General features: G+C 42.0%; 1 pseudogene across 1 annotated transcript; it reads right to left on the bottom strand.

Annotated features, from left to right (window-relative positions):
• Positions 1–31179: 31179 nt before the first annotated feature.
• On the bottom strand, positions 31180–31614 carry LOC308513251 (HIG1 domain family member 1A, mitochondrial-like; annotated as a pseudogene). Its single transcript has 2 exons — positions 31383–31614; positions 31180–31229 (listed from the first exon to the last, which is right to left on the bottom strand). The product of its transcript is annotated as an HIG1 domain family member 1A, mitochondrial-like (transcript).
• Positions 31615–72089: the final 40475 nt, after the last annotated feature.

Raw genomic sequence — 72089 nt, 5'->3', positions numbered from 1 at the left:
TTCATCCTTTTGATGTGTGTGTGTATCCCCTCCCCCACCAAGTCAACACATTTTGTATGTTCTTTGGTTTCCCCTTGTTTCTTACATGAAAAGGTACTGTACTATATAAACTCTTTTGCATTTTTCTTTTTTCTTTTAACAATATATCCTGGAAATCACTTCATGTAGGTTTATAAAGATCTTCCCTTTTTCCCCCTCATTGCATGCATGTTCTATAGTATTTCACCAAGCCCCTATGCTTGGGCATTTAGGTATAGCCAATAATTTACTATTACAAATGATGACTAACCTTATGCTTGTGTATTTTGTATTATTGTACCTTCAGGAGGGGCTGCAGGCTGAAAATGAGAGCTGTTTCCTTGTGGACTTTGTAAGATTCTGGCATAGGTAGTCCCACCCTGGGACCCAGAGTGGATTGTGCAATACAGGTCTGGGGAGAAGGGCATCACCCATTTCCACATTACAAATGACTGGTTCTAGGGGTACAGAGGTGACTTGAGGAACTTCATGCCCTTTGTCACCTTGAGTCAGCTTTGCAGACTCCCAGAGACAATACTAATCTTGGGAGAAGAAATTTCATTCACTGCTGTGATACCCAAAACTGTGGTCATGGTAAAGGCCAGGCACTCTTGAAAGTGACTCGTGGACAGTCAACATTTTAAAAGAGTCCAGAGCAGAGGACTGTGTGCACAGGTCGCATCCCCCAGACAAGACCAGGAAGACTTAGGGGTAGGGGCTGAGAGCTGCCTCTCTGTACCACTGGGTTTAATGAGAACATAAGCTAATCCATACTGCCTGTGGGTTTAGGAAAGCTCAGGTTATAAACGAACAATAACTTACAGCTTTGCATAGAGGACATGAGTAAAACATAAAAAAAATCACATGCTATTAGAATTATGATGTGATTAGGTGCTTTTGTAGATATGTCAAAACATTGATCAGGTAGCTCAGAATAGGGGCAGACTTCCCATTTCCTGTTTATTACCATGGAATCAATCATTTGAGTGGGCATTGGACATGGAGCATTCATCTTGAAAGATTAAAGTCCAGGAGAGAAATGTGTTCAATGGGAGAGGAAAGCTGGCTGTCCCTCTGCCTGCCACTTCAAAGAGGGATTTACCTTGGTGATTTCACCACAGTCCAAGGGCTGGCCCAGAGCTTTTCAGGTTCAGAAACTGAGAAAATTGGATTTGTCAGCACTGAGGTAAGATCAGTCAATCGGGCCCTCAATCTTACTGACCAAGTTCACATGGCAGATGTGTAAATCAAAATGCCATTTTATTAATTTATAGTAAGAAGTCAAATCAGCCAGGAGATCAGACAAACATTCTGTGTCAAACACCTTCTCTCCCTGTGCTGAAATCTGCATGGGAAGTCAAATTGTCATCAGAAGACAGCCAGGCGAGCCTGGGATCAGAGCTGCAAGAGGGAGCTGGCCTTCTGATTGGAATGTTGCACAAGTCAGATGCTTCACTCCCCACCAAAGGATATAGCTAGAGAGATTAGAGGGACCGAATTCTGGGCACAGGTCACATGCTGCAAGACAGACCTGGGCGTCCACAACTCTCTCTTTGTCTTTTTGTCCCACACCGATCACACCTCTGTGCTACATGTTCTTTCTCCACCTGTGTCTATTCCATTGACGAGGTCATAGCCCAAGGTGGCTCTCTTTTTTGACCTTGCCCTTGCCTTCACCCCTGCCTACTAAGTGAGACTGAGAAATGGACAATTGTCCCAGTGTGGCCCTAACCTAGAATTGGTTGGCAGTGCCTGCTGTGTTCTTCTGAGGTTAGAAAGCTTCATATAATCATGTGTGATTAGTGTGTAAACCAAGCAAGGCTTCCAGCCTTTGTCTGTCAACCTTTAGGCCAGATCCTTGCCGCAGAGGAAGCTAATGAATTGTTAATGATGGTGATCAATGCCTTTGTCTCAGTACAGGGACTGCCTCTTCTCTGAAAACCATTTGCTGCCTTCATTGAACCCAGAGTAAGATGCTGTTGGGGGCTGGGCTGAGGAGAGAGGGTTGCCGCACACCTAGAGTTACAGGTTCATGCTCCACCTTGGCATTCACATGTGATATTTGAAATGCTCAGGATGTTAGCTGACACCTTTATGGAAGTAAAGGAATAGCCTAAAGGTAACAGGTCTGGTTTGGTTTGTGGGGAAAGAGATATCCACTGCTCTGAGTGCTGCCCTTTGTTCTAAAGTGTCTATCTTCCCCCATCATGCCTTCCTTAGGCACCGCCCTCACAAACAGAATGGCCCATGAGAGCCTTCACTTGACTTCCACCAGATTAACAGATGACAGTTACTGAGAGCTTGTCACGTGCCAGACTCTGTTCTGAGCCCTTTACATATTAATTCATTTAGTCTTCACAATAATCCTGTGGGGTTTGGTGCTATTATATCTTCATGTTATAGATGAAGAAATGAGACATTGAAAAGTGAAGTAACTTGCCCAAAGTCACTTATTGAGTAAATGGCAGAGCCAGAATCCAAACCTGGAGTCTGATTCCTGAGCCTTTCCTGTTGCCTGATGTGTTAAACAAAGCTAAGATGTGTCTTTAAATGTCTCCAATTCTCCGCATTGAATTGTTTAAATATCAGCTGACTATACAAGCTCTTACTATTTGAATTTATAGGAATCTGCTTACATATTGGAGTATTTTTTTAAACAGTAAATACTTGATTCTACCAGTTATACATCCTTACATGCTATTTATCTCTCTGGAATGAACATAGTTTGTTAAAAATAAAGGGGCTACCCTACAGAATTTCTATGTCCCCTCCCAATGGTGACTTTCTGAGTTTACTACCATGACCACTGCTACTACTTTGTATTTGTAGAGAATTTAGCAATTTACATAAATTATTTTATTTTTCCATTAAATGGCCTTGGAGTCAAGAAGAAATACTTGTTTACCTTTATGTTTCCAGAAATAGCTGCTACAGTATTGGACATAGTAGGTACTGCTTATACATTTATTAACTTGAGCTCATTTTCATAATTATCTTGCAACATGGGCAGGCAACATTATCTTCATTACACAGATGAGGAAACAGATGCTGAGAGAGTTTAATAAATGACCCAAAACCGTAAAGCTCACTTCTGTGCCCTTCTGTGTTTCCACTCCTCCCTCCATGGTGTTGCAAATGCCGTGTCCTCCTACAGCAGCAGATTCTGAAATACTAAACAACGGTACGGAGTGCTTCCTAGCCAGCTATCTGCCAGAGAAACCATACAATTGTGCCTGATTTAATGTAAGTTTTCTAGCTCATTTAAGAGAACAAATTGTTCTAAGGTGGGTTTTGTAGAGCTATGGATCAGCTGCATACTGTGGGTACATGTCATTTTTAAAATGAGTAATAGGCAGTGAAAGATGAGCATTCAATTGCTTTTTGTTGACTGAATTAGAAATTCTCAATGTTGAACAATGACTCATGCAAGATCACCCAGGAATTTGATGTAATGCAAAGGTGCTCAAGTGACTCATGCTTTAACATTGGGGAGCATGACCACTTTTTGTTAAGGGGGAAAGTAGTCCGAACTTCTGCAAACCACAACGCTAATGGAGGTGAAAACAGCTCATCAAGAGTTGGATTCATACTTTGACTAACTAAGGTTTTATTATTTATTTATTTTTAATTTCCTTTTTTTTTAAAAAAAAACTAGGGTTTCATATGTGACCGTGAATTACTTTTGGCACCAACATTTTCCAAAGAGATACTCTGTGATGGAGAAAAAAAGAGCGCTGATAATGATCTTAAGATCATTCTAAAGTTTTATTCCTTGAGGCCCTGTTCTCTGGGAGCTATTTGGATTTCAAGCTTCAGGTTCTCCAGACTTCAAAAGGGTGTTGGCTTCAGATGGGACTAACTACGGGGAAGACAGAGCCCCGTAAATGAACTCTGATTATCAGTGTGAAAATCTTCCTTGGAGGTGGTTGGGTAGAGTCAGGACTGAGAAACATGTGACAGGAAAGGGCTGAAGGAGATGAGAAAGTGAGAGAGTTACTAGCCGGAAGCCTAATGTGCAGGTTGAACTCCTGTGGCCCACTACAATGAAAAGCCTAGACCCATATGTCTGGCTATGAGGGGCATGTACATTTGCTTTTAGTCCTCATGAAATGGCTAGGCTTCTCCACAGCTGCAAGACATAAATGTCTAGACATATTTATAACGGGAGATTGTTTATCCCATTCACCCACAGAAGTGCTTATCTCCAATAGATCATAAGCAAATAAGGAGATAAGGAGAGGAACATTTTTCTTTTCATTTCTGGCTCCTTTTCTTTCTTTCTTTTTTTTGATTAATTAAATCTTTATTGTTCAGATTATTATAGTTGTTCCTCTTTTTCCCCCCCATAACTCCCCTCCACCCAGTTCCCACCCCACCGTCCTCCCTCACTCCCCACCCACTGTCCTCATCCATAGGTGCACGATTTTTGTCCAGTCTCTTCCCACATCCCCCTCGCCTCTTGCCCCCCCAAGAATAGCCAGTCCACTCCCTTTCTATGCCCCTGATTCTACTATAATCACCAGTTCATTCTGTTCATCAGATTATTCACTTGATTTTCAGATTCATTTGTTGATAGATGTGTATTTGTTGTTCATAATTTGTATCTTTACCTTTTTCTTCTTCTTCCTCTTCTTAAAGGATACCTTTCAGCATTTCATATAATCCTGGTTTGGTGGTGATGAACTCCTTTAGCTTTTTCTTATCTGTGAAGCTCTTTATCTGACCTTCAATTCTGAATGATAGCTTTGCTGGATAAAGTAATCTTGGTTGTAGGTTCTTGGCATTCATCACTTTGAATATTTCTTGTCACTCCCTTCTGGCCTGCAAAGTTTCTGTTGAGAAATCAGCTGACAGTCATATGGGTATTCCCTTGTAGGCAACTGACTTTCTTTCTCTTGCTGCTTTTAAGATTCTCTCTTTGTCTTTTGCTCTTGGCATTTTAATTACTAGTATGATGTGTCTTGGTGTGGTCCTCTTTGGATTCCTTTTGTTTGGGGTTCTCTGCGCTTCCTGAACTTGTCTCTTTCTTTGACCAGGTAGGGGAAGTTTTCTGTCATTATTTCTTCAAATAGGTTTTCAATATCTTGCTCTCTCTCTTCTTCTGGCATCCCTATAATTTGGATGTTGGTATGCTTGAAGCTGTCCCAGAGGCTCCTTATACTATCTTCGTATTTTTGGATTCTTTTTTCATTTTGCTTTTCTGGTTGGATGTTTTTTTGCTTCTTCATATTTCAAATCTTAGACTTGATTCTTGCAATCCTCTAGTCTGCTGTTGAGAGTCTGTATAATATTCTTTATTTCAGTCCGTGTATGCTTAATTTCTAGTTGGTCCTTTATCACAACCTCGAGGGTTTCATTAGATTTCTTGTAGGTCTCATTAAGTTTATCGGCAGTTTCTAGAAAATTCTTGAAAAACCTTAAAAGTGTGGTTTTGAAGGCAGGGCAGTAGGATCTAATGGTTAATACCATTTTAAAGAAATGCTTAATATACTAATGATTAAGGCCTTGTAATAAGAAAGATTTGGGCTTGAATCCTTGGGCTGACACTTCCTACTTGTGTGATATCAGGCAAATTACTTAACTGCCAAGCTTCAGTTCCTTCATCTGTAAAATGAAAACAATAATAGTGTCTATCTCTCAGGACTCTCATTAATATTACATGAATTGATGTTTATGAAATGCTCATTTCAGTTATTGTCATAAAACATGGGTCAAAAAAATATTACCTGTGACATTATTATTGCTATAATAAGACCATAGTAAAGGACTTGGAAGTACAGGTAGTATTTTTCTGCTGGGACCTTAACGGTGAGAAGATTAGCTATGCAAAAGTTGTGAGATTTTGAGTTTTTATTTATGAGGCATAGTTTAAGATACATTAATCTTTTGGGCATGTGTGAAGAGAAGAACCTGCTTGCCTGGAGAACAGCCAGTTCGTTTAAGAAGACTTTAGATTAAATATAAGGAAGGACCAGATAGAGTTCCCAAATGCAGAATAATAAGGGTTTGTTAGGAAATTCATACAGGCAAACACTGAAGGATCAGAGAGAGTGAGGCAGATACAGTACTTGGAACATTTGACATGTATATACCAACATGAAGAGCCTTGGAAATAAGTGGACAAAACATAAAAATATAATCTCAGGAGTTAATTACCTCAACCTATGAGATGAATTTTAGTACGAGATGGGATGAATGTACTCTTGTGCAAAGGGAGCCCATGAGAAAGAGATGTGGTGTGTCCCTACATGTCAAGAAATGTTTACTTGTTGGGAGCCACAAGCTTGTGGAGAACTTGTGGGACGAGGTCAAAGAGGAGACTCAAGATGGTATTATTATTTGAGTTTTCTTTACATCACATGATTAGATTAAAAAAGGAGAAGGGTACTAGGTCACTTGCAGCAAAAAGCCAGACCTAATAATCAAGTTAATAGTGGGAGCAGTAGGGGAGGACTTACCCAGGACATGGAGGTTCCTCATTAGGCCGAAAGCAGCAGATATAAGCTTTTGACCTTCCTTAGAAGTAGATGAAGCAAAAAAGAACTTTTAATAGCATCTTATTTTTGCATACAGTGATGAATTTGTTGGGGGAAAGTATACAATATTAATAAACTAGAGGCTCGGTGCACAAAATTCATGCACTGGGGGAGAGGTGTGTGGCTCTTCAGCCCAGCCTGGGCCCTCTTGCAGTTTGGGAGCCCTTGGGGGGTGTCTGGTTGACGGCGTAGGCCTGCTCCCCGCAGGGAGCGTGACTAAGCTGTCAATTGGACATCCTTAGCATTGCTGCGGAGGCAGGAGAGGCTCCTGCCACTACTGCTACACTTGTCAGCTGTGAGCCAGCTTCTGGCTGAGTGGCGCTGTGCACTGACCACCAGGGGGAAGCTCCTGCATTGAGCGTCTGACCCCTGGTGGTCAGTGCATGTCATAGTGACTGGTCGTTCCGCTGCCAGGCTGAAACCGGCTCTCCGACATCCCCCGAGGAGTCCTGGATTGAGAGAGGGTGCAGGACAGGCTGAGGGACCCCACTGGTGTACGTTTGGGGCTGGGGAGGGACGCAGAAGATTGACCAGCCAGAGAGGGACCCCAGGAGAGCTCCAGGGCGTGTTCTGCCCATCTCGCCCAGTCCTGATTGGCTGGACCCCAGCAGCAAGCTTACCTACCAGTCAGAGCACCTGCCCCCTGGTGGTCAGTGCATGTCATAGCGAGCAATTGAGCGGCCTTAGCCTATCATTAGCATAATATGCTTTGATTGGTTGAACGGTTGGATGACTAGACACTTAGCATATTAGGCTTTTATTATATAGGATAAGAGCTGAAATTACTGAACACTTATTATGTGCCAAGCACTTATTAAATCACTAGAGGCCCGGTGCATGAAATTTGTGCACTTGGTGGGTCCCTCAGCCCGGCCTGTGCCCTCTCACAGTCCAGGAGCCCTTGGGGGATGTCCGACTGTTGGCTTAAGCCTGCTCCCAGTGGAGATCAGGCCTAAACCAGTAGTCGGACATCCTTAGTGCTGCTGCAGAGGCAGGAGAGGCTCCTGCCACTACCGCTGCACTTGCCAGCCATGAACCTGGCTTCTGGCTGAGCAGCGCTCCCCCTGTAGGAGTGCACTGACCACTAGGGGGCAGCTCCTGCATTGAGTGTCTGCCCCCTGGTGGTCAGTGCCCGTTGACCAATCATTCTGCTGTTCAGTCGATTTTCCTATTAGCCATTTAGTATATAGGATTACACACTTTATCACATTCAATCCTTACAATAATCTTTTAAGGTTGGTACTTTTTAATCTTCATTTTACAGGTGAGGAAATTCGGAAAAGAAGTTAAGTCAGTTGCTGAAGGTCACACAGGAAGTGCAGAACTGACTTTTAGGGCGAAGATGCATGCTCTTCACCATTGCATCATCCTACACCCACTGCCTAAATAGTGGATAAATCTCCACTGTCTTCATGAGCATGGGAAAGTTTTGGAGAAAGTGACCCCAAATATCTGGTAGATGTGCTTGAAGCCATCCACTTGGTGCTGAAAGGCCAGGAAATCTGGGCTCAGGTGGCCCAAGAAGAAGGATTAGGAAATCAACCAAAAAGTACAGAAGCAATCTATGCTTTTATCAATTTGCAAGCAAAGTCACACCTTGTTCATGAATGACAGCAGAACGGGTGTTATGTGTACTCACTCATCGTTTCCTGAAACTATCAGTTTTGCACTTTTAAATCTTTGAAAAAGCTGTTCCACTTCTTGGAATATCATTTCATCTCTTTCTCCCTGGCAAACTTCTATTTATTCTGCAAGGGTCAGTGTCAGTGGCATCCTCTCTCCTGCAGCCACTCTTCTCTCCCTGACTAAACTGTCAGCTCTTTGGAGGAGAGACCATGTCTTCCTAACCTTGTCTGTTCACTCTAACACTAGCATGGGGCTTGGCACAAGGTAGGTATCCATGCATATACACATCAATATAAATCCACGTTAGTCACCGTAAAATGATCAAAGTGAAATAAGCGGCACACTGGGCTATTTGTCTAGTATTTTGAAAGTATGCTGTTGCTTATAATAATTGAAAAGTGGAAGTTAAAGATGCATGCAACCTATTTTCTTTGGAAAGAAAATTTGTCTTGCTCTTTTATGCACATATGCTCATAAAACAATTCGTTCTGAGAATGGCAAACATTTCAGGGAAATTTCAATGGAATACGTTCTTTGTCATTTCATTACCTAATCCTCTATAAAAATTATGGAAAAGACAAAAGATATAGATGAGGGGGATGACTCCAAAATATTATAGAGGGAAACAGAATAGCTGAGCAGGAATTTATCACTAAGGAAGATTTATGCAAATCTCAAGAATGTATTAAAAGTCAGTCTTAAATAAATCCCTTTAGTCTGAACAGATTATGCTTACAAAAATCTTTTTGAGTAAATCCATGGAAAAATTTTATTATATAATCTAAAGCAAAATAGTATATACTTGTTGTAATAGCACTTTGGGATTCATTGCTTCAGGGAAAGTCCTGCCAAAAAATGTTTATCATCGCTATATCCTGCTTATGTATTTTCTAGGTTATTTATGAACGTTCTTATTTATGAAAGTTTTTATTTATAACTAAAATATGTTATTAGCCTCAGTGAATCATCTCAATTAATTTTTCAAGAAAAATACTGTACTAGGAATGAAAACTTCTCTCTGGAGGATGAGCCAATTAAATGTTGGCTTGTCTGAGTTCTTAGGCTAGGAAATGATGAGATCAAGCATATTTGCTCAGGTAGAGATAGAATAAAAGCAATTCCAACAAAAAAAAATCTCATTAATTATTGATTTGTATCTTTGCTCTAATCAACTGAGAATAAGATAAGCCACAAACAATTATAAATGTGAATTTTAAGCACTTCTGTATTTCATGGTTCCTGTACAGGGTTTGAAAAGAGTGAACAATCATTTTCAAATGCAAATATGGCCTCCTCAGAAGGGCAGGTGGCTCTGTGCTATTGTCTCTTCTCTTTGTAAGGTATTTCTACTTAGACCTCAAGACTAAAATAGACTAGATCAAGAAATTTCAGAAATGAAAGGGTTTTTAAAGTATTGCAAGAGCTACCATTTATTGAGTGCTTACTATGTTCCAGTCACTGTGGAGTGCCCTTCACATACATTATCTAATTCTCAGAACAAGCCTATGAAGTCAATATTGTCTCCAGCTTACAGATAAGGAAACTAAAGCATAGAGAACTAAATGCTCCAAGTCTGATAGCTGGTAAATGGTGAAGCTGGAATTAAGATGCAAGTCAGACTTGGGGTCCCCCTTCAACGTGAACACTGCATTATTATCGTCTAGTACTCATTTTACATACAAAAGTCCCACCAGGTGATCTAGCTCATGTACTTTCATGATATTGTGAGCCCTATTAGATTTTCTTACAATTGTACACAACATACATTGCACACAGCTTTGACAGCTGTTTGTATTTGCTGAATAAACAAACTCTCTTATATGCATATCAAACTTTCATATGTAGAAAATTTGAAAGAATCCATATAATTATATAACTCTTCTGCTCCATTAAAAAATAGAGCTTTTATCAGATGGGACAACATAGTCTAAAGAGACTGAATGTGTTGACCAACACCCCACAGCTAGCAGGCATTGGCTTATACCAGCCACCTCTCTCCTAGGTCTTTGTTTGGTTCCAAAAGATATCCATCTACTCTTTCTCTGTTTTTCTGTCTATCTCTACCTCTGTTTCTCCATTTCTTCCTTCCTTTCATTTCCCTCTTTATTTTTCTCTCCTGTAAGCCAAAGAGCCGACACTGTACCATTTTACATGGCTTTAACCATCTCTGTATCCCAGAACCTAGAAGACTCTCAAAACAATGATTACATGAGTAAATCACTAACAAAGACATATAATTTTTATTGAAAACACCTTCGTTTTCTCTTTTTCAAATTCAAGGAAGCCAACACTACTCTCTGCATTATAAATGTTTCTATAAGCCACATTTTCATGAAACATTGAGAAATGACAGAAAAAATTTCTCACCTGATGTAATTCAATGACCTCATCAAGCCTGTAGTTGTGTATGATGGAGATGTGTTTAATCACTGAGAAATCGTATCTGTTTTAGTTAGTTTTCTTTCTTGCCTCACTGATTAGTGCAGGTAAATGTACTATTCAGGACTTCCATCTTACGTCAGTTTTCTAGAGCAGCTCTAAGGCAATCAGGAGCAGTGCACAGATGGAGGGAGAGTATGTACAATTGCACCTTTTCTGAAAGCAGCCAGCAGTCCTACATGTGGGTTTCTTGTGTTCTGTGCCGTAATGAAAGGAATTTCCCCTCTACAAATCACAGGGCATCCATTCTGTGAAATTGTGGGCCATGTTCAATAGCAGGTGCAGAACTGCTGGTGGACTTTCATTTCTAAGGGCCATACTGCAGGGTTTTCATGCTTCTGAATGCGCTTCTTCTATCTTCAGGAAAATGTCAAGGATAAATTTGGGAAGCACCAGAAAGCCAGCACCTTGTGCCCACATGTAAATGGGCTAATTTGTGGATTGTCTTGGCACAGTCCTCTCCTTGGTTTGGCAATGAGGTGGTTAAAGAACCTCTAATAATTCCTGCTAAGTTTTGCCTAAAAGCCTGATTGCAGAAAGCATTAGACATCTGCTGTGAAGTAGCAATGTCAACATTAGCGATAGGAATGAAGAAAGCATCTCAACACTAAACAAATTCAAGAAAACATTAGAACAGCCATGCCTTGTAGGAATTGCTAGGGAGAGATATTCCAGAGTTTCGTGTCTGTCAGCATCTTCCCACCCTACCTGCCCACAAAGACATCAGTGTTGGCAGGTTGCACACATGCACACAAGTCAATGTTGTCCCAGGACGTTTCATTCTTTAATGTGAAGAGCTTCCAAAGATGAGAAGTATGGAGCCTCCTTTAGTCCTTAATTGTTTTATGTTACACCAAACCCCTCTCCCCGACCCAAAAACAAACAACCAAAAACAAAGAGGGAAGATAAACCACTCCTCCCCCTCTGGAAATATAGCAGAAAGAACATGGGCAGATAAAACCAAGAGCCTGTGTCATCCAGTATTTGAAAAAGTGGTGAAGGGTGTGGTGAGGTATTTCAGTTATCACTTTAAGACACTCTAGGCCAGCCGTGGGCAAACTACGGCCGGCAGGCCGGATCCGGCCTGTTTGAAATGATCCGGCCTGTTTGAAATGATCCGGCCTGTTTGAAATGAATAAAACTAAAAAAAAAAAAAAAAAAAAAAAAAAAAAGACCGTACCCTTTTATGTAATGATGTTTACTTTGAATTTATATTAGTTCACACAAACACTCCATCCATGCTTTTGTTCCGGCCTTCTGGTCCAGTTTAAGAACCCATTGTGGCCCTCAAACCTTTGTGGCCCTCGAGTCAAAAAGTTTGCCCACCCCTGCTCTAGGCTCTAATGCCTTCATTTACCAGTTCTCTCAGCCCTACCTCTGTTCGCCTCATTTGACTGTGGGAGCGGAGTGTCCCTGTTCTTCACAACTTTTCCAGGTAATTCTGAGCCTTCAGCGGATTTTCTAGGTCATGGTAATAATAGGACATTTTCTTGCATTTTCTTTCTCTAGTCAACATCTTGGAAGGGGGGGGGGAGGGGAACTCAGAATACTCAGAATTACACAGCACTTACCAGTTTAAAAGTTCTTCTCCACTCTCACTTTATGATTTCAGCCTCATTACAAGCCCTTGAAGTCTGCCTATTGTATGGAAGAGGGAAGAGTCAGGTATTGAATGGTTGTGCTGGGGCCCTGGGGCTCTTGAGTAGCAGAAAGCACTTGAACCCAAGCTTCTTGGCTCAGAGATCTTCTAAGCATGTTCTCCCAAAGCGTTGTCTTCCTAACACGTTTTCTTATTTTTCAGGTGGGATGTTGGCATGATGATGATTAGGATTATAATGAAAAGGCGAGACCATGAGACTGCAGAAGATTGTGGTTGATGGGTGGCTCCTCTTATATATGTACTCCTGACAACCAGCAGCCCAGGAGCTTCTTCCCTGCCCTGATCATCCCAGGCTCACTCCCCTGGCTTTGGAAACTGGTCACACCTCAGCTCCTAAATGAATAATCTCCTTTTATTATGCCTATAGCTTGCTGCAGCGCATACCTTCATGAACATCACTCAAAGTCTCTGACTCACTGAATAAAAGTTTATTTTTATTAAATTATTATATGCTCATTGGTTTTTAAAATAATCATACATTACCAAGATGTTCGCCTTGGGCAGGGCATCAGTTCCTTGTCCCACCCTCTCCATCTCCAGTTTTCTTTCCTAGAAACAAGACCTTTCAACTCTTTCAAGTAATTCATCTGTTATTTATCTCCACATTTTCTAAATAATATGCATTTTCTGCTATTTCTTAGTGCATTTATTTTAGATAGTGTCTACAGACGCTGTTAAGGTAGATAAATATTTCTCTTCTTAAATCTCTAACTGTTTACCCTTCCCCTTTCTTCAATATGGTTATATTGTAATTTTTTTTACATTATTATGATTATATAAATAAAGTTTACTGCCGATTTAATACCATGACTCATTTCTGTATTAGCTATCTAATTGCTGCAAAAAATTACATCAAAACTTTACAACTTAAAACAATCATTAACATTTATTATACAGTCTGTGGGTATTAAATTTCAGAACAGCTTAGCTAGGTGGTTATGGCTTGGGGGTCTCTCAGGAGGTTTTAGATGTCAACCCCAATGATTCACGTCTCTCCCACACGCAAAATTCACTCACTCCCCTTAGCACCCCCAAATTTCATTCCATTCCAGCATCAGCCAGAAGTCCAGAATCTGATTGTCTAAATCTGGTGCAGGGGAAGAGGGAGCTCCTCACGGGAGGTTCCTTGAGAATAGCTTTTTAAGTACATTGTATGCCCATTGGTTTTTAAGGCTATCATACACTACTAAGAAGTTCACCTGGGGGATGGGGGCAAAAGTGGCTTGTCCACCCTTCTCCATCTCCAGTTTTCTTTCCTAGAAACAAGCCCTCAATCTGAAGACCTGTGAATTAAAGAGACAAGTTATTTGCAGTCCACACACCCAACATACATTAGTGGATCAGGCATATGATAACTGCTAGAAATTTTCCTATTAAAAAGAGGAAAACAGGAAACACACAAGAGTCAGTTGTTCATAGCAATTCTTAAATTGAGCAGGACACAGTTGACAGTTCCTTGATTAAGACTCAAAGCCTGGAAAGAATTCTCCATGGCTCTCAGCTATGTTCTCTGAGCACGTGTTTTTATTTCCGTGAAGGGTAGCCTGTGTTTGAAGCTGAGAAGTTTTCTCAGCCTGCCTTCTGCCTGTAGAAGTTTAAGGTCCAAAACATTCTTTACAATTTGTTCTACTTCTGTTCCTTTCCATCAAAGCTGGAGGGTTTTTGTTTTTTTTTGTTTTGTTTTTCTTCCAATACAATTCTTATGAAAACTCTATAGGTCATCTCTGAGTCTTATTGGGGTTTATGCCATTAGACAAAAGCCACATCCAGATGCCTCTCGGAGATAAGCCCTTTTCTACCTTGGGCTTTTGCTGAGATGGCTGAGGGACAGTATCCTAAAGATTCTTAGAAGCCTTGGTTGCTTGAACAGTTTTCTGAGGTACTACCTTAGATATTTCTAAAGTTTTAACAGGCGTTTTTGTTTTTTTGTTTTTTACAACCACATAGTCAGCTTTATTAGTATCTTTATGCCATGCTTTCCTAAATTGGTCCTGGATTTGATCTTTGTCTATGAAACATTTCTTAATTTTTAGGTCATTTGCCATCTGGAAATGCTGGGAATTTTCAAACTATAAAGTCCCATATCATTTTTGTTTAAAAAAACAAAACAAAGCAGCCCAGCTGGCATGGCTCAGTGGTTAAGTGTTGACCTATGCACCAGGAGTTCATGGTTCGATTTCAGTCAGGGCATATGCCCGGGTTGCATGGCTGATCCCAGTGTGGGCTGTGCAGGAGGCAGCCAATCAATGATTCTCTCTCATCATTGATGTTTCTACGTCTCTCTCCCTCTCCCTTCCTCTCTGAAATCAATAAAAAGATATCTTAAAGCTGGTGTACTAATATTTAAAAACAAAGCAAAGCAAAGCAAATCTTATCTCTCTACTCTTACATTTCACTGTAAGTAATCAAAAGAAATCATGTGACACCATCAACATTCTGCCACGAAATCTCCTGAGTTAGCCTACCCACTTTATTGGGTACATGTTCTATTTTCCATGTTGCCACAGGCCACAGCATTGTTAGACTGTCTGCTACTATGTAACAAGGATCACCTTTCTTCCTATTTCTAATTACATTTCCCGACTTTCTTTTAGGTCTTCCCTAGCATGACCCTCAAGGCAATCATGCTTCTATTAACAACACCTCTAATATCCTTTAGACTTTCACTAACATGTTTCTTAATGTCCTTCCAGCTTCTACCCACTACTAAGTCTAGATTCACACCCACAATTTTAGGTGTTTGTTATAGCTACACCCCACTTCCAGGTAATAAAACCTTCATACTCTAAATTTACTCCCAAATTTAGTGCCTAATACAACAATCATCATTTATTATTTTAAATAGTTTTTGTGGATCAGAAATTCAGGAGTCATTTGGGCAGGTGGTTTTGACTCAGAGTCTCTCATGAGCCTGCAGTCAAGGTGTTGACTTGGGACTGAAGTCATCTGGAGGCTTGAATGGGGCTACAGGATCTACTTCCAAAATGGCTCACTCACATGTTGCCTGGCTCTTGGTCCTAAGGTTGTTGAGTGTCATCATATTATGGAAGCTGGCTTTGGCCAGAGCAATTGATCAAAGAGAGCAAGCTAAAAGCCACCAATATATTTTATAAGCTAGCCTTGAAACTCATATACCATCATTTTTGCAAAATCCTGGTTGTTACATAATCAGCCCTATTAAATATGAGAACAGATTATGCATGGGGAATGAACACCAGGAAGTAGGGCTCAAAGAATACCACTTAGAAGCTGGATATTATGATTTTTTTCTCATTAATTTTTCTTGTAATTAATAATTGCCTACTGTTTATGTGTTTAGTTTCATGTGTACCATTACTTCCTCCCACTTTTTTTAATCTAATGCTTCAACATCTCTCAAGCACCTAAAAATTACTTTTCCAAACACTAACTATATATCATGTTCATTATTACTTATATTTTCCCCCTTATGAACATCTTCTTACTTTGTCCCTCCATCTTTCTGCTCCATCTGGGCTAGTTCCTTCCTATGACTTCCTTTCACCATTATTTTGTGGTTGTAACTCTTGTTTTATGGATTCCATGTCTTTCTCTTTGTTGAGCTTCTCCTTTATTTTGCCAAAACACAGGCTGCAGGAGTCTGAGAAGCAATGCACGAGAGAGAGAGCTTTTGAGTTCTCTGTGCTTGGAAAAGTCTTTATTCTACTCTTGCTTACTCCTTAGCTGTCCACTCATGAGTGTGGTGCATGTGGGTGGAGTTTCTCAAATGGTAGGATCCTTCATAGGGTATCAAGGAACCACACGTTTTATTTTTATCCGTTGTTAGACTCAATTTTTATTGTGCAGACATCACTCCTCTGAGGCCACTTGGGTTCTTTAAAGAGGAATTCTTCACTCTCCTCCCCGGGCCGGAGGGGATAGAACCCTGACTGCTGCCTCCCAGGAGCAGGGCTGAGGCAGAGGGCTGAGGACCTCTAGTTCACTGTAGGCCCTTAATCACTCCACTTACAGGACGCCGCTTCCCCTGCCCTTACCTGTGCCCTGTGCCTCCCAATCTGTAGTTTAATTTCTCCAGAAAATAACCCCAAATTCCCCTTTTTCTTATGGGTGATTGAGCAGATGGGTGGTTACCTGGGTCCTCAGAGTGGGGCAGGTCCTTTGGTTCAACAGCTCAACATAGTCCCTTTCAAAGAACTCACCTGTTTTCTACCTTATACTATCAGGGTCTGCATTCTTGACAATCTACCTTCCTCTTCTAAGCTAAGTCTATCTTCCATGAATTACTCTGCTCAGGCTGCCATAAAAAAACAAAACAAAACTATAGACTGGATGGCTTAAACAGCAGAAATTTATTTCTCATAGTTTGGAGTTTGGAAGTCCAAGATGAGAATGCCAACACAGTCAGGGTGTGGTGAGGACCGTCTTCCTGCCTTGTAGATGGCTGCTATCTCCCGGTGTACTCACGTGACCCCTTCTTTGTGTATCACATTAAGAAAAATAGTGAGCTCTCTAGTCTCTCTTCCTTTTCTTATAAGGACACTAATCCTATCTGATCAGGGTCCCACCCTGTATGACCCCATTTAACCTTAATTCTCTCCCAAAGGCCCCATATCTAAGTGCCATCACTTTGCAAGTTATGCTTCAACATTTGAATTTGGGGGAGACCTAATTCAATCCCTAGCACCCTATCTGCTTCCTGTCTTCCCTCAATTTATAGAAATATTTTAGCTTCTGTTTTCCCCTTTTCCATTTCCACTTCCATTACCTTTGCCCATGGGTTAATACTTCCCTCCCCCAATTTCTTCACTATTTTTTTTTTTTTTTACTTGGGGTATTGGAAGGGAAAAAAGATAAACATATTTGGCCATTTCTCCAAGTATAACTGTAAGTCCAGGTAGATGGTACCAACTTGTAAAATAAAAGTCATAACACAAAAGCTTGAAACAAAAGAAAGTCAACCCCTAAACACTCCAGGTGTGTGTATGTGTGTGTGTGTGTGTGTGTGTGTGTGTGTGTGTGTGTGTGTGTTGGGTGAGAGATGGGAGTGGAAGTGGGTAGATCTACCAATGTTGCCCCAAATGAGCATGACCTTTTACAGCTCCAATCTCACAGAAGATGAATATTTACACCTTCACTGAACAAGAAAACACTGTCCCTTCTTGGCACCCAGCCCACTTTCCAACATCTGTAGCCAGTGCTGCTGGCCTGGATTCCACAGCCAAGGAAAGCAGGTGGCTTTCAGGCACTGATTAATCACTGTTCTTCCCTCACTTAGGTTTCCAGCTGTGGTTCACTCGCTTCCTCCTGGCATAGAGTTATTTCTGCTGGTTTATCTTCTTCCTGGCAAAACTGTAAGAAGCACTCCCGACTTTTACTAAATCTCTTCTGGTCATCAGCTCCACATTGCCGGTGGTCAGCACTGCCTTCTGGCTTACCTCAAAGCCACCCTGAGGCTGTAGTCTTCATCTTATAGTGTGAAGAAAATCTATCCTCATCTAGCTCTTTGACCTCTGGTTGCACAATGTGGTCAACAAAAGGAGAAAGTTAAAATAAAGGAAACCTCCACGGGTCAGAGAAGCCATTCTGCATCTCTTCTAGAGTTGGACCCAAGATGGAAATCACCTCTGCGATTTTTAGCTCCTGTTTAGCCTTATTTCAAAGTCACATAGCGCATCAAAATCCAAAACGGAGGTGTCAATAATGAGGCACTGGAGTCTGGCAAATGATTGGCCAAATTTGTTAGCACTGTAGCACTAAATAATATATCTTGCCACTTGGATGTAGACCAGCCGTGGGCAAACTACGGCCCGCGGGCCGGATCCGACCCGTTTGAAATGAATAAAACTATTGAAAAAAAAGACCGTACCCTTTTATGTAATGATGCTTACTTTGAATTTATATTAGTTCACACAAACACTCCATCCATGCTTTTGTTCCGGCCCTCCGGTCCAGTTTAAGAACCCACTGTGGCCTTCAAGTCAAAAAGTTTGCCCACCCCTGATGTAGACACTTATTTTCTCTAAGCAGTGGTTCAGAATTGGAGATATACGTCAGGATCACCTTGGAACTTCTGTCATAAGACATGTGTCCAGACCCCAGCCTGAGACTTTATTAGAGCCATGATATGTGTGTTTTGGAATAGTCTCTAGGCGATTTTGGTTAGGAAGCATTGCCCTAAAGCAGGGGTGGGGAGCCCTTTTTCTGCCAAGGGCCATTTGGATATTTATAGCATCATTAAGGGCCATACAAAATTATCAACTTAAAAATTAGCCTGCTATATTTGGTCAAACATTTAATTAACTCACCCCTAATGCCTTGGCAGGGCCAGACCAAGTGATGGTCCGCAGGCCGGATGTTCCCCACCCCTACTGTAAAGGAACAGCTCTAAAATGAAAAAGGCATCACAGTAGAATAACTATTAAAAAGTAAAGGCTCTGGATACCTGGGCAGGTCCTGGCCCCAGCTGAGTTGCTTCTCTCATTCATAAGGAGGCAATACATTTCTCCTCCACAATAGGATATATTTGAGAGTAAAAGAGGGAGCTATTAATAACTATGTCAGGACGAGAGGCATAAATTGAAACTGTCTGGACAAACCCGTCACCCTTCTCATTAGTCAAATGAGAGATTGGAGCAGACAACTCTGAGGTGCCTTTCAGATTTATGATCCTATAATTCATGCCACAGGGACAAGTGCCAACCATGTATGCATTCCAAATGCATGCAGAACAGAGTTGTTTAGGTATCAGCTATACTTAGGGAAGCTGAAATGGCAAACATTCACAGATGAGAGCCGAGACCTGACAGCATGAAGGCTGAGAGGCTGGGCAGATGAAGCAATCAGGAGTGAGCGACCCTTCTAGGGCAAAGGCATCTAAAGGGATAAGTAGGGACAGGTTCACAGTCAGGGCTTGTCAGAGGTCGCTGCTATTGCCATCAGAACCCCAAGGATAGAAATGAACGCCATTTGAGGTCTGTTAACACACTTCTGAGTACTATCTCAATACATTCTGAGACATTTACACACATCTCTATATTGTCTTCCAATATGACATTCAGAGACATTTAGACACATTTCTGTATTGTCTTCCAATACCAGTATGTTACACAAAGAATTTATACAGCTATTTTCTTGGTCCCTCTCTGCCATGTGCCACAATTGGAGAAGAGAGTGTGTAGGTCAATTAAATGTCCTGGTTGGTTGTATGTTAGTGTATACATTATGCCATATACAAATTATCAATTTTCTAAAAATCAAAGCATAAAAAATATACCAAATCATGATCATTTTACTTGCATAATTGAAAGCACTTCAGAGCTCTGCTCTGGCATAATGGAGATCACCCCCCCCCCCCCACAGCTATGAAAGGTCAGCTTAACAGAGTCCACGGGAGCAACATGTTGTCACGAACACAGGAGAGTTAGGCTCAGGCAGTCTTGTGTCTGCAGCTATTTTTCCTGCTGTATTTTCCATGTTGCTGCTTATCGAGTGTGTATTAAAGAAAATCTTTAGAGGAAGAGACTGGGATATAGAATGAGAGAGTGAGTAGATGGCACTTCCATCACAAAGCCACCACTTTATCATATTAGGGAAGTGGGCTATACTCTGGTTTGTGCAGCTTTACATATCAGGGGAATTAGCAGAGACAGGGGGAGAGAGGCACATACAGACAGGGAGAAGACAAAGAGGAGGAGGAGAGGGGAAGAGAGAGAGGGAGGGAAGGAGGGAGGAAAGGAGAAGAGAGAGATATAGAGACAAAGGGGAAGGCAAAAGGGGAAGGAGGGAAGAACTCAAATATATAAACAGAGAAGCAAATAGTGGGGCAGGAGCTCAGTGGAGGTGGGCAAAGGGGTAGAAGGGGGACATTTACAATACTGTCAACAATAAAAATAAATTGGGGGGAGATGTAGAAAGATGGAGAGAGATAGCAGAGGGGGTTAGGGGAGGCAGTGTACAAGAGCAAAGTTAGATGTATGTGTGCGTATGCACAGATTAGTGTGTCTCTAGGGGGAAAAGGTAAATCCTACGTTAGAATTTTTAGTCAAAACCCTTAAAAATGTCTTGCATCAGAATGTAAGAAATGGAATGGCTCACATAGCTGCTGAAGTTATTTTGATGCACGCAATCCAGTTCATTTCACGTAGACTTAGGCTCATGCTGTTTGGAAGGAAATTGCACGCTGTGGCTAAGCTTCAGGGGTGTAATCAGAGGGACTGGCATTGACGGAAAGCTCCTCACCATCGCTCTAGGATGAAGCCAGCAGGCTGTGAACAGCTCTGTTTCCACAACTGCGGCTGTATCATCTGTCTGTTAGAATCTGTGCCCTGCATGTGTTCGGGATGGGAACGTGCTTAGGCCCCGATTAGAATTCTGGCTGCAAAATGGGTTTTGCTTCCTACCGATGGATGCTTACCTGTGGCAGAGAGCAGCAGCACAGCAAGGAGGAATTGCTATTGTCTGGCTAGGAGTCCCTTACAGAGAGCCATGGAGAGGGTGTCTGTCTTAGAATCGGACACAGTTTATGGGGCCAGGAGGGCCAGCACAAGGCTGGTGTCTTCAGGAAGGGCTTTGAAACACATAACAAACACCTTTCAGCTGAGGGATGCCATGCATACTTCCCATCCCTGCACTTCCAGAAAGGCAGAGCGGAACTGGAGAAGGGCCAGGGACGGGCCAGTGAACTGAACAAGGGATTGGAGGACTGGGCAGATGGGAAATATTGGGGTCTTGAGTCCAGAATGGCAGAGGCTAAGAAGGGATGGAATAGAGGTTAAGGATGGAGAACAGAGTATGAGTGCAGATTCTTGGATATCAAACCCTTGAAGGTTCAGAAAGATCATTTTAGGAGAGAAGAAAAGAATTAAAGCATGACATTTGACAGTGAACAGTAAACTTAGGAAACTTGTAGATGGTTGCTAAACACCACTAATCACCACCCCACTGACTCTCACTGGCTCTGGGCAGGAACTCTCCTGATTAAATCCAAGCAGGTGGTTGATGATTTGTCTGTCGGTGCTGAGTCTGTAAAGCGGTATCTTCCCAGGGATATAGGGAATTTTCCCAACAAAATTTGGGCACCTGGTGAATGCGTAACACAGCCAAATGGCAAAGGAAAGGGCCATGTTCTAGAAGTAGGCTTGATCAATGCCGAGCAGAAACAGCCAGCATAGACCACGACAGAGAATCGTGGGATGATGGCTCAGAGAAAGGTAATCCTTGATTCACCGCTGAGGGTGGGAAAATTCCCCTCTCGGGCATCGGGCATCTCAAGACCTTGAGGGTTGGGCATATTCGATATATTAATGCCATTGTAATTAATGTTCCTGAAAAAGAAGCTCAGATGTATCCAACTCCTCTTGATTGGTGAAGCTATTCTGGAAACAGAGAAAGCATTGCCGGGAGGACAGACAGAACTGTTGGAAAACCCCCAGTCTGGCGTAGACTCGACTGTCCCCATTGCTCCCAGTGCTACAGCAGGCCGACACCTGCCACACTTCATAGCAAAGGTCTGCTTATTTGCCTGACTTTGCCACTAGATTGTGGGCTCCATGACGGCAGAAGCTCTGTGTCACTCAACAGATGTACTTGGCCTGTCCTCAGAGTCTGATGGATGAATAACCAGCGCCCACCTGGCTCTAGACAGGGTATATGGTTGTCAGTGTGTCCGTTGTATGTTTTACCTGCCCTTCTTGGAGCTCCTCCCCTCCCCTGTCCTCAGGCGCAGAAACACCCTCACAGAGGGTCTGACAAGTCCTTGGAGAACATGGAAGCCCCTCATTTCACAGAGGAGGAAACTGACAAGGAAAATAAAGGTAAGCCAAAGTCCAGCAGGGAATCTGCGGTGGCTGCCAGTCAGAACTCAGCCTATCTCTGCACCATCACTCATGTTGCTAGGCAGCGCCCCCCCAGAGGTTCCACGTTTGCTGAAATTCTAAAATAGATCACGTTCATTGATTTGCTCATTTTTTGATGTTGGGGCAGAGGGAGGGTAGAGCTGGAATGGAGTGAGTACTCTCAGAGGTAAGCTTTCATGTCCCCACTACATCTGAGCCTAGAGGTGGGTGGTCGGGTGTGGGGAGGGGAGGGGGCAGCCTGCGGGGCCACAGGAGCAGAGTGTGCCTGCCCAGGACTCCTCACTGCCGTTCTTTGCTTATGAAGTTCGGTTTTTCCCAAGACACTTCTTCACCAAGCATTTAAGGTCCTTCCTGGTTTGTGCCAGACCCGCTTTCCTGGTCATACTTTCCATGCAGCAATTTAGCATTTCCCGGTAACGTTCACATCCGCTATGTAGTCCGATCCCTAGGACTGTTGGCGGAAGGAAGGGTTGTCAAGAGAGAAAAAGCCAGGGCCACAGCAGCCTGTTGGCTCTGCCCCAGGCCCGGACAGGGCCCCAGGCTCCGGGTCAGGTCCGTGCAGACGCCGCCTCTGCCCGTTCTCCTCTAGCCTTGGCCACTCGCTCTGCGTCCTGGCCTCCACTTAGAATCCCCACCCGTCTCTGCACAGCTGGGTGAACCCTTCTCCCTGACTCCAGAGTCAAGTCCTACTTTCTTTACAAAAATCTTACCCCAAGACTCTGGCCCTTGGAGCTTCCAGTCCTGGCAACTCCTGCTCCTCGCTCCTGCGGCCCTGAAGGTGGGCGGTCTGGGAGTAGTAGGTAACGTGTATGGGCTCATGTTTGTGTCTCTTGAGAACGTGGATACCGCATGCCTTGACTTACCCGCAGAGCCTTGCAGGGGCCCGGCGCATGGGCAGAACTGGTCGGTGGCTCACACCTTTCCTAGGGATGTGACTAGGAGTTTGTGAGGACCCAGGCAGACCTCATCCTGCCTTCTAGGGAAACCACCCCTGAGATCAAGACCTCAACTTTCATTCATATTTTCTACTATAACATCATTTCCTACTAATATTTGAGAGTAAGTGATGTCTAGAGGTGCAGCCAGGGGAGGGCTGGCGGGATTATGGCAAGGGAGGTGGGGGGAGGGGAGGGGTGGAATTCATATAACCTCCCACTGAGCTGTCATTCTGGCCAATGGATATAATTCTAGCTACCAGAAGACCAGTGATTACTGGGAGATTAGACTAGAGCTCAGGTAAAGGCTATTTCATGAGTCACCCTGTCTTTAGAGGAAAAGCCAGGCTTGTATTAGCATTGGCTTGTCAAAGATGAAACAGAATGAAAAAAACAAAAAACCCGATAACTTAAAACATTCAAATCAAAGGTTGAGATACGTTATAGACTCTGAGGCACGCCAAAGGAAGAGTCCTATAGTTTGTTTCATTTGGGGAAGAGTGTGCTTACAAATAGCATAGAGGGTTTCATGAATTTTTCATATTTTTATTACTGTCAATCCATTGAGGTACTCATTCCTTCATTGACTCGTTCACTCAACAATGGTAATTTTACGCATTTTATCTGTGTTAGGCACTGCTCAAATATTTGAGATACAACTTTAGGAGATACTCTCCGTGTGCACAAGCATTTTCCGCTCTAATAGATTGTTCTTGAGTGTTCAGAAGACGAGGTTATTTCCATTTTACAAAAAAAGAATCAAAATTTCAGAGAAACAATTCCACTGTATATCTCAAATACCCAATGAAGCCTTTAAAACAGTGGTTCTCAACCTTCTGGCCCTTTATATACAGTTCCTCATGTTGTGGCCCAACCATAAAATTATTTTTGTTGCTACTTCATAACTGTAATGTTGCTACTGTTGTGAATAGTAATGTAAATATCTGATATGCAGGATGGTCTTAGGCGACCCCTGTGAAAGGGTCGTTCGAACACCAAAGGGGTTGCGACCCACAGGTTGAGAACCGCTGCTTTAAAAGGTTGTTGTAAGAATGCTCCCTCCTCTTCCTTCAAACCTTGACAGCAGTCCCCAAAGGTCTGTAATTGGTCATGTAACCAAGTAGTTCTGAACTTGACACCTCTACTTTCTCCCCTTAAATCACAGATCTTAACCCTTTGCGGTCGTATTAAATTTGGACATGGGTGTCGTACTGGTCGGAATTAATTTCCATTGAAAGAGCAGTGATACATAGCATGCAAGATTATGAAGGATAAACAAGATTTATTAATTCTTTTTTGGAACTACGTCACTACTAGTAGAATCACTACAAACGTTATCACTTTCTACGTCAGAGTCAGTATTCAAGGTGCCAAAATAAAACTCTTCATCATTACTTTCAGATTCGCAGTACACTTCTTTCGGTAACTTTCTTTTTGCCATTTTGGAGTATTATTTTGAAATATCTTAACAAGTGAGAATGCCTAATTACAGTTAAACATAATTTGTAAAGCTTTATTTGAAATTCTGCAAAGTACCTCCAAAGCTTGTCGATTTCTTCACTCTCAGAAGGCGACTGCCTCGCCACGGGGTTTTGCATGGCGAGTGTGGAACGACCGTGTTTGTTTATATTGAGTTTCGATATCTCCGATTTGTCGGGGCAATGTTTTGGTTCGTGACAAGGTCGCTTAGACACTTAAGAGCTTTCAGAGAAATTATGAACTGATACATGAATGAATAGAGTTAAGATTCGTACGGTTCCTTGCTGTGGTGGCTGAGAGCAGACATACAACCGGAACGGTAAAAAAGCTTTGGTGGCTGAGAGTAGACAAATGACCGCAAAGGGTTAAAGCCCAGAAGAAATTGGGGGCTTGAAATCAGGTCTGTACATCTTCAGAGGTAAAAATGATATGGCCAAACTCTATTGCCTCCCACAGTGCTGGGGGTGGGGGGAGGGGGGCATGACTTTTAGAGAACCAGCATGTTCCAGATCTATGTGAAAAAGTCATTTTCTATAACAGAAAGAAACACTTTCCTGGTTCCAACAGAGCTCATCTTCAGGTCAGGAATATATTTGAGGAGACATAATACACAGATAAGGTTGTAATACACAGCTATAGAGTGTTAGGTAGCTCATGTTAAGGTTGTATGAGACGAAATTTATTCCTCTCTCATGCTTATTTGGTGCATTCATTTCTCCCCCTCCAGCATCCTGATCTGAAAAAACCCCAAACAAAAACAAAACCCACACAACACAGTTATTACTGACATAGAGGAAAAAAGAATTCTCTCTTCCAATTTGATATTGTATTCTGTTCTGTGAATGACCCAGAAAGAGGAAAATAAATCAGTTCTGGCCTATTGTCTCTGAGGGGTGCTACACCCATATACAGGAGGAGATCAAGCTATCTCTTCAAAGGACTATGTTGATTTAAAAGTGGACTTTGTCCATTTTGTTTCCTGCCCACGGACTCGAAGGAGCACACCCGTAGTTCCCTTGATTTGGCTGATTCCCAGCTGTATTTTCATACTTGAAGGCCGAAGACGAGGAAACCAAGCGGAGGGGAAGCTGGTGACTCTGCATTCCCGGACCATGACTTATTACAGAACTCAATAATGTGATAGTTTCAAACGCGGTGTGCCTGATTGATTTGTCCTTTCATGTCTTCAAGAATTCATGTATAAATGTTTTGGATGATTGCTAATGTCATGCCGATGAATCTCTTCTAATGTTCTTCTTTTAGGAAATAAATAGCTATAGTCTCATTTTGCCTTGATATTCCTCATATTTTCTGGTGGCATTTTGTGGAGTAAATGGGCAACAATTTTTCTCTTTGACTTCCCTTAGGCACACACACACACACACACACACACACACACATTCTGGTTCAGATTTTTTGGCTCTTTAGTCTACTTTTAAGAGTCTCTTACTTAAAGATGGACTGTTAATTTTTTGCAACCTTATCTGTGTATTATGTCTCCTCAAATATATTCTTTTTTGAAAATTACAAGATTGCAAGTCCAAAGGCTTTTTTTTTTTTAAAAATATATATACTCCATTGATTTTCCACAGAGAAGAAAGGAGAGGGATAGAGAGTTAGAAACATTGATGAGAGAGAAACATCGACCAGCTGCCTCCTGCACACCCCCCAGTGGGGATGTGCCGGCAACCCAGGTACATGCTCTTGACCGGAATCGAACCTGGGACCCTTGAGTCCGTAGACTGATGCTATCCACTGAGCCAAACTGGTTCGGCCCAAAGGCTTTTTTATCTTAGCACAATACTGAGTATAAAACAGGCAATCAAATTATTGGCTAATGGAGGCATCCATTCTGGGGAAAACTCTCCCTCCGCCCTGTGCAACAGCAAGTCTTATTCCTAAAGGAGAAGAGACAGCACCGTAATTTGGGGAAGACTGTTACACATGAGGGTTCACAGTCAACAGATCACAGGCCCTATAGGAAGTGACTGTTCAGACCAGGAGCTTTGGAATGAAGTAGAAGGCAATTCTAACTGGTTACCGACATTGTAACCTTGAATGAGTTGCTTAAAGTTTCTAAGCCTCCATGTCTTCATCTAAAAAATGGGAACAATATTACTACTGACTTCATAGAGCTGTGGTGAGAATGAAATGATGTAAGTGTGTAAAGTGCTTAGGAGGGCGCCTGGCATATGGAAAACACTCAATAATTGAGCTCTCGTTGTTTTAATTATCGGAGTAACACAGAAGCCTTCTGGTGCGGTAGAGAGAGCATTAGTCTAAATGACAATAGAGTTGCAAATCCTGTCTTCCTGCTAAAATTCAAGAAGTAAAAAGTCAAAGTTTGATGAAGAGTGCAGTAGGCTACCTCTACGGAAGTTTCTTAAAATGCTTTGGGCTGAGTTGGAGAAAAGCTAATGGGAACATTTTCTGGGCAGAGATATTCAGCAAGCTTCACCAGAAGAGACTGGATCATCTTTCTCTTTTGAAAAGCTTTTTGTGAGGAGCTGTGGAGGAGCCACAAAACAGCTAGATCCATCACCTTGGCAGGCTGGTTTTGCAAGGGCCCTGGAGCACTAACTGTAACCCTAAATAGCAATCTCTACTTATCTGGGACAATTTCAGAGCAAAAGAAGAGTAGCAAAACCACTTTTCATAGAGTTCTAGCTTCTTATTAGGTCTGTATTGAACTCTCAAACAACTTTAGAGAAAAGGATATAACATTTCAACTGTTTCAATGATAATTTCCTTCCACTGCTTGCCCGTATACCCTAGCACATTCACACTGAGGACAACTCTTCCCAGCTTCCTTCTCCTATTTGATATTATGGTGTATGTATTTTTCATAAATTGACATAGTTTACAGACTCATCATGTGTAATATTATTCAAATGTGTGTGTTCTATCTTTTTTATCATAAAACTAGAATTATAGAGTAATAGAGTTATATTAAATATAATAAGAACCGATTTTTATCAAACTCTTACTATGTGCCAAGTACTATGCCAGTGATGGCGAACCTATGACACGTGTTAGAGGTAACACGCGAACTCATTTTTTGGTTGATTTTTCTTTGTTAAATGGCATTTAAATATATAAAATGAGTATCAAAAATATAAATCTTTGTTTTACTATGGTTGCAAATATCAAAAAATTTCTATATGTGACATGACACCAGAGTTAAGTTAGGGTTTTTCAAAATGCTGACACGCTGAGCTCAAAAGGTTCGCCATCACTGTACTATGCTGAGGGTTTTATACATTTGTTGTATTTAATCATACCAATGATCCTGTCAGTAAAATAATATCTATTTTATGAATAAGGAAACTGAGGCCAAAGATTTAAATGTCTTGCTCAAAGTCATGCCAGCTAGTAGGCCTAAAACTCAAACACAGGCTGCACTGAGTCTACACCATGCTTAATGGCTGTGCTGGGAGCTAGGTATTTTTCAGATGAGGACCCTGGGCTCCCAGAGGAGTAACATGAGTTTGCTCAGAGCCATCCAGGTGGTGGCAGTCAGGGCTAGAAGCCAGTTCTCTGGCGTCCCAGGCCCCTGAGCCCTCTACTATACGTTTCCCTCTACCTCTAATACTGAAAAGCAGAGCTCTTGTATCCTCTGGAACTCTCCTTGTGTCCTTGTGTTTGCAAAATTCACAGTGAGTATTTTTTTAAATTGAAAATTAAATTTTAATATAAACTACTTGTAAAAATGTTAGGTTCCCCTTTTTTCTATTCCTCCTCTTCTAGTGTCATTCTCTTGGGGCAACCTAAGTTTTCAGAATTTTTAGATGCAGAAAATTCACTTTGAATAAAGCATCTCTCCCTAAGCACATTCCCCAAGAATTCCTCTGGATTCCTTAGTAAATAGCAGCTCTGAGGCAGCAGGATCCTTGGGACTAGAGAACAGACCAACAGCTGGTTGCTCTGTTGTTAGACCTTTCTTTCATTAAGAAGCAGAATAAAACATGTCCTGCCTAGAATGGAATCTAAATGAAGAAAATGATAAGAAATGTAGCCAGATTAAAATTAAGTTTTATTTGGCTCATTTTCAACCTGTGCTTTGTAGTCTAGATATATCCCTGGTAGATCCATAAACAAATGGTCTTGATATTTATTAAACACACCTGTCAAATATCTCATCAGATCAGGACAACTCTGGATTCCAAGAGGAGAGTGATGGATGAAATGTGCTCCTGGTGTCACTGTTTATTTGCTTTCTGGATGAATTCATATAACAAGAAGACTCTGGAAGGTTTGTTAATTATTCCTGCAGTCTAATTTATTGCTTCAGGCATCTGATATATTCTACACCTTGGATAATGTTAATTTTGTTCTTTTGTGATCTGATCTTGGTGTTTACGGAAAGCTATGAGATGTAATTTATTTCTCCCCATTTGCCTTCTAAATATTAACTCTTTTGAAAAGCGATTAAATAGATTATGTAAATCATGGTCCTTGCATCCACTTTAAAGGTTAATCCTGCCATCATGTAGCCAGATAATTAATTTGTATTCATTCCCGAGCACTAATTCTCAGGGAAGCTAAGGCGTAATGGGTTGAGTACCCTATTATGGATGTTGCTCTGTGCTTGCCTGTGATAAAATTTGGAAGAAACAAATCTCAAAGCTTTGAGAACAAAAGTTCCTTAGGGCTACTGAGAGGCCCAGTGCATCACAGTAGGAGAGCTACACTTTTTCTGAATTTTTGGAAATAGGTTTTATTGACTATGCTCCTATTCCTTGAGTTTTCTTAAGTGTCACCTCCCTTGTTAGGAAGCCAAGCCTGGCTTGGTTTGTAGAATCTGGGACAACCCTGCTGCTTCAAACAGGAAATCTCACACACTTTCTGAAAATTCCAGGCCAGGAGAGACCTATCAGATGTTTTCATAGCTTCAACTGTCCATTGCTATGCCCTACGCTGGGCATAGCCATTGAGTAGCCACCTCCACCTTCTCCCACAGAGAGTCAGCCACCAGCAGGGTAACTTTCCTCCTCACCAGCTGGCCTCTTTACTGCTTCCTGCTGCCAGTGCCTCTTCTGTTTCCTCCTTTAGTCGGGTAGGATGTGGAGCCTGAAGTTTTTTAATTCCATGGGCCTGCTTTAAGAAAAGGAATATAAACACGTAAATTCAGAATTAGATACAAACACAAATACGTATTTTTAAAAGCGAATATAAACACCCAGAAAGTCATAAAAATAATATTATTTTTTATTATTTGGCTGCCTGAAACAACTTTACAATACATTTTCCCTACATTTTTTGGCTGCCTACTCTTTGATTACTTCTTTATATGACAGTTTTGTGATTTTTTTCTACAGAGAATTGCAAGATAATTTGGTCTTTCCTTTACTACAGATCATCAGAAATAGTTTTTCATTGATAGTTGGATTGAATAAAAGATGCCAAACTCACATACTGACATGCTTGCTGTTTATAGTACTGCTTCGAGTTTGGGTCCTACAAACAGATTTAGGATAAATTCTATTTCATGAAATTCCCATCAAAAAAGAAGACATAGAGTTTATAGTTGTGTATGTTACATTACTGTGCACATTCCTGACAAGAGAAGCTTCCATTTAGATTAGGCTATTATAAGAATCAAATCCTCGGCTTCATGTTTATTCATCTGATGATTAGAATGTTCTTACACTCTGACTCCAAATATTTATTTTTTATTTTTATTTTTTTTGTGTGTGTTCACTTACTTTAACAGCACTACATTTACCATGCTATCACCATGGAATGTAATTCAGGTTAGAATTTCACAAGTACAATAAAGTACACCAAAGTTTTTGTATAATGTCTTTCCAGAGCTTGCTCTTGAATCATTCACCACTTCCATTATAGGTAATTTGTTTAGTTTAACATTTATGATTCTTACAGAGAAAATGAACATACTGCACATATTTAAAAACTGTTTTTCATTACCTTTGTGTTAGCACTTAAAATACCTATATCTATTTCAAGGTGACATTTAAAATTATTCTAATATAACAGCAGCAAAAATATAATTCTGCAATTAGAAAAGAGCTAAACTGGGACCCAAATTATCTTATGTTTACTAGTATGACTCTAAAATAAATACTACCTTCTAGCAGCCATTTTCAGCACGTTAGATTTGGTTTAAATACACACACATATTCAGTTGGGGGCAGGTTTGTAACATTATATGCCATGCACTGTTCTGAAAGGGTTCTTTAAGAGCCAACCAGCCCTAAAAACTGAACTCTTCATTCAGTTCACAAGGCAGGCAGAAAAAAGTCAAAGTTACTGGGGCAAACAGGATTCCTACATAACATCAAAAGCACGTGAGATTCTGCAACAACTGGGAGTACTTCAGGATTGGCATGTTGTTCTTGCTGAGAACTAATTTCACCAGAAGAGTTTAACAAGGTGGACATTTCACCACCACCAAGTGCATTTAAAAGTGACATGTTTCTTACATGCTAACCCGACTCCCCTGAATGACCTAGCTAGTGAACTAGTCACTAGTAATGTAGTCACCCGGCAAATCAAGCCTGCAAAAAAAGGGAAGCCAATATTCAAATTAACATAAATCAAATGATTTATTTTCAAAATAAACTTATAACCTCAATATGAGATGTCTAACTATAGCAAACACCACTAGGAAGACCAAGGCAGCTTCTCTTCTTCTATGGTTTAGGTTTTGTCCAGAATTCCTTATACATGGCATAGCCCATACATTTAAAAAATATTTTTTATCTTCAACTCAATAAAACAGCAATCACAGGTCTCGTCCAGATAATGGGTCTTACTTCCAACCCTGTGCATGTCTAGCTCTTCAGTGAAATTATAAACTCAGTGATGGACAGGATTGTCTTTCTTCCTTTATAACCAAGAGTCATGGCTCCCGCAACAAAACCTTGGGCTGCCACATGCATGTGGATCAGGTGAAGGGACATTTTAGTATTTCCCCCGTTCTTCAATTTATATAATCCACATGCAATGATTGCTGCAAAACCTGCCATCCCAATAGGGACAAATGGTGCCTCTCTAGCTTTTCAGATAAATTTAGATCCCTGACCTTCATCATATGAAGAAAGAGAAACATCTGTGTTGGTTGACATACTGATTGAAGAATCTTCCAAACCCAACAGGACCTGTCAAACTCCAGCCAGCTTCTCTGACTCCAAACATTTAGACATTTATTTATTCTCCACTATCCTGATCCTTTCCTGTCCTCCCACTGGAGAAATCTTTCATATCCAGATGTGATCTCTGGCCATGATGTTGGGTAAATCAGCACACTCAGTAGCAGGTATATTCCTGAAAGGCATTCCTACATGGAATGACTATTCATGGAAATGACTGAAAACCATATTAATATACCCCACTAGACGCAGACTAAATGTATCCCCCAATCAAATTCTCCTTAGCCAGGTCTCCAAAAGGGCCCTGGACATTCCAAGGCCAACTGATAAATGGCTTAAGTAGGGCAAGGGGATGTTGGGATAAAGAGAGTCATCAACTCTAACTAATTTTAATTAAAACATCCCCCCCCCCCTCCATGAAATTTTACCAATCATATAATCATAGAAATACATTGTCAGTGTCCTTTTTAGACTCTTGGAAAGGGGTCTTTGGGAATGAGGAACCTCCAAACTACATCTGCGCAGTGTATTTGTCTCATGGTGTCTGCTGGGGCAGAGTTTCCTGTCTTTTCTTTCCTGCTGGCACCTTCTCCTACTCTCAGCAAACGTGTAGCACTGAATTGCATCTCTATCTCCTTGGACTCATTTCTTTTTTTCTCTTCTCTTGGATTATTTCTCCCATCTTCTCCTGGATCTGTTCATTATCTCTAATCTCTGAGCACTAAAAGCATCCCTCAAATCTTTCACCTTCTCCTGAAGCCCACATCTGTTGCTTTGTATCCACGGCATCCATGATTGGTGAATGTCTCAGGCAGGTGACAAACAACCCAGACCCTGCCCACCAGTCGCTGGATGTTCATTCCCCCATGGCTTCATCTTCTACAGGCCTATGGAGCGCTCTGGTTTGCTGCCAGGAACTGCTGCAGCAATGCCATTTGGGACCCTGGGAAGGCCACTTTATGCCTAGTTTTGCCTCTCTTTTAGTTGTGACCCATCTATGAGGCTACTCAGCAAAAAACACTGACTTTCTCCCATAGTCCCTCCCAGCCTCCTTAACAAGCAATAAGAGCAGAGAGAACTTTGAGTAGAATATTCTAAGCTTTATACTTATTCCCGCTTTTAAGAGAATTTTCTTCCTCTTAAGAGGTCATTTCCTTCCTCCTGGGTTTTCCATTTTGCAGACTCATTCTGGTCTTGTTAATCTCTTCATAATTTCACTCATTCTTGCAGACAATAGAGCTGCATACAAACAGCATTAAGACAACAGCGCCCCAGGGAATCTTGGGGTGAGGGTGGAGGGTTGGTTCCTGAGATGACCTGTTATGTCTTATATTCAGCAATAGTCATGAATGTCCACAATCAAGTGTTTAATAAAAACTCAATTCTCTTTTCTTCCTATTCCCATTTTTTCTCTTTATCTAACTTCTAAATATAATCCAATCCTAGGTTTGAGTAATTAAGTTAATTAAATGGCCACCACTTGCTTAAACAACAGTATCTATTCCTGGTTAGCTAATTTATTTTGAAGCAAATTAAACATTTAGAAATGTGATTCAAGTCTGTGTCTGCATATTAAACTTACCTGTGCATAGAAGATGTGGGTTCTAGCCAGCCAGATTCTTGCTGTAACTTGATCATTTCAAGTAACCAAATTTAGAGAGACACACATCTCTCAGTTAATAATACCTAACTTTGGTTCATTGCATTGCAACTTTTAAAATACGTTCTAAAATGTCTAATCTAGGCCCCACAATAAACAACTCAGTGAGGTAGGCAGGGAAGCGTAATAATAATTTCCATATTATTTAGTCAACAAATATTGAGTGTGTACCAGGGATGTGCCTCACACTATACTAGTCTCTATGGAACAAAGAGAAATGAAATTGAGTCCCTGCTCTTATCATATTGGGGGACCATTGTTCAGATAAATGGACTGATTTGCTCAAAGCTATGTGGGTCTTTTGACTTTCTCCTTGCCTTTTCCACAACAGGTACCCAGAGTAGGAGTTTTTCAATAGAAGAGTCCCAGGGTGAGCCTGACAAAATGCAGGGTGTGTCAGGAGGACCTGTTAAGAACATAATAAGTGCTACCAAAATGCATAGGCCCAAGGTGACCTTGCACTCAGTATTTGTTTCCTATGACTTCAAAGTACCACAAACTTGGAGTTTTAAAACAACAGAAATTTGTCTCCTTACAGTTCTGGAGGCCAGAGTCTGAAATCAGTATCACTGGCCAAATCAAGGTTTCAGCAGGCGGCACTCCATCCAGAGGACCTAAGGGAGAATCTGTGCTTTGCCTCTTCTATTCGCATGGCCACTGGCATTTCTTGGCTTGTGGCCACATCACTTCAGTCTGCAGGGCCAACATCTCTAAATCACTCCCTGCTCAATCTTCACACCACTTTCACCTGTGTGTGAGCACGCACCTGCTTGTGTGTGTAAAATTTTCCTTTTCCTCTGTCTCTCCCTCATGAAGACATTTATGATGGCATTTAGGGCCCACCTGGGTAATCCAGGATAACTCCTCCACCCCAAGATCCTTCATTACATCTCTAAAGATCCCTTTTTCCAAAAAAGATAACATTTATAGGCTTCTGGGATAGTTGGGGGCCATTACTCAGCAAACCAAAGTACGCTTTGAGAAGTGGCCACAAATGTTTATCTTTTAATCTCCAGAGGAGCCCCACTCAGTGGCCAGAACACTGGACTGAAGGGAGAGCTGGGAAAACCCAGTCCAAAGGAGGCCCAGAGAGGGAAGGGCCTCTCACAGGTTACTTGTGTGAGCTAGCAGCCATGAAAGGATCTAGCCTCCTGCTTTTCGGTCTAGAGCTCTTTTTGCACACAGGTTTTCCACTATGATCAGGAATGGGCACTCTGCACATGCAGGCCCCCTACTTCCCCTCCCCTTTCTGGCCTCTCTCCAAAGGCCTATCTTGACCAACTCGCTTCCTCAACTACTGTTGCTGGAGGAGGGGCTATCGAAGGTGGGGTAGTAGGTTCCAGCCTGGCTAGAGTAGAAGCCGTGCCTCTGACAGTAGGGAAGGTTCCTGGCCTGGTCCCAGTGAGATACTTCCACCTTCAAGCTTCCCAGGGGATTGATCTCAGTGCTGTCGAGGCTGACAAGAAGCCAGAGTGAAGGCATTGCCACATCTCATTAGAGCCAGACTCCAAAATCAGGGCTCTGTGAATGCAGACACAGAGAGGCCTTCAAGTGGAAACCCAGAACTGCTGAAGGGTCTTGGTTCTGTAAAAGGATATTTCCTCCCAGTGACTAGACAGATTTTCTAGAAGTTTCATGTTGCACAGCATGAAAGTCAAGCACTAGTGGACTTGCCTAAAAGGACAAACACACTGAAAGAAACCTCATCTTCTCCAATTCTCTGGCCCAGATGTCTGCTAGCAGCCTAGCCATGCCTTGCAAGCCTGGGAGTGGTCAGGCATTCTCCATTGTTCCTGATGTCCTATGGGTTGGAAATCTCTGCATTTCTTCTCACATCATTCTCTCCCTTTTCATCTTCACAGCCCTATTTCTGGCCCTCATTGACTTCTCCCCTTTCTATTTTACCTACAAAAATAACATGTGTTTATTTCAGAAGGTGCCAAGAGCCAAAAATGCAGATCTAGACACTGAAAAAGACAAGAAAACAAATTTTCCTATAGAGGCACTTGGATTTTGGCCCAGTGTAACAGAGTTTGGACTTCTGACCTCCACATCTGTAAGACAATCAATGTCTGCTGTTTTAAGTCACAAAGTTTGTAGTCATTTATTACAGCAGCCATAGGAAACTAATACAGGTTGTTTCTAACTTTTTGGACTTGTAAATATTTCATGACATCCTACCTCTTGACAGGAACCCATGACTCCAATCTCCCCTGGCTTCAGTCTGTCCCACATAGTCACTCTGTTCCAGGGCTTTTAAAGGACTTCCCACTTCTGAAAAATAAAATCCAAATTCTTTAGTTCAGAGGCCCTTCAAACACTAACCCTAACCCACCTTCGAGCCTTAAAACAGACTATTCTGTGACCGCCCTCTCCGCCCTCAATACTTTCTATATTCATTATTTGGCTCACAAGGTTTTCTATATGAAATGCCGTCCTTAGCCCATCTGGGATGATGGTACTTTAAGCTCCAACTCAAATGGGATCTCTCCCCAAAAGGCCCTTCTCTGTCCTCAACCCACCCTCAACAAGATGTGATCTTTGCCTTCTTTGAACATGCATAAAACTTTGCATCTCTTTTGAGGAAAATATCATTTCTGCCTTATATAGGAATTATATGTTTATATATTAAAGGCCTAGCACTTAAATAATTGGCTGAATTAGCTGCTCTTTAAATATTTGTTGAACTGATCCATGCTAGAGAATAAGACCTACTTCCTAATTGTATTATAATTTGATGCCCAAGATGAGATGGAAACACTATTGGTTTTAACAATGAAAGACAGTCATAGGGAAGGGGGGCAAGTAAACTAAGGGCAGAGTAAACACACGGGCTTAATTTATGCTTCCAGTTTTTCAGACATTCTGCCTGTGTTGTGCCGTTAGAGGTTCACAGGGATCAAGATGGTGGTGATTCATGAGAAAAGAAGTTGAGAATATTTCTGATTCCAGACTCAATAGTGATTCCTCTCTATGATTCCGTCATTGAAAATGCTAGTGCCATCCAGGCTGCATTTACAGGAGTGCAAGTCCAGCACAGGCGGGGATGGTCTCATGGCTCTTTCAGATGCACCTTCTGCGGGAGGTTAGTTCAATGTGGTCACTTTCCTAGGCCCGGTGTAGTGCCAGAATAACCAGGGGTGCTGCAAAAATACAGATGTCTAGATTCTACCTCCAAGAAATTCTGAATGAACAGGTTAGGGAAGAGCCTAGGGATCTATATTTTAACCAGCACAAATTGTTTGAGGCTCATTGGTCAAACACACACACACACACACACACACACACACACACACCCCTTAAGATTGTTTCAGTTCCTGAATTCCATTATTCAAAATATTGTGTCCAGTTTCTGGTTCTGTAGTCTCAAGCTGCCAGCTTACCACCTCTGCTGGTTCTCACCATAGTCAGTCCCAAGTTTTGGTCTTTGATGCTCCACCTCTGGGAAAGGGAGCACCTATAAATTGGCCAACAGGTAAGGTTTGGGGTTTTAACAACTAGTTATTTTAGAGTTAGTCACTTAATGCAACAAGCCTCAGTTTCCCCATCAGTAATGAAGGTTGTAACTCACAAGTCTAGCCACTCAATTTATTCCCCAGGGACGAATGAAACACACGTACAATGTTATTATTATAGCAGAGGAGCCACCAAGAATGCACAAGTGTTTGCAGGTGGTCTGAGTACCTGAGGGGGAGAAGATCCCAGATGTCAGATAGCATAGATAGGACTGGTATCCAGTCAGAGCTGGCCCTGTATTCTAGAAGGACGTGTGAATGATTAAAAGCCTGGTTGCCCATAACTCTTTCCTCATCCCAGAGGCAGGAGTAGTGTGAGTCATTCCCAGGGTTCAGGGTGGAAAAGCCAAAATGGTGGAGGAAAGCCAAAGCAGGGAGCAAGATGCCCTGGCCCTCTGGCTCTGCCTGTTCTAATTTCAGAGATTTACTGCTGCCTTCTAAACAAACAAAGCCCTTGGAGCTTGAAAACCCAGTCAGGACAGACAACCAAGAGGGGGGAGTCATTTTTCAGCCTTAACACTATTTGTTTATCGTGTGTCTATTGTCATTAACCCCTAAGTCTGAAAGCAGACTGGTCCATTTCATTTTCCGATTATCTAGTTTATGACATCGTTAAAATTAATTGAGCGCTCATCTTAGCACATAACGGCTGGCCATGTGGCTGAGGCAGTGTTCCTGCAAAAACACTGGCCAGGGTCTGAGTGTGCTCTCCCTGTGAGGGTGGTGCAGCCTGGCCCGGGTCCCACAAGGTCACTGGATCTTAGTTAGGGCCGCAGTGTGGTTATGGTGGCCACTACCTGTTCTCGGCACCATTGATCCTCGGTAGGTGCTACCGCAGGGCTGAAGCAGTGCTTGGAGTTGGAGAGGAGAGAGTAAGACAATAGGTACTTTTATTTCTTTTGGATTAGAGTAATTGGGGACTTTCTGTTTAGGATGATGACACAGTTTTGGAAATGATGAAAAAGTTTTGGTGGTGGCTGGCTGCACAATATTGTTGAATGTACTTAATGTCACTGAATTGTGCATTTAAAAATAGATACAATTTAGTGGGTAAATTTTATGTTATGTATATTTTACCACAATTTTTAAGAATATAAAGTAGGTTTCCAGAGACTAATCCAATCTTAGGGAGGGAGGGAATTACACACATTTGTGAGGGGGAGCAGAGTTTTTACCCCCCAAATATGGCCTTTTGGGGATATTGATTATTTAAGCAGGCTATTTTCAAGAAACAAAAGACTCAGGAAGAAACTTTGACTTTCTCCCTAGCTGCCTAAAAAATTTTAGAAAGAGGACCTGCTCTAGGATGGCAGCTATTAGCATAGATAACTATGGCTTAATATGAACTACTGTGACTGACAGGGAGGAGCCAAGAAAGGCCTGTTTGATCAAAATCCTCTCTGTGTCCTATTGTTGAAGACGGCCCAGCAAACACTTGTTTACCAAACATTTGCTTTACAATCTCTGCGTGAATTGCCTTTCTTTCCCTTGAAACCCCAAACACCCCCTTTCTTCTTAACTCAGATGGCATATAAGCATCAACTGCCTAATATATCCTACAGGGCCCATATTCTTATGGAACCCTTGTATGTACACACATAATTGAATTTGGTTATTTTCTCTTGTTAATCAATTTGATTGTCAGACCAGCCAGAACTAAGAGGGAAAAGAGGGGGAAATTCCCACCTCCCCACCCCCACTTGCCACCTATTCCCTCTTAATTGCAAATGTCACACTGGACAAGTGACTGTCCCTTCTGTAGGGTTGACTCAACTTGGGGGTAGTGACTAAAGCTGCCTCTTATAGGAACCATACAGGTGATTATGCTCAATCTAATTCTGGGGCACTTGGAGTCTCTTTAACTCCTAACAATTCAGCATGTTTTGGAAAGACTTGAATTCCTTTTATCTTCCAAAAGGTGGACCTAAGAGTTAGTCTCTGTCGTAGACCACTCTACTTTTCCTATGGAAATGTTAAACCATTCATCCCAATTGGTGTGGGTATTCAATAAGTATTTTCGAATGTCAACTTGCCTTTTTTTCTTTCACTTCCAGAACTGAACCCTTCAGTGCAGAGCTGGAAGAGGGAAAGGCTTTGGATATCTGGCCCAGATTCACTTCAGTCTGCCATATTTGGGGCTATATTATAGCCTATAATGTCTTCACCACCCGGAGTTCAGAGACATAGATTCTCAAGGTTGTAGGAGTCCTAACAGGTCTTGTTTACCACCCATGTGATGCCTGGAACATGGTCAAGTATGTGGTCAGATACATCCAGTGCAGCTCCTATGTTTGAGAAATGTTGTCCCTGTGGCCATTACTCACTCACTCTCCTCAGAGAACCCCTCAAAATTTCAGACATAAACGAATTTTAAAGCATCTTGCACCAATGCAGAGACTTATAGTTCTACTATCTCTGTATTGGGTTTAGACTGAGTTATTGTAACATTTCAGGAAGACTTTTTAGATTCAAAAAATTTCAGTTCAATTCACCTTTTTTACTTGTATTTTCTAGCTGGCAATTGCATATGGAAGCTGAGTCACCTCCCATGCTCCCAGAGCCTGCTGGCTGTCTCCAAGGTCTCACTCATTATTCAAACCACTGCTCATTCACATGAATACCAAAAGCAACACTTGATGGTTGTGGAAGATTTTTATCTGCATAGGTCATGAAATATATCAGAATACATTCTGTTTATCACCGACAATGAGGATTTACAACTGCCTAAATGTTATATTTCTAGGCGCTGTGTTCTGAAGGAGAGCAGCCTCTTGTCCTGAGTTAAGGACAACTTCTTCACATTGAAAATGATAGCAAATAAAGGGCAAGAATCTTTTAAAATCCCACTGTTAGTATGCTCAGACAGGCAATCTTATTGAAATAAGACCTTTAAAGTGCTTCCTTTCACTGTCCTTTCAGGAAGATATTTCACAGATAAGCGCAGACACTGTGAAATGCTGCCTGGTCTGAAATCTTTTATCTATAGCTTTAGAAGAACAAAGGGTATGACATATGGAAACGAGAAACCAGCTGTGGCAAGGCATGGCTAGGAATGTAAATTATAGCACTGGTTCTTAGCTCAAAATATCTCTGGTTGGTTTCTACTCATGGAGTACCATACTTAGGTACAGGATAGAGATGGCATGTGGGACAATAAGAACAGAGGTGATTCCTTGATAGCAATGCAGAACTGTGGGCTTTGCAAGTCCCAGCCCTTGACCAAAGCCACACTTATAAAAAAAATGAAGGAGGTGGAATTTTATTTTACAGAGTCATGGTTGACATGGATTGAACTCCGCCCTTTTCCCCCCGATTCACATACTGAAGTCCTAACCCCCAGTATCTCAGAATGTGATCATTTTTTTGAAATGGGATCATTGCAAATGTAATTAGTTAAGATGAGTTCATATTGGAATGGAATTGGCCCCTAGTCCTTTTACAAAAGGGAAATTTGGGCACAGAAAAACATGGGGAGAGGGAAAATGATGTGCAGACAGGGGGAGAAGACAGCCATCTCCAAGGAAGACCAAAGATTGCCAGCAAACCATCAGAAGCTAAGAGAGAAACATGGAATAGATCCTTCTCTCTGTTCAAAACAAGTCAACAGGCCCAAAATGGAGTTGCTTATGCTAAGTCCCATGTCACCAAACCAAGACAACTTAATAAGACTTTTGGCTGTCCCAGAAATGAAATCTTAAAGCAATCCATTGGGAATCACCTGATCAGCACTACTAGGTAATCTTCCTGATAGAACCTTACCATCCATCACTCTGAGGAAAGTAACCTTGCAATAATCAACCTGCTTTTTTTGGGGGGAGGAGGGGGGGGTTGTATCACTTCCCTGTTCCTGCTCCCTCTGCTTACAAAAGTCCATTTGTAAAGCTGCTTTCTGTCTGCTAATGGGATGCTGTCTGATTCATGAATCACTGAAGAAAGCTAATAAGATCTTTACAATTTATTAAGTTGAATTGTTTTTTTAACACCACATAGTCCTTGGAAAGAACCAACCCTGTTAATACCTTGTTCTCAAACTTCTAGTTACTAGAACCGCAAGAAAGTAAATTTCTGTTGTTGAAGCTGCCTGGTTTGTGGTCCTTTGTTGGGGCAGCCCAAGCTGACTAATAATACAGCAGTCAAGGTGACATCATCCAGTGCTGTTCATTATTTTGCAAAGAGTCATAGAGGCTGTAATACCTAACAGTGCACGTTTATTTTCAAAGCGTTTATGACTAGAAATGTTTCTTAACATCTTGATTTCTAGCATATTGCTTGTATACACTCCTCATGTGCACATGCAGACTTTTACACAATTCATGGAATCTTTCTCTATTCCTGATTCCTGATGGTTGGGATTTTTATGCTCAGTCCTTGAAAATGACTCCAAAGACTTCAGAATCTTGATATCTCAGTTCTATCACCTTAAAATACCACATCCCAGACACTTCTTATGGCATCCCCTACCTCTGGCATCCATATCTGACCACCCTAGACCTACCTTGAGGAGCTCCTTGCATACCTCCATCATTTAAAAACTTTTGAGATAAAGATCATATTTATTCCTCAAAATATGTATACATATTCCAAGGCAGCTTATTAATAAGTTAACAAAACTTTGCCCTCACTATGGAAACTTAATTATATTTTCAGTGAGAATGGTATGATTAAATATACTTGATTATTTTATAATTCATTGGTTTAATACTTGTGATACAGTGATTCTAATTCAGAGTATGGGTTCAGTTCCCTCTCTCACTCCCTCTCTTTTTTCCTCTCTTTGATACTTGGCTTTATTTCTTATTGCAGCTGAAAAAGTTTCCTTAAAAGATGCATAGAACCAGGTGAAAGAAGTGCCCCTTTAGATGCTCATTTTCATTCTACTCCACTGATTATGCAAAGGTTTTTGTTTGAATTCTGCTGCTAAATTTCATCATCTCTGATGTCAATCATTGGCTCTTCCTAACTAATCACAAGGTGTTTCATTTTTGTACTTTTAACCATAGGTTCAGAGTACACTAAAGCTTTTCAGAAGATTTTTCAACAGATATTTGATAGTTTTTTTAAGTGTATGAATATGAACAATTTTATAGGTGACACACAGATTTCTTCAGGTAAAAACAAAATCACATAAACCTGGACATGTTTCCAAATACCCACTTTCAAATTGTTCTTTACATAAATGCATCTCCTCAAAAAGCATTCTCACAGATTGGCTAACTTCTTTTCAAATCTAATAGATGATCTCTGACTTTAAAAATATACTCCAGGGGAGAAACCAAGATGGCGGCATAGGTAAACACCAGAGTTTGCTGCCTCAAACAATCACTTCAAAAATACAACTAAAAGACGGAACGGGCATCATCCAGAACCACAGGAAGGCTGGCTGAGTGGAAATTCTACAACTAGAAGGAAAGAGAAAAGCATACCGAGACTCAGAGGAGGCGCAGTGCAGAAGTAAAATACTAAAGTGCGGAGGTGCATGCGGAGCGGGCTGGCGACTGAGGGCACAGTTGTCATTTTCAATTGGGAGGGAGTCTCAGGCTCTGAGCTCCAGTTCTGGGCAAGTCTCTGGGGACCCAGACTCATACGGGAGAAGCTGGACTGTCTGGCAGTGGTCGAAACTTGAGGGCAGCATTCTCTCGGAGGGGCTGGCAGGGATTTCCAGGATACTGAGAAGCAGAGACACCATAACTGCTAGCCCTGCCCTGTTGATCCCGTGGGACCTGTACCGCCCAAGCCCTGCAGGGAGGCTTTTGCTGGATAGCCTCAGGCAGAGGCTAGATTAGCACCTCCTAGAGATCCGGGAAACCCAGAGGTCAGAGTGGGACCATCCAGTTTGTAGCTCCGTGGAACCATAAAGGACACACTCAGGGGGCAGACTCAGTGAGAACCAAAGCCCCATTGAAGCAAGTCTTGCCCCAGAGGGGTGTCTCCAGCACAGAAGTTCTCCCACTGCAGACACAGCTGATTCTCACAGCCAATTGGCCTGGAGGTCAATTCCTCTCAGTGATACCTACAACAATCAAGGCTTAACTACAACAAGACTGTGCACAAAGATGACAAGGGGGTGCACCAAGAGTGTCCTCCTCAGGTAATTGGGGAGGCTGAACCACTGGGCCCTAGAGGACACTTAGCACAGAAAACCACTTTATCAACACAGGGAAGTATAAAAAATGTGGAGACAAAGAAAAAGGACACAAATGACAGAAATGGAGGAAAGCAAACTGCTGGATATAGAGTTCAAAACCACACTTTTAAGGTTTTTCAAGAATTTTCTAGAAACTGCCAATAAACTTAATGAGATCTACAAGAAATCTAATGAGACCCTCGAGGTTGTGATAAAGGACCAACTAGAAATTAAGCATACACTGACTGAAATAAAGAACATTATACAGACTTCCAACAGCAGACTAGAGGATTGCAAGAATCAAGTCAACGATTTGAAATACGAAGAAGCAAAAAACACCCAACCAGAAAAGCAAAATGAAAAAAGAATCCAAAATACGAAGATAGTGTAAGGAGCCTCTGGGACAGCTTCAAGCGACCCAACATCCGAATTATAGGTGTGCCAGATGATGAGAGAGAGCAAGATATTGAAAACCTATTTGAAGAAATAATGACAGAAAACTTCCCCTACCTGGTGAAAGAAATAGACTTCCAAAGCCAGGAAGCGCAGAGAACCCCAAACAAAAGGAATCCAAAGAGGACCACACCAAGACACATCATAATTAAAATGCCAAGAGCAAAAGACAGAGAATCTTAAAAGCAGCAAGAGAAAGAAAGTTAGTTACCTACAAGGGAGTACCCATACGACTGTCAGCTGATTTCTCAACAGAAACTTTGCAGGCCAGAAGGGAGTGGCAAGAAATATTCAAAGTGATGAATGCCAAGAACCTACAACCAAGATTACTTTATCTAGCAAAGCTATCATTCAGAATTGAAGGTCAGATAAAGAGCTTCACAGATAAGAAAAAGCTAAAGGAGTTCATCACCACCAAACCAGTATTATATGAAATGCTGAAAGGTATCCTTTAAGAAGAGGAAGGAGAAGAAAAAGGTAAAGATACAAATTATGAACAACAAATACACATCTATCAACAAGTGAACCTCAAAATCAAGTGAATAATCTGATGAACAGAATGAACTGGTGATTATAGTAGAATCAGGGGCATAGAAAGGGAGTGGACTGGCTATTCTTGGGGGGGCAAGGGGTGAGGGGGATGCGGGAAGAGACTGGACAAAAATCGTACACTTATGGATGAGGACAGTGGGTGGGGAGTGAGGGAGGAGGGTGGGGTGGGAACTGGGTGGAGGGGAGTTATGGGGGGAAAAAAGAGGAACAAATGTAATAATCTGAACAATAAAGCTTTAATTAATAATAACAAAAATAAAAATATACTCCATGATGTGGGCAGATTTGATTACTCAGGGAGTAAGAAAAAAGCCAGCTCTTTCATTTTCTTGACATTCTCTTGTGTTTGCATTGTTACCACCTTCAATGGACTATTTGGGCTGTTGGACATTTTCAAGGTGAGAGTTTTCTGTGGTAAAGACATGGGAAATTCCTTGAAGAAATTGTTTTTAAGCCACTCATTCATTTTATGAAGATTAATTTAGCTAAATCTAGATAACAGATTTGACTAAATTAATGTGTTAAATATTTTAACAGATTAATTTCACTTAACCAGGAATGTTTCTACTACAGTATCTTTCAATAACCTGATGGCTCATGTTTAAATGAGGGCTGTCATCAACCTCCTTGATCAAAGAGTCTCCACTCTCTTCTTAAGAAGCTGGGAACACTCTAGGAGTCCCAGCATTGGGGGCATATAGATTAAATGAGGATGCTAATTCTAACATATATAATAGTATTAGTTAAGTTAAATATCTTTATTTTTAGATAAAAGTACTATCAATAAAAGTTCTAACATTTCCTTCTGCACCCCAGCGGATCAATGCTGAATGCCTGATTTTGGAGATCACTGATCTAAAACAAGATTACAGGACCCAGAGAAACCCAGAAAACTCCTTGTTAGGGGAGGGAAGTAGGAAGGGCTATGAAATCCTATAATAGTTTTTTATTAGATTCTTCCCTATTGCTTACATCACTTTGGGAAACACAGGGTGACATGGATCACCATTGTTCAGTCAAGGACATTCACAGTGAGACATTCAGGTCACGTCCAGGATGTTCACTACTGGGACCATCTCTGCTGTATTACCTTCCATTTTCATAAAGCTGTGCTGTCCTTGTGTTATGGCTCCAGCGGGGCTCTTAAAGCGGAGCCAGAATATCCAATCGCAAACGAGTTACCAAGTCCATCAGACTCATTTGTCAGGATTTCTTTCAGGTCAATTAAAAAATAGCTTTCAAAAGCACTCATAAAGGTTTTTGCAGGGCTCATAAGGTAATGCTCCAACTGTCTCTAATGATTTCTTAACCACGATTAAGCAAAACAAAATAAAAATCTTGCTATTTCCCAGAGCCTTGGGAATATCACAAACGCTATTGAGATTCCAATAAGTTGGAAATGATTTTTACCCTTTATTTTTCAACACACACACACACACACACACACACACACACACACACACACCTATATTGGTTTGTTTCTAAGTAGTATGTAAAGGAATAAAAAAATCATTAAGGATATGTACCAATGGGTAGAGGTGAGTGGGTAGAGGTTATCAGTTTTAAATACTTCATGTAATGTGAATTGCAAATAACAAGAGTCTAACTAATAATTTTTTGAAAAGAGATACCATAGAAGAAAATGTGGTCCAAGATGATTCTGCTTCAGTTTCACCTGGTGAGGCCCCCCTGCCCCCAAGATTCTGATGTAACAGAGCAGCTACAGGGCTTCCTCAACCGATTCTTATGGCCCCTGAAATGTAAGAACCATTGATCTTGGTTGTGCATCAGTGCAGATAAAGATATCAACCCAAGCATGCACACACTGCAGGTCTGCTGCCCCAGAAACAAGGGCTTCTTCCTTCCAGATCCATTCACAGCTTCTGTTCATGACATAATACCGTCTGAGGGTCTGCAGTTATTGCAACAATGAAGCTGTTTCTTCCAGACTCTTGGCTGTCACTCTCCTGACATGGTGGCTGTGTCACATCCCATTAGGTTCTATGGATGAGCCATGGCACTGGTCACAGACTGACACACATTGGGGCAGAAGCTTGATAGGACAGGCTGTGTCAAAGCAAAAAAATAAAAATGAACTAAGATACAACTTTTCTAGAAACCCTTTTCAAACAAAACCAACTCTGGGAAGCAGAACTTTGGGGCCAGTGTGGCCACTGATGGAGATAAAGCCTGGCAGGTCTGGGCCTGGGATGTCAGAAAAATGGGAATAATGGTAGTTGATCCAGAACCCTGTTTCTTTGACATGGATTTCCCAACTTGTGTTCTGTAGAGCACCAGTTCTACCTGATACTCCAGGAACACAGGGTCTCATGGTTCAAACTCTTTCTTGGCTATTCTAAATCCTTTTCTTTATTCATTTTGTAAAAAGACTTTCTATTTTGAAGTAAATAGTGGCTCACAGGAAGTTGCAAAGTAGTACAAAATTGTTCCATGTATCCTTCACCCAACTACCCCCATGAGGACAGTTACGTAGCTGTAGTACAGTATCAACCAGGAAATTGACACTGATACACTACTATAAACTGAATTACAGGCTTATTTAGTTTTCCCCACTTTTTAAATGAATTCATTGGTGTGTGCATATAGTTCTATGCAATTTTGCCCTATGTATAGAATCATGTAACCATGACCAAGATACAGAACTATTCCATCACCACAAAGGGGTTTCCTAAGCTCCCCCTTCATGTTCACACCCCTCCTCTGTCTCCTGGCAACCACTAATAGGCTCTTCATGTTTATAATTTTGTCATGTCAAGAATGTTATATAAGTAAAATCATATTGTATGTAACTCTTTAAGATCAATTCTTTTTTAAAATATATTTTTATTGAGTTCAGAGAGGGAGAGAGAGATAGAAACATCAATAATGAGAGAATCATTGATCGGCTGCCTCCTGCACATCCCCTCCTGGGGATCGAGCCCGCAACCCAGGCATGTGCCCTTGACAGGAATCGAACCCAGGACTCTTTAGTCCAGAGGCCGATGCTCTATCCACTGACCCAAACCAGCTAGGGCTAAGATCAATTCTTTTCACTTGGCATAATACCCCCTAAGTTTGGTCCAGGTTGTTGGATGTATCAATAGCTTATTCTCCTATAATGCTGAATAAATCATATTCCATGGTATGGATGCACCACAGTTTGTTTAACTGTTCACCTAATGGAGGATATTTAAGTTGTTTCCAGTTTCTGACTATGAATAAAGATGCTATGAACATTTGTGGGTCTTTATATCAACATAAATTTTCATTTCTTCAAGATAAATGCCCAAGAATATACTTGCTTGGTATAGTAGCTACATGTTTATTTTTTATTTATATAAGAAACTACCAATGTACCATCTTATATTCCCATTAGGATCCAGTTTCTCTATATCTTCACCAACATTATTATTTTTTTATTGTAGCTGTTCTAACAGGTATGCAGTGGTATTTCATTGCAATTTTAATTTGCAGTTTCCTAATGGCTAATGGTGTTGAATATCTTCCTTCCTGTTTTTACTATTCAGCTATATCTCCTCTTTGGTGAAATGTCTGTCTGTCCTTTGCTCATTTTATAATTGAACTTTTTTTATTTTATTCTGGTTGAGTTTAAGAGTTTTTTTCTATATTCTTGGTTCAAGTCCTTTGTTAGATATGTGGTTTGCAAATATTTATTTCCAGGCCGTGAGATACCTTTTCTTTCTCTTAATTGGATCTTTCACAGCACAAAAGCTTTTAAATTTTGATGACATCCAATTTACTTTTTCTTTTATGGATTGTGCCTCTGGTGTCATGTCTAATAACCTTTTACCTGGCCCTCAGTTCTGAACATTTTCTCCTATGTTTTCTTCTGAAAGTTTTACTTTTACATAGAAATATGTTTAAATGTAATATCAAGTTCTAGTTTTGCATTTAAGTCCATGATTTATTTTGAGTTAACTTTTATTTAAGGCATGAAATTTAAGACGATGTTCAATCTTAATGCTTTTTAACAGAGTGAGGGCTAAAGTTCTATAATCAAAGACACCTATTTTTTATATTAACTTGAGTTCCCTAAACTTGGCCCCTCTATTCATGCAGCAAATATTTATTGGCCATGAATCTGTATACAGGCATGGGGTTGGGAATTGGGATATGGGTAGAATTTCTGTTCTTTATGAATAATGTGAACACACCTAATTTCCACAATACTCTCTGAACTGGTTTTTGTGGAAATCCTTTGGGAAATTCTGCTTTAAACAGCAGAGAGACTCAGAGACTGAGTCAAATACCAGTGTACGCAATGAGAGATGCAAAACCAGAACAGATGTCAAATCAAAACCAAGCAAAAGCCAGCATCTGTGGGAAGCCTGGAGTCAAAAGCCAGAAGGGTAGAAAAAGGAGGAAGGGCTCAGGAGCTGGGGAGAGAATGTCAGGAATAAGACACATTCTGGTGCACTGTGGCTGTCCGCGCCCTGCCCCCTTCTCCACATTTAGGTCTGGTTATAATCAGCTATGATATATGTATATGTATTTGTACACATATATACAAATATGTATGACACACAACACATACATATAGAACACTTAACACACACAAAAAAATACTTATATACTTACATACACTTAACAATTTTTATTCAAAAATGTTTTCTAGTCCATACCAGTTTGGGCTCAGCAGCCCTTACAACACATTTATCTGTCGTTCCCAGATGCCTTACATCCTCCCCGGTCATTAATGAAGTCCTCATGTACTGCCCAATGCACCATGGTCTTTCCTAGTGACTAAGAATTCCCCTTGTATTCTTCCTATTCCAGCTCACAGTGGTAGCACCTCACATGGATGCTGGTGTCAAGGGTGCTGTCCACGTTGCTGGCTCTCACTCTGCCCACACTGAGGGTACTGGTGTCCCAGTTACACTGCCCCCAATGCATATAACTTTTGGTAATTTATCTCTGCTTTAGGCCTCTCTTTTTCTCTAAGACATGGGCATTGGTTCCTGGGGCTGGCCTGAAATATAGTGTCCTTTATTCAGTCATCTTTCTCTCTTACCTTGACTCATGATGTAAGAAGCAACATGTGCCCCACTTGACTTCCTAAGGCACATCAGCCCCTCTTGCAAACGGACTTCCTGTCATTTAAAAATGCCCTTACTTATCTGAAGCATAGTTCTGGTTCTGGACATTTACAAAAGAACCAGCTATTCCCAGTTTATAAGAAAGTAATTCTAAAAGTAAGTTAGTAAGACAGTCATTTAGAATTTGGGCCTCATATTTCATAGCTAATAATTACACATAATGGCAAAGTTCTCAGGCCAGCCCACAAAAGCCTACTTATCCTAAATGCAGCTGAACTGAGGTGATAAGCTATCGCAGCCTAGCCACACAGCAATGTGTTTCCACCGGAACGCATGTCTTGTACCAAATGGGAAGCCAAGAAGACAGAGTGAAATATATCTTGGACTTAAATCTATCTAGTTGTTGGGATGTTGCGTCCAGGTACCAGTAAACCAAGCCTCTGAGGGTGAAGAAATCTTGGATGTTGATGTTCATGGAGTCATTTATCAAATCCAGTGAGCTTCCAAAAAAAGGTATAAAGTTATAAGTTAGTTCTATGGCAGTAGAGCCTCAATTTAATACTACCTGCCAACGTACTGCAATATCTATCATCCTGGGATGAGGTTGGAGACCTTAAATCAAGAGAGGATGAAGGCACCCCTGCTGGGGTGGCACCTGGGTCTGGAGCATGCCCAGTTGAGCCAGAAATGGGCATCAAGGCAGTTGGGGTTGGCAGAAGCAGCGTCCTGTTGGCTGGTTTGGGAAGCAATTTCAATCCACTTCTATTACAACTACATCATGTTCTCTATTCCTCACAGATGGCTCTCTTTTCAATTTGCCCACTCCTCATTCACTAAAGAGCATCTCTATCTCATATTGATCAAAAGAACAGGCCTTTAAGTAATATGAGGAAAAAGACCCCGAATAGCTGCAGCAATCCTGAGAAAGAAGAACAAAGCAGGTGGGATCTCAATACCAGATATCAAGCTGTATTACAAAGCCACTGTTCTCAAAACAGCCTGGTACTGGCACAAGAACAGACATATAGATCAATGGAATAGAATAGAGAACCCAGAAATCGACCCAAACCACTATGCTCAATTAATATTTGACAAAGGAGGCATGAACATACAATGGAGTCAAGACAGTCTCTTCAATAAATGGTGTTGGGAAAATTGAACAGATAGATGCAAAAAAATGAAACTAGACTGCCAACTTACACCATACACAAAAATAAACTCAAAATAGATAAAGGACTTAAATGTAAGACAGGAAACCATAAAAATACTAGAGGAATCCACAGGCAGCAAAATCTCAGACATGCCGAAGCAATTTCTTCACTGATACTGCTCCTAGGGCAATGGAAACTAAAGAGAAAACAAATGGGACTACATCACAATAAAAAGCTTCTGCACAGCAAAAGAAACCATCAACAAAACAACAAGAAAGCCCACTCCATGGGAGAACATATTTGCCAATGTTATCACCGATGAGGGTTTAATCTCCAACATTTACAGGGAACTCATACAACTTAAGTAAATATGAGGAAAACCAGCATTAGAGAGAGATTATCTCTAAAACTAACCAGATGGCAAAGAAGCTTCTTGACCCAAGGGGAGAAGTAACAGATTAAGTACCTACCATGTGCCAATCACTATGCTATACCTTTTACCTGCATAACTTTACCCATCTTCCTAGGATTCTGGCATTATTATCCCTATTTAACTGATGAGAACGGAAGCATGAGGTATTATGTTAGACTGAGGAACCTGGACCAATAAGTGAGGAGCATTGCAGGAATTCAAACACAACTTCTCCCTCCAGCATGATGCTCTTTCCACTACCTTAGCATTTGAATAGAGCATTTCTGTGTCACTGCCCTAGAAACAATTACATTTTACTCACCGGTTTTCAACCAATAATATATGTGTGTGTGTGTGTGTGTGTGTGTATATATATATATATATATATATATATATATATATATATATATCCATCCATAAAGCAAGAATGACCCCCATTTCTTTTTAGCTATATACCTAATAGAGGGAAGGTGATAAATACACAAAGTAGATCTGGTGTTGAGGAGGCTTAGCTGCAGGCTGCTGGTTAGACTGAATGAGAAGGTCACAGTTTTCAGAGAGCCCTGGCAGACACTGGGTTTTTGTGACATTGACACTGAACTTCCCAGCTCATTTGAATATGTGTGGCACTGAGCCCACCCACTCATATGACTCTGTGTGGCACTGAGCCTACCCCCTCATATGACTCTGTGGCACCAGGCTCAGTGCCAGGAAGAAGGGAAGAGTATACGTATTATTTGATAATAGAAAAACAAAAATACCCTGTGCTGCAGAGAAATTCTTTGAGCTTTTTAGATTAGGAAAAAGGGAGATATAACATCCACTCTGACAGCACCCAAATTAAATCTAACCACAAAATCACAGTGAAGCCAATATATGGAAGAATTGTGTTTCCAGTTAAAAGACACACACACAAACATCCAATTTCTTTGCCATTCAGTCTCTTCAATAACAGCTCCTCCTGGGGCCTGTGCTGGTTGGAATCTCCCCCTAGTGGAGAGCTGGGGCATGTCAGCCCTGATGATCCTCTGATTCAGAACATCAGAAATGTCTCAGGGGCTGAGCAAACACTGATACCAGCCAGTGGATTTTCATGGAATGCAGGTAATAGTAGAACTCTTTACCCTTCCCTCAGGTGTATGCTCAGGAAATCCAAATAGAACACACACCCTGCAAAGTACAGGTACATCTGAACAACCTCATTCATGCCTGTGAACATATTAATCTCTCAATTCTTCATCCCCAAGGGGAGCCAACAACACAATGTATCTCAGGATGTGGGAAGCACATCACACCATGCAGACGATCTCAGAAGGGCCTTTCTAACAGCTGCTAAGACCTGACTCAGTCAGGTAGAATTCCACTTGAGCACCTGCACTTGCTTTCTGCTTGACAGTTGGCTTTGGCTTGCATTCAACAGGCTGCTGACAGTATCTGTCAAGTGACAGTTTTGTGTGGCCCATTTCTTATTTTACCAAGAGGTGAGCAACCAGAGCCAAACACAAGGAAACCACCTGCTCCAAATCACAGTAGGAGGTTGAGCATAGGACTGCTATCCAAAAGAATAAGGCACATTCTCATTATGTCAAGCCGGCTGCTCAGAGCAACCCTCAGAGCCAGCTGTCTCTTCTGGAATGTGTTGGAAAGATGGGCCTGGTCACTCTAGCCAAATACCTGACTCCCTTCTGGAGCTATCCAAGTCACTGTTCCCTTAGACCCCTTCCAGGACACAAAACATTTTGTAGGGACATAATTTCAAGAAGAGGGAATAAAAGAATAAAACAGACTTTCTAGGCTGAAAACTCCTTGTGTGACTGATCTCAGTACAGGTAGACTCTTTGAATTCAAAAGTGGTGGAGCTTTTGATATTCAGAAACAGGAAAATTACCAGAGAGAAAAGAGCATTTGAGTAAAAGTTGAAAACCTTCTAGGGAGTATTTCTCCCCATGAAAGGGTTGGCATCAGCGTGGGGGCATAGGTTGCAAAGGAAGTCACCACACAGCGATCTGTAGTATTCAGCTCCCACAGAAAGAAAAATTGGGGGGAGGGGGGTTGCATGGGGTTTGGGCAATATTAATATTGGAAAAAAAATAATGAAAGTTGATTGCAATCCATTTTAGGCACTGAAGTTGAGAATTTGCTAATATAGAGGTTGAGGGTTCTGAAATTAGCATATCAGCTTGGTAATGGAAGAGGCAACCAGCTCCAAGAGATTTGAGAAGAGCACTGGCGGGTGGAAGTAGGGGCTGTAGATGGAGTAGGATATTAGGGTGCTGGGAGCAGAGAGGCCTTGACAAAGGTGGGGCTGTGAGACCCATACTGGGCGCTTCTAACATGGGCTTCCCAGGACCTTGGGAGCGGGAATTAGCTAGAACTTCACTGCACCAGGGAGCTGGAGGGGAGGCAGGGAAGGCCTGGGCAACCTTGCTGGTAAGGGCTCCCGGGTCCTTGTGGCAACTGGGAACTCCTGCCCGCACTGAGAGACTGCAGAGTCAGGAAAGCACAGAGCTGAGCAAGAGGCCAAGGCCAGTGAACCAGACAAGGGCATCTGAAGAGACCTAGGAGCAGATATGAAGGCTGAGCTGCTGAGCCAGGGATTAGGGCCCGGGGATGAGCAGGTCTGGAGGGTGAGTGCAGGCCAGGGCGGCACAGGCACAGGGATCAGGCATTAGCCCCGGTGCTGGCTCAGGTGTGCCACCTCACGTGGAATTGGCTGCATGTGAAGGGCAGAGGCTCTTTAAAATATTCCATCCCTAAATTGTGGAGGTGTGGGCCAAACCTCCCTTCAGGAGTGGCAAGAGAGCTGTGTCCGAACCAGTCCTGCTACTACTGGCCCTGGTCCTTGTTCAGTGTCCACAAGCACTTTTAAATTAAGTTAATCTACAGAGATCGTCCCTGGAGGCTGTTTCATTCTTTCCTTGCCTTGTACTGTCCCCCCTAAATCCATGCAGAATGGAGACCTTGAAAATACTGTCAGGAGAAGTATGTGAATTTGGGTTGGCCCAATTGGTCCTCTGGAATCTGTCAGGAATTAGTTATGATTGTGTGGTTTGGGTGGCAAAGCTGTCAGTTAAGACCCTGAGAAGAAGAGAACTTTGTAAAAATCACCTGGTACTAGTCACTGGCACCAACCTCTAGAAAAGCTCCCATCTCCAGAGGGATCCTATAGGTAGGTCTCTGTACTCTGTCAGCTGGTAGAGTATCCAGGGTAAGGATTCCAGCTTATAAGCTCCCGGTGGGCAGGGAGCTTGTGATGTAATCCTTTATATCCAATCCTTTATGTCTTGTGGCTTCTGAGCACTTCAAAGTGGCTACTCAGAATTGAGATGCAACACATTCAAAGACTTAACATGAAAATATAATGTAAAAGATCTTATTTGTATATTTTTATACTAATTACATGATGAAATGATATTTTGATTAAATAAAATACATTATTAAAATTCATGTTTTCTATTTCCTTATATTTCTAAAAATAGACTTCTTTTTATTTTAGAGGAGTTTTAGGTCCACAACAAAATTGAGTGGGAAGCATAGAGAGTTCCCATCTGCTAGACATACCCACAGCTTCCCCCCCCATCAACATCCAGCCCCAGAATGTACATTTGTTACAGTTGATGAACCTCCAATGACCTATCATTATCACCCGAAGTTCATATCTTTTGCCTCTTTATGTGACTACTCAGGAGCTTAAAACTCCATTTGAGGCATTGTATTTCTTTAGGGCAGCAGTGCTTTAGACCTTTCCTGGTGACACATCGAAAACAATGACCTTTGTATATGTTGGACGATAAGCCTACACTTAGAAAAAAATAAAATAGAGGGACCTCAGGGCCTTTCAAATTTTAACTAATTAAAAGCCAGCCTTTGTCCCTTCCTTTCACAGCCAGTTAGGACAGAAATTTCTCAGAGGAAGAGCTTCACATACTCTGTGAACTGACAGTCTTCTCTCAACCCAGACTGACTTTCAACTTATTCTTTGAGATTTGACTACCCCGCGGCAGCTGGCTGTGCCTCCTGGGCCTGAGCCTGGAATCCCTCTGAAAAGAACAGGAGCAGTCTCCAGAGTCTCCGGGATCTCTAGCTTCTGGCTTCATCCCTCAAAAGGCCAGTTTTCACCTCAGACTCACAAGTCATGCACTAGAACTGCTTCACCCCTCCCCACTCCCCTCTACCCCTACCCATGTCCCCTCGGGGCCTGGTCAACCTGGGAGTCAGAATGAAGGTAACAGATGCACCGTTACTTTTTCTTGGCTCCCGTAAAGCCACCCTGAATACTTATCTTGAAGAATTTTCCCCTCTATCCCTTTGTGCTTGGGTGGAGTTCTATGGAAGTCTCATGCCATGAGCAAACTGGCTGTTCACACCTCACAGACCAACTCATGTACTTACTCCCAGTGCTCGCAGAATGCTAGGTGCAATTTCTCAAGTCGGCAGCGTTTCAGGCTAGACTTGGCCTGAGCCTCTGTCCAAGGCCTGGTGAGAAGGGCCTGTTTGCCTAAAGGGATTAAGCAGAGCACAATCAGCTAAGCTTCCAGTTTAATGACTTGAGCTCTAATCTCTTACTGGTGTAGGCCTGTCAGCGGCCAGCAGTCATGACCGGGTTTCTTTATGAGTGATGTTACTAATTGGTGCCACTCCAAGGATGCCATAGCCCTCCCTTCACAAACTTAATGTTCATTCTCCTGAAGAATGTGGGCCATCACTCTCCCTCTCATCCTCATAGCTCATGTCCTGCTTCCCTCATCCCACCAGGTCAGCCTTCTCAGGGGCTCCCCTCAGAACCAACTGGAATTTCCGACAGGAAGTGGAACTGTATTTACCTCATCATTTTGGAAGAACTTACCTAAACAGAAGATTGATTTTCACAGAAGAAACTTCTGCCAGATTGGAGAAAGCAGAGTCAATATCTGGGTTTGTGAGCAGCCTCTACTTCCACTTTTCTATGATTTGAAAAACCCATTTATCTGTGGTTCACCTGTTGATTCTGATTTAACGCTCTTTCAGCTGATGGTTCTAACAAAGACTTTGATCCAAAGGCCATGATCAAAAGTGAGTTTCCCCAAAATGCCCTTCTGTTCTTTTTAAAGATATTTTTAATTGATTTTTAGAGAGAGGAAGGAGAGAGAGAGAGAGAGAGAGAGAGAGAGACATCAATTCACAACCTCCAGCATGGCCCCTACTGGCGATAAAGTCCACAACCCAGGCATATGCCCTGACCAGGTATCGAACCTGCAATCTTTTGACACCTAACCAACTGAGTCACATTGGCCAGGGTCCCTTCTGCATTACTGAAATATTTTAATTATTTTTTATAATAAAGCTATCTTTTCCTCTTTAGTCAACAAGCTATTAGAAAGTATGCCAGTTGAAAAAAAAGAATATCCTAACTAATGTGCCAATATTTTATTTAAGATATTTGCATTAGATTTATTAGTAAAACTGGTCTGCTGTTTTGTGAGTTCGGTGTGTGCACAATACCCCATCACTGTCAAGCTTGTATCAGTGTTAAAACACACAGGTGACTTTTCCTAGGGTCCCATCTTATGACATCCACACATCCCCTGCCATTCAAACGTTAGACTACTATAGAAATGGCCCTTCTTTCTCCTGTGTTCTCTCAGGAACTGAAACTTAATTTTCCAAATATAGCACTCTTGGTTGAGCTTTATGGAATTATTTCACTCACTTTCTTCGGAGGTGTCAGCATCCTGCTTTAGATCTGGAGAGTTGATGTTTTACTCATCCTTTCAGTCAATAATTATCAAGTGTCAAGTGCTGGTCTGATTGTTTCCTTGTTCTGTTACTCTCATCAGTCAGCTCCAAATATTCTTCAGAATGGTTTGGGGCTGTAGATACTATTTTCTAGGTATTCCAAAAAGAAAAGAAGACATCTGTTATTAGAAATGCTGAAGAGTACTTGAAAAGCCTTTTAGACCCATGGGACTCATAGTAAATTTAACCTTAATTTCCAAGTGACCACCTTCACCAATAGAAAAAATTATATTGGCTTAAACATTTCCTAAGCATTAACTAAATTTTCATCTCCTAAATTATATTTACCCTTTATGCCTTTTATCTTCCATCAAGCAAGCAAAACTTATTGGCCTGATCTATCCTGTTGAAAGCATTCGGCAGGACTGGTACAAAGTGAGGGGGCTGACTCCTGCCCATGTCCAAGGAGAATGCCCAGACCTGACTTTGAATTTGCAAATGTTCTTAGCTTCCCTTTTTATTGCCTTGCAACAGCAGCTAATGAGGAAGGTCAGTAGGTGTGTCAGCAAACCCATCATCTGGACATCTGGACTTTTTTTTTTTTAACCTGCACAATTGCTTTGATCAACTGTGAACCCAGGTAAGAGGGCCTTCAGTCAAAAGAGAAACAAAACGAAACCATACTGGAGATTTTACATAAAACAAAGAATAATCAGATGGAATGGAATGCCTCTCAGTCAGACCTTCACTTGGGGGCTACTAACTCATCAGTGTTGATGGCCTCTCTCATCCTGTGCTGGATGCCATGGGCTCCCAGAGACAGCTTGGAGATTGGGGCCAGCTCTGCATCCAGGGAAGCCAGAGGCAGTGCCAGGTGAGTTAGACAGACTTTTCAGCCACCTGCCTTGTGTTATGATGCTTCAAAATGCCTCCAGGCCAGAGATCCACTTCAAAGCTGGCTCAGGCTTCTGAAATGAAAATCCTTTCTGCAATAAGAATTGGCAGGTTCTCCTTTAGGGATGTGGCTGATGCAAGAGTCCTGGTCCTGTCGACATACCATTTTGGGTGATGTAGTAGCTTTGAATTTAGCCTCTATTTCTAACACTTTCTGAAAGAGGAGAGTATAACCAGGATAGCTTCCAAAGCAGATGGCTCTTCTATTTGTTGCTGTTTTTTTTTTCTTCAAAGGAGGGTATAGGAAATGGAGAAAGGGTGGTTAGAGAGTTGGTGGTGGGAATACATGATCTCTGAAGTACTGTGATTGTGAGGGGTGAGGGCTAGAGCCCAGGACAGTCAATGCATGAATAAGGGCTTCACATAAATTGCTGGAAGCTCTAGCACTGGCTTCCAGGATATGCTTCCCTTCTGACCTCGCTCTCTTAAGAGGCAAGATTCATCTAGCCGGTCAGGAAAATGGCAGATATAGATAACAGCAGGTAAAAAGATAGAACTGTACATATTTGCATTATGTATGCATATTGAGATGAAAGATGGCATAATGAGTCAAGAAAGTGGCAAGTATATGAGTGAATCCAAAAAGCTGACTGTGTAAAACTGTGACAATAGAAATGAGTTACACAGCAACAATAGCATATAAATTAGAAAGGGTAAAAGGATTAAAGTGTTCTAAGGTTATTGTAAAGTAGAGAAGGAAGAAAGGAAATGTATTCATTCAATTTAGAATACAGTAATATGCTTGTTAACATTCTAGGAGGAGCTCCAGGAGAGAGAATTAGATGTATAACTTTAAAAGTAGTAGAAAAAAAGTGGAAAAAAATCAGTTCAGAAGGAAAAGAGAGAGAGAGGGAGAGGGAGAGAGAGAGAGAGAGAGAGAGAGAGAGAGAGAGAGAGAGAGTAGGATAGAAAACAAAAAATAAGAGACAGAGATATTTCAATGATTACATTTAAATGAAAATGGACCAAATGCCTCAGCTAAAGATCCTCAAAGATATAGGAGGGGAGATACATCTAAAACATAAAGATCACAGGGTTCAAAGTACAGCATGGAAAAAGATATAGTAGACAAACCTAACACATTCCTGTGTTCATGAATTTAGTTTAATTTCCTGTTTGGAGCTTTGTTAATTCTGCTATTCCTCTTTCAACACCTTAAATTAGATGTGTAATGAATGCATTAATTTTTAGATTTTCTTCTTTCTTGCTTGCTTTCTTTTTCTTTCAAATTATAAGCAGAAGTTTATCTAGAAAGTTACACAGGTAGGAAGAAGCAAGCCAGCTGAGATACAGGAGCTCAGAAATCAAGTTACAGAGGCAAAAAGAAGGGCCCTGGAGCTTAAGTGAGAGAAAGGCAAAGGTAATGCCCTGGGGGAAGAAGAGGGGCAAGGGAAAGGCACAGGAAGGAGGTGTGTGTGGGGGGGGGGGGGGAGAAGGCAGAAAGATGACAGGTGCAGCATGCTCCAGAGAGGGTGAGTGCTGACTTTCTTCTTTCTTAATATAAGAAGTTAAAACCATAAGTTTTCCTTTAAATAATACTGTATAGCCTATACATTGGAGGGAGGGGGTAAAAACTATATATCATCTTGCTCTTAAAATTATTTAATGCTATAGGAATATACTCCTAATAATGCATTGTTAAATATACAAATAAAATTAAGTATGAACAACATGATCCTAATTATTCATAAGATACAACTGTACATAGCATAGAAAAAGGAAAGAAAATGCACTACAGTATATACAGTAGTAATTCAGGGTAGTGAGGTTACAAACATTTTTATTTTTCTTAATAGCTTTCCACAATTACTTTATACTTTTCTATACTTCTGTAACAACTGTGGATTATTTTTTAAATATTTTTTATTGATTTCAGAGAGGAAGAGAGAGATGGGAAATATCAATGATGAGAATCATTGATCGGCTGCCTCCTGCACATCCCCTACTGGGGACTGAGCCCACATCCTGGGCATGTGCCTCTGAATCGAACCTGGGACCCTGCAGTCCACAGGCAGATGCTCCATCTACTGAGCCAAACTAGCCAGGGCGACTGGATTATTCTTATAATCAGAAAATAATTACTAAAAAGCACTATTGCTAAGTAACCAATCCTATCTAATAATAGACAAACAGGGTAATTGACCATACCTTCGCTACGCTTCCCATTGGCTAATCAGCAAGATATGCAAATTAACCACCAACAAAGATGGAGGTTAATTTGCATATGTAGGCACGAAGTGGCAGAGTGAAGACTGAAGGCGGCTCTGGCCGGAGCAGCGAAGGCTTTGAAGGCAGCTCTGGCTGGAGTGAAGGCCTGGGTCCCCGGTGCCGAAGGAAAACCGATGCAGGCAGCCAGGGGAAGGGAAGGCCTATTGCATGAATCTTTTCATGCTACAGGCCTCTAGTACTTACATAATTGATAATTTAACAAGAAAAGGTATGCTAGAGAGGAGAAACAGTTTGTTCACATTGTTCGGAATAAGCATTATTGGATTTCCCTGTAGTGTCCCATCCTCATGGACATGAGCACACCACTGAGAGATAATGAATATACCCGACAACTAGGCTCCTTTACCAGGTGGCATGTGCTCCCGCTGTGGGATATGCAGTCTCCTTCTCCTCTCCCCTCCCCCAGAGACAAGATGTGAGAATAGAAGATTCGAGAGTCTATAATAAGCATTCAAGATTGAGTTTTTAAAAGAGTAAGAAAAAATGCTCCGGGAACCTGAATGTTTCACATGACACATGCACAATTTCTTATGAAATTTACCTATTGCCATGTTTTCCTTTAGAGTTGGATTTCTTCTTTCTGTAGCTGGTTTTCTACCAGAGAGAAGAAAATGCAAATGGCTTTTCTGATTAAGTCCCATGAGAATGCTCTGATGACATTAGAGAAACTTTCCTTCATTCATCCATGCACTGTTAACTTGGAAGAGAGAAGAATTCCTCTGAAGTCCTAAGATGAGAAAATATGTCTGGTGATATCACTGAAACATGGACAGTGCAGGTCTGAATCCATCCATCCATCCATCCATCCATCCATCCATCCATCCATCCACTTATCCATCCAATCTAAGGAACATTTGTATAGAAATAATTATTCACCATGCATATTACCAGGTGCTGCAGAGAAGGGAATAAGATATAACCCTGGACACGTAGGGACTTAGTTATAAAGCAAGTTAGACTAAGTGCTAATGTTTATCATCTAGCTAGTAAAATGCTAAGGAGGAGATAATATAAGATCATAAGTCATGTGAACTGCCTTAAAGTGAACTAAGAATCCCAGTGATATTCCTATGAGTGACCTTGACCTCAGGTTTCAAGGAGACAAAGTTAAGAGAAGTGCCTTCCTTGGCTCAGAGATGTGCTCTCCCCCAGGTCCTCTGAGGCAACAATGATATGTCTCTGAGAAAATGTGCATCTCTGTGTGTGGGCAAGTCTGCTGACACATGTTTTTACAAGCTGTTTTCATCAGCTTCTCACCTGCTCAACTGAAATTCAGGCCTTATGAGACTCATTGCTTAACCAGAGTAAAGCTTAGTTCCATGTAGCACTGACAAGGCTGGTGTTTAAAGCAATAACAACAGCAGGTAGATGCCCGAACTGTCCCAGGAGCCCATTTTCTAAACCATCTCGTCTAACAGAACTTTCTACAGAGATGGAAATGTACTCTCTAATACTATAGCCATTAGCTGAGGTGGTTAGTGAATACTTAAAATGTGACTGGTGGGACTGAAGAATGAAATTCTTCATGTTATTTCATTTTAATTTTAATAAATTTAATTCAAATACCTTAGTTTTAATTAATTCATACTTAAATTGTGGCTACGGTATGGACAGCAGAGTTCTAGACCATGACATTAAAGGATATAGTGAGGTAGAGAGTTTTTCCTGACTAATAGGTGCCCTGATAATTCACAGAACCACTTTGCTACCAAAATGGGTAAAATGACTGTGGCTTTCAACAGCCAGATGGGCCCATGTCACAGAGTTCAGCTTCTCATCTCCTTCCACCCCCACCCCCAGCTGCAATCTAGTGGTCTCCAACAATTTTTTACTCTGGTGGAACAAGGATTCACAAGGTTACCTAACCCAAACTCTGTTAGCCTGAATGCTCACCCTCTGTTCCTGACCTTTGTCACTTCAAGACTTTTCATCAGAGTGAATGGAAAAGTCAGGACACTTTCAAAGGTACCTCAATAAAGCCTGGTATGGAGTCCAAGAACCTGAATTATTAAAAATACTAGAGGCCCGGTGCACGACATTCGTGCACGGGGGTGGGGGAGGTGGGTCCCTCAGCCAGGCCTGCGCCCATCGGGGAGCAGGCCTAAGCAGGCAGTCGGACATCCCCCGAGGGGTCCTTAACGCTGCTGTGGAGGCAGGAAAGGCTCCTGCCACCACTGCTGAGCTTGCTAGCCATGAGCCTGGCTTCTGGCTGAACAGCGCTCCCCCTGTGGGAGCTTACTGACCACCAGTGGCAGCTCCTGCATTGACCATCTACCCCTTGGTGGTCAGTGCACATCATAGCGACTGGTTGTTCTGCCGTTCAGTCAATTTGCATATTAGCCTTTTATTATATAGGATGCCTAAGTAATTTTCTTGTACTGCCAGGGTTACAGACCATGTTGCTTCATACTAGAAACAGAACCGCAGTATAGAACTTTTCATAATGGGAGCATTTACTCACACAACAAATATTTATTGAGCATATGATATGAGCAAAGCAATAGTATAAATTAGGGAAAGAGCAGTGAACAGACAAGATTTCTGTCACATGGTCTAGTGTGGAGAGACAAAAATAAACCATAAACAAGTACAAAGATAATTTCAAGTAGAGAGTGTTCATTGATACGTAGGAAAACAAACAGAGTAATGAGATAAAGAATGACTAGGTTTTGGAGCGGCTTTAAACCATGCAGCCAGGGAAGGTCTCCCTCAGGAGGTGATGCTGAAGCTGAGACTTGACTGGTGCAGAGTTAATTATGCTGAGGTGAGGGGGAGAGCATTCCAGGCACAAGAAACAGCATGTGCAAAGACTCTGAGACAGAAATAAGCCAGGGAATGAGGAAGCTTGTTGGGAGAAATGGGAATTGGGAAAATAGGTAGTGATAATCCATAACTTTCTAGGGGTTTTACTATAAGAAGAAGCAGAAAAAATGGGCCATGGTTGAATGAGAATATCAAGTTCAAGGAAAGTTTGTTTTAAGATGAGTTATGTCAAGTCAGATGTATATGTCAATGGGGATGATACTGGAGTGAAACAGATTTTGATGGTGCAGAATGATGAGCAGGTGTAAGGATCATATGATAAACCAGTCTGCGGTCACCTGGAAAATCCTTACAGACCACTCTTTGTTCGAGTCATATAACTGCCTCTATGGACACTCTTGAGTTTCATGTATGAGAATAGAGCTTTTAATTGGATTGGACAATGGGAATGTGGCCATTAACAGCTCAACATCATGGTCTTTTAACAACTTTCGGGTCATGATATCATCAGCTGGCATAAATCTTACCACCTAGTGAGACATGCTGCTCATGATATAGTCCCTGGAGGAGTGGGAGGCACTGGGTGGGTGACTCATCTAGCCTGGTGCTCCCAGACACCAATGAGAACCAAACTTAGTGCAGCCCTCTTGGATTTCCATCTGCTACTACAACCTAGTGCCAATCCCCCCACCCAAGAGCACGCAGACAAGGTTGGGATGTAGAATCATTGACGTACTCACCTGAGGTTAGCTTTCTCTTACCTTCATCCCCATTTGACCTTTATGGCCCTTATCCGTTCTTCCCTTTCAGGCAGTAGACACTCAAGAGGTACCAGGAACTTGGTATAAGAAGGCTGGTTTCTTCCTCAGTCTTTTCTTTCTCCTTAATTGCTCTGGCATAAGAAGTCAAGAGCAGGTTTGAGGTGGAGATGGAGCAAGGCACACTCTACAGATCCATATGGATATGTTGCCACAGAACCAGGCCTCTGAGATGGTTTTGCTAAATGGGACAAACCATTTCTGCTCTCCCAAAACTCCCAAAACACAGAGTTTTCAACAAGTGCTGCCAAAGCCTTGGTAATGCTCATGATGGAGCAACGTGCTACCCTCCAGACCAAGGACAGGCTGGCAGTAGGAAAGCGACCAAGTTCACCAGTAGAACCCAGTTTTCCAGGAAGCAATGCATGTTACTGTTTGATTGAAGAGCCAAGGGCTGCTTTCTAAATGGTGGGTGGCATTTCCAGCCTACCCTGGGAACAACCGCCTTAGGTTTGCCAACAAAACCGCCAGTAATCCATGCTGCTGGGTGTGCACTCCCAGACTTGGAGCCCAAGCTGAGAAAGGAGTGCCTCGATACTGTTCTAGAATAACATGTAGGGCCACAGCACTTACAGCAATTTGTGGTTAAAATGGAGTTTGCTTACTCAAAACAGAGCACTTTGGTGATCAATGTTACCCTAGGAAGCCATTTAGGCAGGTACTAAAAAGCACAGCTGTGTGGTGTCCTGCAGGGTAACTGCCTTCTCTTTGGCTTCCCATGAGCTTGTGTTTGAATGAGAGAGCTCCAGAGGCCACTGGGGACAATAGAAAGAAAGATCAACTACCACCATATGAGCATTAAATAACTTTCAACCCCAGGAAATGCCATTGAGGCAAGAAGTCAGAGGAACAGCGCTGTGCTGGAGGGTTCTGAACTGAAATCGTGCTGGGCTTTTTTTATGTATAAATATATTCTTGAGGGACTTAGGGAAAGGCATTTTTCGGAATTGTAGAGCAGTTGATGTAATAATTTATAAGCAATATCAATTGAAAGAATGATTTGCCCATGGTTTGTGACTAGTAATAGAGTGATAACATTGTACCACTTTGCAAACAGTTATGAGTGGGAAAGAGCCAGACAAGGTCAAAACATTTAAATCAGAACGAACAAAATGACAGAAGCAGAAGACTCTGGAAGAATGCTTCCCCGTGTTATCACCAAAATGGAGCCTCATCTGTCCTCCATCTGAGAATATAACTTCCAAAGTACAAAAATCTCATCATCATGGTTGACCAAAACACCAGGAAAAGGCTTGTCAGAGTGAAGTAAGCTAAAAGCCACATTCTCCTTCCAGTGCATAAATCTAAGGGGATGCATAATGTGCTCTCAGTGCAGGAAACAGGTTAATAGGTGCCTCGGGGGCTCATTTAGCTAATGTGATCAGCTACCTCTGAATTTCTAAAGAACTCTGCTTTAAACAGCCTTTGTGCATGGTGTTCAGGGATGTGTTCGCGTGGAAGAAATTGTGAAGCTGGTCTTTGGCAGTTGCCCTCTCTTTGTCTTCTCTTTCTCTTCCTGTGATTAAGCCCTCCCCGCCCCCAGGATCTCATGTTTTCACTGAGGCAGAGAGGACCTTTGAAAAGCAATAGTAGCTTGGGCTACCAGCCTGGGATTTGGAGGCAGAATGATCCATAGGGCTTCAGGTCCAGCACAACTGACTGGTTGTGTGACCTTGAGCAAGTTATTTCTCTTCTGGAGGTCCCACTTTCCTTATCTGTGAAATAGGGATTTAAATACCTTCTTTGTAGGGTTGCCATGAGAATTTAATGATCAAAAATGTGTAAATGTTTGTAATACAGTTCCTGGCATGGGGTGGGCACTCAATATATGTTAGCTATTACAAAAAGTTTTATTGGATAAATCAAGAGCCACTAGACAATTAGTGGGTTTCTGAGCAGGTCTCCCAAAGGAGCATTGGAGAGCCAATGCTTAACCCAAAGAAATGATGATCCAGTCCTGACTTTCCAACTCCTGTGTCCACAGAGGAGAACTCTTAGGCACCCTCAAATGATGACAAAGCCTTGTCCACCTGGACATAAGGTCAGTGCTTCATGTGGCTTGTCTAAATGCCCTTTGAGGGGCCATCTAGCAATCCAGAAGCTAGAGTTTCTCTGTGTCACTCAGAGCCACAGAGAGTGGCTCTAGACTCTCCTGGAAGCTCCTCTCACTATGAGCATGGGGCTCCTTCCAGCTGTCAGAAGCCTCAGTCAGATATTTGCAGTCAGCAGGCCACTCCTTGTAGCCACATCCAAGCTGTCTTGCTTGGTTCCTTTGCACACAAAAGACATGTGTACCTCCCAGGACACACATCAGGGAAAATATAACTAATTAATGTAATTTGACTTTGTTTGGTCCTTGATGCTTTTTAGCTTTATTTTATAAGTGCTTCTTTAGTCACAGTGGTTTTAAGAAAAGCTGAGATTTATGACTTGCAAATGTAGTACTTTCACAAATCCTTATGAGCAAGTTTGAGAAGATACAAAGGTAAATCATAAATTATGCTCAGGTATATTAGCTCCTTGGGGCTGCCACAGCAAATTATCATCAACTAGGTGGCTTAAAACTATAGAAATTCATTCTTTCATAGTTCTGGAGGCCAGAAGTCTGAAATCAAGGTGTCAGCATGGCCATGCTCCCTCAAAAGCTGTAGGGGGGACTCCTTTCTTGACTCTGGTTACTTCAGCTTTTGGTGGCTCTTGACAATCCTTGGTTCATGGCAGCATAACTCTAATCCCTACCTCCATCTTCACATGGACTTCTTCTCTCTGTGTGTGTCTCTCTCCAAATCTCCCTCTCCTTTCTCTTAGAAGACATCAATCATTGGACTTGGAGCCATCCCTAATCCAGGATGGTCTCATCTCAAGATTCTCAACTAATTGACCCTATTTCCAAATAAGATCACATTCTGAGGTTCCAGGTGGATATGGATTTGGGGGGGGGGTGGCGGCACTAGTCAACCCATCACATCAGGGAACATATAATTTAGTAAGATGGAGAAGACAAATAACTATTAGCTAGAATACGAGGTAGAACATAAGTGCCATGAGCGACTTGCAATGAGTTAATGGATATATAGAGGAAGGATTGTTCTAATTTAGCAGATCTACAGGAACCAGGTAGATAAAGCAATTTGAGAGGTAGGCCTTGAAGATGAGAGACATTTGCCGGGGTGGGGGGGGGGGGGAGGGAACCTGGGTATTTAAACAGAAAGAGAAAACAGGGTTTGTTCAGCGAACATGAGATTCTGCTTATTGTACTATTTTAAAGAATAATCTTTGAACACTTTATATGTGATCATGAACCTTGATTACAATTGTCTAACTCTGTGCTTTGCACATTTCAAAAAGCCAGTTAATATTTGTTGACTGATAACATGGGAAAGCGGAACTCTGCCTCACCAATTCAAATCCTTCAATTGCTAAGCTAACCTTTGTGGTTACACATATTATTCTTCACCAAGGGGCACTAAATAATATAATCAGTGTAATGACAATAAAATTAATTCAAATAAATAGCTAATTGAAGTGGAGTCTAGAAGGTAGCATGGCCCTAATTACTAAACTGGTTAATTATTTTCCCTCTTCCTGGAATAAATTCCTACTTCATTGTCCTTCTTTCATGCAAGAAATTGAAGGTTTACAACGTGCAAGGCATTGACTAGAAAAAGCAGTAATGAACAGCATAGAATGGCCCCTGCCCTAACTTGTTCACATGTAACCCAAATGCCCACATGCCACCGCCAGTAACTACAACATGAGGTCACATTTCCTCTGAACACCCAAATGATGATGACTCTGGATTCCTACCTGCCAACTTACCAAGTGTTTCCTTCAACAAATATTCCTGAACAGTCATGAAGTTGCCCACTGTGGTTTGTGAACTGGTCCTCCTACCTCTTTGCTGACTGCCAACTCTGGAGTCAGAAAGTCAGGCAGAGAGTTCTTAGTCTGAATACTAACTGCTGCTTCTAGACTGCCCTGCCTGCAGGAGGAGGAGCCTGGGGCCACTTTGAGCCCTGCCTAGGTCACCCTAGCTTCCTCCAGAGATTGCCCTCTGCTACCAGAGCCCCGCTCAGCCAGGCATGGTCGTCTCTGTTTAGCATCTGAAGTCCCTATAGCACTAAGGTTCCGCCTGGTTACTTGGTTGATTGAGTTGTGTCTCTTCCACTTGTACTCAGCTCCCTCTGGGTGCAGTTGTTGCTTAGCTCTCACTTGCCAGGTATTATCTACAAAATGGCATTGGAATGATCAATATATCAGAATCTCGGAGACTCACAGAATGCTTTACCTCCCTGAAATGCAAGGGATCTCATTAACCACTTGCTCCAATTTCCTCATTTCTCAGAGGAAAATATTTTTTCCAAGGCCTGATTTTAATTTTATTGATACCTAATGTTATTATCCGTTTGTTGTATTAGTGTTCTAGGGCTGCCATGACAAGCACCTCAAACCACGTGGCTTAAACAACAGAAATATATTGTCACACAGTTCTAGAGACTAAAAGCCTGAGATCAAGGTGCTGCCAGGATTGATTCCTTCCAGGGCTGTGAGGGGGAAATCTGGTCTTTGCCTCTTCTCTAGCTTCTGGTGTTTTGATGTCAATCTTCAGAGTTCTTTGGCTGGTTGGTTGTGTAGCATCCTAACATCTGCCTTCACCTTCACATGGCATTCTCTTTCTGTGAGTCTATGTCCAAATCTGTCCGTTGTTTAAAGACATCAGTCATATTAGATTAGGGTCCACCCTACTCTAGTATGACCTCATCTTAACTAATTACATCTCCAATGACCCTATTTCCAAACGAGGCCACATTCTGAGTACTGGGGTTAGAACTTCAACATATGGATTTTGGGGGACACAATTCAACCATGACATCTGTCCTCACTTAGATCAAAAGGTGGGGTGAAGAGGGGAGTCATCTCTACATGTGACGAGTGTGTCAAGACAAAAATCATGAGTTTATGAGATCACACAGAGTTGTTTACTGGCAGCAGTGATCTGTGTTTACCTTAAAACATGTGTCGACTTCAAAACAAACTCCATCTTCTTTTAAATCACTTTGCGTCAAAATGTCCAACAAGGGCTTGTCAGCCTTGGTGCCAGTCAGGAAATACAGGGTCTAAGTACAATGGGTGCAATCAGAACCTCTGAGCCCTTTTAGGGGAGCAGTCAATGCCGATGCTCTTGTGGCTGGCCACTATTATTCCAGCCCTGCATTGAGAGCCTCCCCCAGAAGCCATTGACATTTATTTAGAAACTAATTGTGCTGCGGTTTGGGACATGAAATGGAAAAAGATCGGTTCACAGTGCAATCCATCTTGGAATGAAATGGCTGTTGTGGCACCAGAAGAAAATTGTTCCATTAAGTCAAAGGCAAACCTCAATTCAAAGGACAGAAGGGCCAGAGCCATGCGTGAGATGAGGGTCTCTGTGTTTCAGAACCATCACTGCATCTTAAGAGCACTGCAGTCGGCACAACACTCAGTTCCAGGCGCCTGTAAATGCCTTCTTTTTTCTCCCTCCTTTCCCGTTCATTTTCAATTATCCACAAGCATTTATCCACAGCAACACTCTGTCCTCAGACTGGCTCATCTCTTCTTCTAAGAAAGCTATGCCTCCCTTTTTAATATTTGGGGCTGCCCACATCCTCTGAACCACAAGTGATTTAAAATCTGGATCCCTCATTCAGCAATCAGCGGAAGATCTTGTATGGCACCTAGTTTTCTACACACACAGGCATGTGCACACGCATGTACTCACACACACACACACACACACACACGATTTCCTGTGGGAGCATGTTAGAATCTTGGGCTCCACCTCAGACCTACTGAACCACCAGAATTTTGTACCTTAAGATGCCCCGTGAGTGGAATACAAACTCAATGTGGGAAGTACTGTCTCTCAGGGTTGTTGCGGTGCTAATTGTCAAATCAGTGCTGACTCCTTCTATTCTCTGAGGCGCAGAATCTGTCCTCTCTTGGCTGACCGCTGCTAGTGATCATAAAATGCAAACTACTATCAACATTCATCATTAGTGCCCTCAGACTCACTTAGTTCTCTGCAAAACAACCAATATTTGAATCACACACATAATAGTCAATCTGAATTTCTGAATCGAACTTAAATTTATCCTGCTGTTTTGGATTTGTGTCATTGCTCTAACAACTCTAGTAGGATTTTCATTACCATTAACTAATTTGAACTGGAGGCTGAGTAATTTTTATCCCAGAGAAATCATATAAAAATATACATCAGGAAAGAGAAGAAATCATCTGGGATGAAGCCTCCAGGTATGTGAGAGTCAGAAAGGAACATGTCAAGGTTGACCTAGGGATGGCTCAGGAATAAATCTGTAACATTTATATTACATATTTAAATAAAGATTACTTATATAGTTTAAGTAAATAAAAATAGATGTGTTGGATGTCGATTAGCTGGAGCTCATACACACAACACAAAAACTCATAAATATCAGTACATACATATATCCCATATCTCATTTGTATGCATATATTTAAACAGGTTATACATGTACCAATATATATATACACACAAATAATCTAGGACTATGGGTCTAATCTGCTCATACTCCTTATGAATATTTTTCTTGGTCTATACTTCCTTTTTGGCATCCCCACAGGCCTAGAAGTTTGAAGTGGATGTGACAAGAAGAGTTCATTTCCAGGAGGAAAGTACTGACTTAACAAGACAACAAAAATCAATGCCATCTATCTGTAGTGAGCAGGTCTGTCCATGAGGTGGTGATGTAAGTACAACTGAAGCACAGGGTAATATGGTCAGGGCACACAAAGGTGCCAATCAAGTTGATGGTGGAATAATAAATCCCTGTGACCTCCACAGACTCCCATCCCCACATCTGACAAATGCATAGCCATGGTCTCCAGGATGTAGGGAGTTTGCAGAGCTTCTCAGCTCCTAGACCAGCCTGATTGGAGGTTTGGAAGCAGCCCAGGCAAGGGGCCATGTGGGGAGCCATGAGGAACGTGGCTGTGTCAGGTGGACTTGAGTAGCATGCTCCCACGGTCCCTGCCACCTCTCCGCTTCCACAGCCTGTGGGAATTGTCTTCTGTGGTCAGTGATCGCTGCGGGAAGCATTCCAGCCAGCACACAAAGCCTGGAGCTGAGGCCCAGGAGCCCTGCGCTTCCTTGGCAAGCCGCCTCTGCCTTCTGCTGGTTCAGCACACACCTGGAGGCTCCTGCTGGGTGGAGTCCGTAGAGATAGGACCCAGGTCAGCAAAAGAGCTCTGCATACTGAAAACATTCCCCAACCCCACGTTTTGCGAGCCACTGCTGCTGAGGTCTGAAGCACACTGAAATAGATACTCCTGCTTTGCCCGGTCTTTGAACAGAGAAGAGATGCTTTGAAAATATTTCACTACTGAAGCCTTCCCTGGGGCTGCTGTCTTGTTTTCTAGTTTTATAAAGTTATATTTCTATGTTAAAGAAAAAGGTACCCAGTGTTTTCACCGAAGAGAAAGAAAAAGCAACCTTGGTTGTTGCCTTTGTCTGCTATGGGCACTCCGCATTATCACTTTCAATTCAGACCCTGTTCTCTTGGGCCATCAGAGAGGAAACTCGGGCTCTGAAAGGTGGTGGTGGTGGTACTTGCCTGAGGTCACATGTCTCAGCCACCGAGATCATACAAACCCAGATCTCTTCGGCTTTCTTTGCTCTGTTGCCTGCTAGGTGGACACTAAATAACTGGGTTTTGAATGAAAAGTAGCAACAATTATAGAATAACACCCCTAAACATTTGGGTGGCCCTTACAGCATACAAAATACTTTTCCACTGCCCAAGACCCTCTCAGATGAATCCTAGCATTGAGTTCTACCCCTTACTTTCTGGTTCTCTCCCTGGCTGCTCCCCACTAACCCCAAGCCATGGCTATACTCGCCTCAACTGGCCCGTGCGCCCCAATTCACTGCAAGCCTGCCGACTGATTGATGGTGGCAGGCGGCCACTGATGCCCTGCATTGGGGTTTTCAGGGTCATAGATCCTGGGTGGGCCTGGGATTGTGGCACGGTGGAGGGCAGCAGCTCCATGTAAGCAAATTTGGCCTGTCTCTCGATCTTAACCAGGGGCAGCCTTGGCTGATGCTGAGTGAGATGGCAGTGAAGAGGGGCTGCTCAGCATGGCCTGATTTCCTTCCTCATCTGCCAACAAAAGTGGTCTTTTGACCAAAGCCGTTTAATTTGGAAATCAAGTCTTACATGTAACTCCCAAGTTATGCAGGACCCAAGAGTGAATTTGATTTCCGTGGAAGAGGAACCAGAAATCTAGTAAGATCTGGGGTACCCTGGGTTTGCGACATAAAACTAACAATAATGGCTGGCATTTAGTGACTTCTTACTGCAGACCACGCTCTGTTCTAGGTGCTTCGCTGTATTGACCTCTTACATTACAATCCTGCCAAGTACATACTATTTGTGCCCATAAAAACGAGGCACAGAGAGATGATGTGACTTGCGCAAGATCCTACAGGTAGTAAATGGAGGAGTCCTAAATCTGACTTTGTAACTACTGCTCCGTAGTGTCAAAATGGCTCCTGACCGTTCATGGCCAAGCTGGAGATTTGCGAGGGGCCCTGAAGCTCCACCAAGTTCCTGGCATCTAGACAGGCCTCGACCGAGGTCTGACCCTTGGAGGAAGCCCCAGAACAAAGCAGCCTCTGAAGATCAAATGGGGTAGGAAGTACCATTGGTGGCAGCCCATCATGAGCGCTTAAGTCTCCTTATTTTCTCTTTCCTATCCTCTCTCCCAAATCCTCTGGCCTTGTCTGTCATTCAACTAATCAATTCCAGGGCAGCCAATTGACAGGAGGCCTGAGGACCTTAAGTCATAACTCTACATTGTGTAGGAGTTTGGATTATTTTAAGGTCGGCAGTGTCCATCCTGAAGGACCATGTTAAAATAAAATCTTGGTCTTACTCTGTTCGGGCTGCTGTAACAAAATAACACAGGTTGGTTGGCTTATTAACAACAGAGATGTACTGCTCACAGTTCTGGAGACAGGAAGTTCGAGAC

Source organism: Myotis nattereri (assembly GCF_964212035.1).
Source record: "Myotis nattereri genome assembly, chromosome: 2".
In the NCBI taxonomy this organism is placed as follows: Eukaryota; Metazoa; Chordata; class Mammalia; order Chiroptera; family Vespertilionidae; genus Myotis; species Myotis nattereri.
Note: the sequence above shows the minus strand (reverse complement) of the source record. Positions and strands in the feature narration are given on the sequence as shown.